Source organism: Ceratosolen solmsi, unplaced genomic scaffold, assembly GCF_000503995.2.
Source record: "Ceratosolen solmsi marchali unplaced genomic scaffold, CerSol_1.0 scaffold148, whole genome shotgun sequence".
Classification (NCBI taxonomy): domain Eukaryota; kingdom Metazoa; phylum Arthropoda; class Insecta; order Hymenoptera; family Agaonidae; genus Ceratosolen; species Ceratosolen solmsi.
In genome coordinates, this window is record NW_011948446.1 from 1,265,970 (window position 1) to 1,338,058 (window position 72,089).

Here is a 72,089-nt window from a genome sequence, read left to right on the forward strand (position 1 = left end):
AACAAGATATTTGTATGTCGAAATGACAAAGAATTAAGTAATGCAAATAAATCATTCGCTGTTTGCAAAAAGAGTATTCTTTTTCATGGAGCTCTCGTGCTTCTGACGATGATAAACTAATGAATCCAGACAGCTGACTTATTACAAAGTCGACAAGCGATACTAATGTTTATTACCACTCTCTTCTTCCTATTTTCCAGCGAAATTTTTATTAAAATTAAGTATCATATTAAAATAATAGCATTTTTTTAAATTTTGAAAATTACAAAAATATGTTTATTTTCAATAAAATTAATGTGTCATATAATTTTTTCCAAGAATATTTTTAAAATATAATATTTATACTTAATGCTTTTCTATTATCTCTTGTGTTATTTACTATCTTTCAATAGCTTTTTTATTCAATGTAAAATGAATTGTTCCAAATTATATTATTGATCTTAATTTAATTATTTTTATGAACATTCTTAATAGGTCTATAATGATAAATTTTTAGAATAAAATTTTTAATTCTTTCATGAAAAATTGTAAACCGATTGTACAATTCTTAATAAAACCAGAGATCAATCTTTTATTTATTAAATATTATAAATATAATAAATATAATTACAGTTGGAATAAAGAATTCTGTTTGTTGCTATTCTTTTAAATTCTTATGCCCAAAAAAAGATAAAAAATACATTAATCTGTTGGCCCTAAGTTTTCTATGCATACATTATAATTATACTTGACATTAGATTGTCTTTTAAAAAATCGCTGAATTAAAAATGAGAAAACAGTTTCAAATAAATCGAAATATGTAGATAGTAATTGTTATAATAAGACTTTGAAATTTTCAACCTTTAATGATTAAATGAATTATAAATACTAAATATAATAAATTATAATAGTACCGACCAACAAGCAATCGTTAGGTGTAGTATCATCAATATCGCTCAATTGAATAACATCCATTGCAATTGCATAAGATCAATTATTGCATCTGCGATCAGATTATGCTTTTGCAATTTCGGTAGCTATTATCTCGACAATCTTGAAAAGGAAGAGTATTTGAGGTGTAGTTGGATCCCTCATTATAACTAACTACTGATTCGTGCTCTCGATATCTCCGTGAAGATCATTTGGGTTGACATCGGTAACAATGTAGAGCAGCGTTATGCATCGTATTCTGGGATGATCGTGAAACCAACTCTAAAAATTATAGTGAGTGGAACAAATGTAAGCCATCGTTTGTACTCTACTCTTTGATAATATTTTATCTGCAGAAACTTATATTTTATGGGGAACTTTGACTATTAATATGGTAAATAATAAGGATCGTTAAATGTTGTCTGCAGCTTAATTTGGATAAAATGAATCCAATGCCACTGCTTAAATAATCATATAATAAATATTTGAGTATGAATATTCAAAAACTATATGTTACTAAAAGAGAAAAGAATACATTTTACTAATAATAAGGATTGGACAAAAAATACTTAAAAAAGTCTAAAAAAATTATAGCTTCAATATAATAGTATATATTGATTGATGATGATTGCCTATTTATGGACAACTTTAAATCCATTAATTTTATTTATAATTAGATAATAAAGTAGAATATGAAATTGTTGCTATTATTGTCAAATTGTAATTACAATAAAATATGAGCATATATTGAAAATTTAAGGCAATGCATATCTCTATAAAGTTATTTCCTTTTAATAAATTTTGTTTGTGTATAAAATATTAAAAAACTTTAAATCATATTTAATTATCTTAATTGGCATTTATCCTTTGTTGACAGAATGATTGCAATTATAAAATACAGTTTAACTGAATACTCACTTAAATAAATAATTTTAGCAAGAAATAATATTGAATAAGAAAAATTAGTGCAATATTGAATAAATATTGAATCTAAAGTTCAAGATAAGCTTTTCAGACATATTTAATGTAACAAATAAGTAAAACCAACATTCTGGTATAAATCGATTGGATAAGCTATGTGACTTAGAAGGATAATGATAATATTTTGTAACAATTATGCATCGATATACAGATACAGCACTTGTCATGATGAATCATCCGAGCTCCACGTTATCTGTGAAAAACATTAAGATTTTCAGAAAAACCTACTTACATTCCTGTAATTACTTAAAATATTAAATAATGAAAATAGTTCATAAATAATAAAAATAAATAATATTTCTAAGAATAGATCGTTGAAATTAAAAAAAAATGTAAAAAAAATTAGATACAATTCATTTGTTAATTACTTTCGTATGTATTAATATTTCTTTTGAATTTTTATCGTATTTTTTCAAAATCTTTGATTTTATAATTTTATAACTTATCTAAAGTAATGTAAAAATTTTACTAAATTTTCAGTTTTATTAAATTATATAGACATTTTTAAATAATAATTCAATTTATTTATAAAGTAATTAAGAATTCTTTAATCAGTCAAATCATTAAAGAAACCCATTATCGTATACGGATTACAATTGTAGTACTAGAAGTAAAAAATTAATTCGATGTAATTAAAATATAAGGCAGTACAACGATAGAGATATAACTGCATGTGGTATATTACAAATACATTACTGATAAGTGATTATAAAGATGGCGGTTAGTAGAAGAGGGCATATCCTTGATCAGTAGAATAGTATACCCGATGACTCCAATTAGTTGACTCCACAACGATTAATGATTTTTGCATAAGTTTTTCCAATTATAATTATTTTAATAAATATTTAAATAAATACCATAAAGATATTATTTAAATTCAGACTTTCTTATCTTATACATTCCATGCTTTAAACGAAATTTTTTACAAAATTTCAATCCTTTAATGTAGATACAATGTAGAAATGTAGATACTGTGCTTTATTCACTTTATAGATTTATAGACGGAACGATTTTATGACGAACTCTTTTAGACTATAAATATAATCTTTATTAATTTCATTTCGCGCTTTCCTATGAAATAAAAGCACATTAGGAGTATGGGATTGACCAAAAATTAATCGGTCGGCGAATATGGTTTAATCGGACTAGGTGCTAACCGCATGACTTGAGGAGCTGGCGAATCCGTTGTAATAGTCGTAGATAACGTGTAGGAATGGCGTTGGCGTACTTTTCTGCGAGGAGTATCTGAGGTGAAATTTGCCGACTGGGTGCGTTGCGTAACCGAGTTTAAGCAAATGCCTCGACATAAAAGTCTTGTTGAATTGTATGACCAGACTATGCGCAGACAGAGCCATAATAATGCCTGCATATTTCGATCTAGCCAACAAATATGAAGCTACATGAACATTTCCATATTCGTTTCATATTCATAGGCAATATCCATTGATTATACCTCCCTGATAAGTTAATCAATGATTCGTTGTCTTTTAAAGAGCTTGATTTCAAATTTATTATTTAAAAATTAGAGCGAGTCTGTTATTAGAACAATCATTGAAAGATAAAATAAAATAAATCATTTTTACAAATACAAATAGCTGCTTAATACAATGCATTTGGTTACAAACATACGAAGTGCTAAATATAAAAGTAATAATATTTTTAAATTGTAAAAACGTCGCTACAGAAATACAAATACTCATTGAAATTATCGCTTTAACAATTAAAAGTAATTTTATTCTAGATTACACATACCTTTCTGTTATAATTAATAATCATGGAAATAAATTGATTCATTCTAAATAGGTTAATTTTATACGCAAATAAATACAAAATATTAATATTTAATTTTAATACCAACGGTAATTTTTGTTTTTTAATAAATATTGTATTAGTAGGAAAAAATTATTGCAATATATCTCTAAAACCTAGAATTATTACGGAAACATTTCGAAAAAAAAAAATAAAACATAACATCTTGACTTAAACAATGCTTTGGAATTTTATATTTAGAAATAAAATGTTTAAAGTAATAAGTCCAACGGATATTTTCTAAATTATAGCTCTAAGGATATCCTTTTTTAAATAAAATTTTAATTACAATCATATTCAAAAAGTTTAAGCAAAATGTAGATTCCAATGTAAGAATGCCTTGAAATGCCATTTACGTAAAAATAAAATCTAAAAATTGGCGTAGCTCTATCATAGTTTTCTATATGATAATTGAATTAATATAAAATTTACCTCACTTAATACAATTATAAAATTTAGATTTTATTTGTTAATTATTTAAGTTATAAATAAATGAACTAATTCGCTATACCATATGATACATAATATGAGATTAAGACGGTGTGTAATATTAGAAAATCGTATATTATATCGTATATAACCCGTTCTATAAAACTACTATGCGACCCCAAAAGACTGCGGAAAACTAGAAAAACATCGTTGTTGTTACTTATTATATCCATATCTAAAATATGTATAATAAACATGTGAAGGTATAGTTAGTTACCTTGTCATTCTTAGCGTTTTTCTATCACTTTTATGCTATACACCATCTACTTCAATACACGCACGCACGCACGCACTTACACACACACACACACACACACACACACACACCACACCATATACTCTATTATTTTAGAAGCAATGCACACCATAGAAATAGAATATTGAATATGAAAGAATCATATAGAAGAAAATACGAAAGTTTAACAAAAATACATATTTATTATTATCTATTATCAAATTAAAAAATTCATGGTTACGATTAACTAATGGATTAAAAATATTAATTATAAAATTATTATTTGAATGAGAGTTCTTTAAAAAAATTAAAAAAAAAAATATATATATATATATATATATATTTATCAGTCTTAATCAGCTAAATAATTAAAACAATTGTAATAATTAAAATAAGATACATTGAGCAAATATCATTCTTAATGTAAAATTGATGATATTGCATAAATTTTAGAATAAATTGTATTGCTTTTGCAATATAAGATTTACTTATATAACTTAAGAATTTCATACATTGAATTGGAAATATGTAAATTTTTCAACACTAGAAAAAATATTTTAAATTAAAATCATAAAAATAAAGTTTAATCAAGTATTGGTGCAAATAATTCTATGAGTTATTTAATACTGATAATCGTTATATTACTATATTCTAAAATTTACATATTAATTTTCGTTGTTGTTATAGGCAAAAATATTACTTCATGTTCCATTAATTACATGATTATTGTTAAATACATGCAATTTAACATTAATATCTAGACTACTCTTATAAAAATAATTAAATTCCGCATAACATACTTCCACATAACACATATTAAATGTGATGTAAATTATTATAAAATATTATCAATAATAATTATCGGTCTTAAGTAACTCATAAGTAATAATTAATGGTATAATTTATTTATTAATAAATAAAATGTTCATTTTTGCGTACAGGTGTGTCTGTTCCACATTCAAATTCGAAATAAATAATTTTGGTACATAAAAGGAAAATTTGAACAATATCTCAGTTATATGGCAAATATAATTATGAAAATACATACAGAAAGATATATTAATGTTTGAGCAAAATATTGAAAATTCCTAATTCAGGATTTTGCGGAAAAATCTAGCATTACGATGGCCTTGGTTCTTAATAGCGTTGAATATCAGTGAAATTAGGTACAGAAATATTCTAAGCATAACAAATTATATCTACTATTTGTTTCCTTATTTATTAAATTATTTATTCCTTATTATCTTAAATTATTTTTAAAATGCATTTACATCCATCATGTTACAAGAATATATTAATGAATCGTGTAGAACTGAATACATTGACTAATGATAATTTATATAATCATAAGTGTTTATACATAAAACTATTTCTTTATTTATTTTAAATGATATAATTATATATTTTTATTATTATACAAAAAATTTTCATTATAATATAATTTAAATGTACGAGATTATCATAAACCATCTTTTTTGCATATTGCTCCATATTTTTTAATTTTTATATTCATTCAAAAAATCTTTATATTTATTTTATGTATTTATTTTGAAAATAAAAATAAATTATATTAATATGATATTATGGTAAATAGTCATAAAAACAAATACACAATATAAAAAATGCATGAACTAAGGAAAAATCATTATAAATTAATGGTATAAGTTCACATATAAATTTATTATTCTAATATTATTAATATAATAATTTCACTACATCATACACTAGTATAAATATTTCGTGTAATTTATTTGTTGAATCGTTAGCATATGTTGTAAAATGTATTTTTCTGGCATTAAAAGTAATAAAAATCTAATAAAATAATACGATTTCGATAAATAGATTTCAGTAATTAAATAAAAAAATAATTATTCGACATACAAGTCTATTAGTATCAGTACATTAAGGGCAATAAACGCAATTACCATTCGATTGCTCTTTTATGATTATATTTATATTATATTTAATCTCAAAATGAATATAAAAACAAATATAAATTATAAATAAAATCAAAATCGTTTTTATAAGCATCGCTCATACGACTAGCAACAATATTATGGAATACATTTTAATTATATTTGAATTATAATTATCTATTAAGATTAATTCAAAACGTTAAAAGTCTTAATACTTTAGTTGTATTTAAGGAGTTTTGGCATATGTAGTATAATTTTAGCGAATTATTGTTATAAATGGAACAAATAAATAAAAATAAAAACAATAAACTTCACAAAATTTATTATGTAAATAGATAAAGATATATGTAATTAAACTTGATAATATATCATGAATGGCGAAAAGAATATTTACAATTAAATAATATTTTTAAGATAAAATTTTAAGAATACTTTACACTAAAATAACATCAAGTGTATAGTAATCAATCAAGAGAATATTTTATAATACTTATGATATGATTTTTGTTCAAATATATTAAAAACTTATCAATTAGTATAGTAATATCAATACCTTTAATTACAATAATATTTTCAATTCGATATATTGACATCGTACGACATACTTTTGCCTTTAAACTTCGAATATTAATGTTAACAGATCAATAAATATTACAAACACTAATACTGAATAATTAATTGAACTTTTTAGTCAGATATAAAAGTCAATGTGTGTATATAATTCTAAACTATTGTAAAGAATAACTTGATAAATAACTTAATAAATTAATTAATAAAATTCGAAATTAATTTCACAAGGAATACTGCATTTTACGTCAATGAGGTCGAAATATAAAGTAGATTAATGGAAATACTATTAAGTAGTGCGAATAAAAAATGAATTTAATCCATACTTTATTATTTGTAAATTTCGAAGGCCTTAGATTTTAATAATATTAAATATAATATTAAAAAGTGTTAAATATAAATATGTCAAAACTGTACATGTGAGTAATAAATTTATTAATTAATAAGCTTAATATAGGAAAAATTTTCTTTACTCCAAACATAACATAATCTAAACATTTTATCATATTCATAATAAATAATTGATTGCAGATTTTAATTAAATCATTCCTAAACTATAATATTGGATAATTATCACGTTAATATATAATATCCAATCAAATTCAATATTGTATATAAATATAAAATGATACAATTATAGTATAATGGGAATTCAATGAAATAATTGAGCTTAAATTTAAAATTAATTTCTAATTCTTGCTTTAATAAAAATAAATAAATAATATAAATAAATAAATAAAAAATTGAAGATAGAATTTAATGACATACTGATATTTAGTTCTGAAATGATCAGTTCTTTTTGCTTCATTAGAGTTTTAAGAAATAATAAAAATTATAATTAAACTACAAACATTTCTAATAAAATTTAATTTAATACTAATAATGTGTAAATAAATAATGGGTATTTTATTTGAATAAAAGAAGTTTTATTTATTATAATATTTTCTTAAAAAATATCGAAAATTGGGTATACAAATCATCAAAAACATTATTGTATAAACGATCCATAGGTTCTTGCATACACTCATATATATTTTATAAATTAAATTATTTAAATTATCTACAATACATTTAGAATATATTTTAAAATACTAGAAATTTTACTAATTTCGGTTTTAAATATTTTTTTAATGCAAAAATTTATAGTAACAATGTAATGATAATAAATTGTTAGAATATATAAATTATTAAAAATTTACCTAATGACTGTAAAATAAAACAGAAAAAATAAGAAATAAAAACATTAATCAATTTAAATATAAGAATTCATATTTAACATATTAAAATATGTCAAAAAATGAAAAGGAAAAAAAAACACGTTAATAATGAAAAATCACTTTACTGAAGGGGAAAAAATAAAATACAAATGATTAAAAGTTAAGAAAATTGATCATAAGTGTACTTTTTAACATTTTATACTCTCCATATTCAATCGAAAATAAAACAAAAAAAAATTTAATAATATAATTTTTCTGACTACATAATGTACAACAAAATAAAAATATAACCTTTTTTATTATTCCTCGTATCAAACCATATAATCACAATAAATATATATATAAGAGTGGTAGTAACTATATAAAAATTTCTAAATATTTTAATGAAATTATTGAAATAAAATATTTCTGACTATCATAGAAATTAATTATTACTATTATTATTATGCTATATCTAGTAATTATATTATTAATCTATCATCGCTTATTTTACAAAGCGTTCTTGTAATTCTTATTAAAGTACAGAAAGCTTTTCTGGGAAATAAGAATTATAATAGTTATCACTACTATGACCTTTATTCAAAATAGTGAAATTATTAAATGATGTTAAAAAACGCCAACAATATGTTTAACTTAATTAGAGCATTCATGATCACTTTGATTGAAATTATATTTTATGTCATTCTCAAAAACTTTCAAATAGTGTGTAGCTCTTTTCTTGAAATTAAAGCTTTATCTGGTAAAGCTCTTCCTTGGAATCTATTACATCCAGTAAACTTCTAAATTAAAATTATAAAGCCAACCTTGTATTTATATTCTTTTAGATTTATATGTGTAAATATTACAATACCAGTTATATCGTTAAGATAAAGATGCCAATAAATGATAATTTCATAATAAATTAAATTACCTGAAATCAGCATTGTTATATCATTTAATTATTGAATTTAATTTCTATTCATAATATATTATGTTATTAAATATTAATTTCAATTACAATTGGCTTATCTTTACACGACAACTATATAAGTAAATTAAACATAACTAAACAAATCTACACTATATATGTTTTATAATACTCATATCTATACTCATGAAATTCATGGAAAGAAATATCGATTAATTTTAAGCTGCTAACAAAAAATCATTATACTTTTTTAACTATAAAGTCTTTAACAAAAATATAATAAATTATTTAGTATTTACGATTTTAAAATTTTATAAAAATATAACGATAGATTTTCTTTCGATTTTATTATTTATTCGTATATAATGATTTTTTTATTTATAAAAATTCGAATATTGTTGAATTCTTTCATTACTTTAAATATTGCATATTCTATTAAAAATTATGATATTTTAATTGAAGTTTAAGCTACATAATATAAAAATAAATATACATACAATAAATGAAATAAAAATGTAACATGATAATTTTCAAACAATAACTACATATTTAAAATTTATTGTTTTATACCTTATATCAATTAATTACATACAAAAAAACAATAGTAATTAAAAATAAAAGAATTCTATATTTTTTTTATTGTTCTTTGCAATATAAAAACTAAAATGAATGCTCCAGCTCTTATGATTTTCACGATGTATCAAATAAACTTTTAGTTTTCAGATTTTAAAAGAAAAATTAAAAGTTATTTTCTTCTATGACCCTTCATGATCAACTACTTATAAATACTTCGAATATCATGAATCAATTTAATTTTAATTACAAATTTTTTATAAAAATTTCAATTTATCATTTTTCGCTTATCCTAAGACAATTTGAATATATTTGATATAATTTTGAAATATTTGAAGAAAAAAAAAACAATATTTTCGGCATAGCAAATAATATCAGTAAAAATATCTGCATTTAATTTCACAATTACGTTTATTGTATAATTATAGAAAGACAAAATTACAAATTACTCTATTCATACTTCAAACTTAATTTTTTCAATTTATGTTAGATACGGTTATCAATTTGTTTTACATTTTCACACACAAGGAGTACAGTTGAAACAATAACTATTTTATAAAACAATTCTATTGCATATGAGACATGCTATACTTTAAAAACAAAACATTCAGAGATATAGTACTTTTAATAATTAATTTGTAGATAGACATATGGTTAAAATACATAGCTTGTTTATACTATATTAAAGGACGGACACTTCTTTCTTATTATATTATTATTAAAACTACGATGAACTTGTAAAACGTTAGGAAGATTTTGGATAAATTATACAATATAAGGTTGAAGAAATTCATAAATTTCTAACATCTAGTTTAAAACATAGAAACTCAATGGTAAATTCAAATTAGAAAAGCATAATTTTCGCAGGTCTTTAATGATATATAATAGAAGAATGATGATTAATAAGATATATAATAGAAAATAGAAATAATTTGTATTATATGATTACTGTATTGTATTGTTTGATCGACTGATTATCCGACTTGTAATACCTTATAGAAACACTAGAGTTTATTATCAGACACATATTTTTAGACATCAACTACATTTTACATATAAAATATGATATCTAAATATCTAAATGTTCGGCAATTAGATTAATCTAGCATTTTTAGTTAATGGAAAGTATATTTTACAAATGGAGTTTTAAAAATTATAACTAAATTAAAAATATTTTTGAGCGTGCAAAACAAGAAATCGCTTACTTTCATTTCCTTATAATTAATATTTAATAAACTGAGTTTTATATGTTATGAATAGTACTGATAAATATTAACCGAAATTTAACCTACCGTTACATAATTTCAAAAATAGTTAATTACATTACATTGTTTCATAATCGACAAACTATATTATATATTTCTTATTATTACTTATTATTACTTATTATTATTACTTATTACTTATTACTTATTATTATATATTTCTATAAATATTTAATAAAACCTAAGCTATACAGTAGCATTTAATTTATTGACATGCCGTCTTATTTGATATTAAATTCTAAATATGTCATTTTTTTATTGTCTCTCGATGCTATATATAATTACTTTATATTCAATGTACGGAGTGAAAGTGACACATCTTTCGTCGTTCATACAATAGATCGTTAAGGCGACGACGTGGCCTGTGCGACGGCTATCGGAACTATCCTGGTCCAGCAATAGCGGGGATGATCTTCAAGTCAGATGAAGACGCGGAGGCCAGCAATGAGAAGTACGAGACCTATGTGAGCGCAGACGGCGAAGGTCGCGAGGGTCGAGGCTGCATTCGGGTATGAGTATACACTGTCGTAGATGCTCAGCCAAGGCTGCCACGTGTAGTTCCAGCGTCGTGGATCCGCCATGTAGTCAACTGGGAGTTGGAGTTGGCGCACCAATACGTTACCATACTTTTCCAGATACAAATTCAGCTCAGACACCCACTGCGAATGTATTTTTATTTAATAAACACTACTTATGATTTACATTTTTTTAAACAGACCCAGTTTAAATGACTGTAATAATGTCATGACTTTTCGAGGCTTCTGTTTAATGTATAAAATAAGTATATAAGTAAGTAATATTTATTAGATACTTAAAGTGTATTAAAAATTTTTAAAACTATTTATATATAATTTTTATATATCCATAATAGATCAGAAATTTTAAATAAAAAAAGGAAATAATCTAAGAAATCAAATCTATCACATTTGAATAAGCATTAAGATTTTTAAAGACTTGAAATTTTAAATATGAATTGAATTCTAAAATCAACAATATTATTAGCCATATCGAATAAAATAATAACTTCCTATGATCTCATTCAAGTTGATCGAGATAAATAAAATAACTTGCCCTGGGAAAATTCTTGGCGATATTATTGGTTTCGCAGGGATCGATACTGAGATCAAAGAGGCACTCGGTCTCATTGCACGAGGCGAAGTTGTAGCGATTGGTGTAGTGAAGGTTCGTCATATTTGGTCGACACTGGACCGTCGCCTGGCTCTGAAGTTGCCACATGGCGCTCTCTTGCGTCACAGGAACACCAAGGTGTTCACGAATTGCGTCCGAGACAGCGCTCTTTAGTATCTTCGTCGTGTTGTAAAGTGGGGCGTTGCGGCCTCGACCCGTTTCACCCTCCACATTGTCATAGTAGCCCCTGAACAACGATCCTGAAATATATTTGAGAGATGACGACGACCGTGACTTTTTATTTCCGATAATCCTAATGTCGGAAATCACATGCCACTATTCGTAACTATTAATAACCATATTCCCTTTCTCGATAATAAATTATATTACGTTTTTGGATTCATTAACAGGATAAGATATTGAATTTATTTAACATTTTTTATTGTGCTGTATATATTTCGTGCTATTTTAAAAATAATTATATAACGCTTTAAAAGACGATATAATTTCACCAATTAATTTAACATCTCTTATCTAATATTTATTTATTCCTTAAAAAAAACATTATACTTTACGCGAGACCTTCAAAATTTATTTTTATATTTTTTTCCAATTCCTGTTATTGGAAAATTTTACGGATTAATTATGTTTTCGAACCGATATTTATATGACAATTTATATGACAATTATATGACAATTATATGACTTATATTTAAGTTTTAAAGCATTGCAATAATATTTATTGTTTACTTTATTAGAATAAAGTCTGTTTAAAATTAAATAATTATGAAAGTATTATTATAAGTTTTAATAAATCACTAGCTCATGTTGAAATTGATTTATTAATGTTATTATTATTGATGTTGATGTTGTAGTCGTCATTGTCATTGCCATTGTTATTATTGTGATTATTTTTTTCTTATTACCTCTGCAGCTGCTGCTGCTTCTGCTGCTGCCATTGTTATTACTATAATCATCGGCATTAACATTAATATTAAAATAATCATCATTTAACCCAAGGGAAGAAAAATTAACAAAGTTAACAATACCAATAATGTTTACTACTACAACTGCAACTCCTATAAGTTAAACGTGTTCCCAAGTATTAAAAAAAGTATAAACGCATGAGTGCCACCAACGAATGAAATCAAATGAAGTCAAATGAACTTTATACCTCGAACAAGTTTGAAACGTTGGTAAATGGCGGCTTCGGTTTTCGTAGCCTCGTCAATATTCAAGAGCAACCTATCACGAACATTCCCAGTACCAATACTAAGGACATCCCATTGGTTAACGCCGTCGATGGGCCCCAGATCCCGTAAGTCGCCACCCGCAGCTGAGTATAACGTCGGTAGCCAGTCCACCACGTGGAAAAGTTGTTCCGAGACTCGACCCTTGCTTAGCAACTTCGGCGACCAGATTGCTGCCGCCCCTCGTACTCCACCTTCGAATAGTGTATACTTCGTCTGAAAAGTTTATCGTTTTTTATGGACATGCTCGGCTGGGCATTTCTTCGATTCTTTTAATATGTATTCGAATTATTTCCAAACGTCGTCAATCTATTAATTTATATTCTAATACGGTTTTAACGACACGTATTCAGAAAAAGTGACTTATTAAATTATATGAATAACTATTTGAATAATGCACAGTTTTTTAGTGCCATATTATTATAGTAACACGAGTTAGTTGCCTAAATGAATTAAAATCAAGATTGATCAAAATTCGACAAAAGATGATAAATATTTTGATATTAACTAATTGTAAAACTCGTTTAATGCATAAAATTTTAAATGTAACTAATAGTATAATACTACTGATAGTAAATACAAATGTTTGACAATAAGAAAGATATTATTTTATATGGATAAAAGTATTTTACTCACTCCTCTGAGAGGCCAATTAGATCCCCAATTTCGAAATTTGCCGATTGGTGCTCCTCCATTATCAGACAAAAATACAATCACAGAATTTTTTAACATGCCTCTATCACCTAAAGATGAGACGATCCGACCCAATGATTCATCTAATCTCGCTACCATTTCTTTATAAAAAAATTTAGAGCATTAATTTCTGAATGTAATGAATAATTAAAAACTAAATCATCTTAATTTATAAATAATTTATAGTATCTTAACAATTATATAAATATCTATATTAATTAATAAGATAGATAATATAACAATATAATATTATTAATATAATTATAATTTACAATGCTTAGAATATATGTACGTGAAGTGCCTTTAAAATTAAAAAAAAATTTTTTATTATAATTTATTTTTTATTATAAAAATGTATAAAAGTTTAATAAATTACCTATATAACTTGGTAATAATTTTTATGCATAACACACACGCGCTCGCGCGCGCACACACACATTTATACATGCATGCATTAATACATGCATGAGTATTAATATATTGTAATGGAAAAAATAATAGCTATCTTAACTACGTAAATTATTGGTTAGTAATGTTGCCGTAAAGGAAATAGGATAAATTTTGAGTCATTGTCATTATTTTTACACAACGTTCAAAAGAAGTTGCTTAAGTTTGACATACGAAAAACAAGACCATCAGTTATTAAGTTCACAATACCGCTAAAAGAGATATTAGAGATTTTAGAGACTTCTTCACATCCTATAAAATATAAATAACTCCGATGAGCCCTAAAAACGTGAATACGTATATATATATATACACACACATATGAGTTTTAAGTACGTACGTAGTACATTAAGGTATTTACTGTAAAAAGTTTAATAACTCTAAACATAATTATCGCTTAATTATTATCATAGGTGAAATTTAATAATAATTCAATCGAGTATTATTTATTAACATCACGTTTATTTAAAAATAATTTACGACGTTACAATGTGCCTTGATTGAGATAATTGACGTTCTTAATGTATTAAAAAGTTGTATAATTATTAATTTCGATTATTAGTGAATAAATAGCATTTATGATTTATTAAAAAATGAACAAATTATCGGTTATACTTTAAGAAACTAAAACTTATGTTTGAAAATAATTTCACGATATAACTCTAAGCGCTTAACATTTGTTCTGTTTCGTGTTATAAGAATAAAAATAATTATTTCTTTAACCGAGTTTGGAATTAAAGAATGATATTTAATGATATTTTTAAGCGCGTATAATACGCACATATAATACTTATTATTGCATGTGATTTTATATTCGCGAGAATGTGCAAAAATTAAAAAGAAAATTATTTTAGCCCGTACATAATCTCTCTTGTATTACTCAATTTTTAGAGTTATACATCTTGCATACAGAATAATCCATAATGTTAAATTTAGGCATACATCACGCGCGGAAAAACTCACTTGCGTAGGCTCGACGATTGGGATCAGAAATGTGCCTAAATTCGTCGTCGTAATCATTCTCGTAAGGCACATCCAAGGGCGCGTGTGGTGCCAAATGGGAGACCTGGAGGTAGAGCGGTCTCAAAGGATCGTGTTTGCTGATTAAGTCAACGGCACTCGAGGTAAATAAGTCCGTCGCATATTGACCCTCACTTCCATATGCCGGACTGTCGTTCGAGTGCATATCGAAGCCCGACATGTTCTGCTAAACGTTTAAATTCCAATTAGCCCGTAAAAGCTCTACGCCAACTCATCCCTTGCAAATTTCATCAATAACCAATTATCTTATGAATCAAATGGCACCGACCATCGCGTTAAAAGTTATATAAAAATTAATTTTATTGATTTCTTATTGACGCACATTAACAGTTGGATGCCAGTATCAATTATAAATTAATGATTATACGAAAACTTTATACGTCTAAATATCTTAAATATCGAGAGTCTGTATAAGTAGATAAGCAAGAAAGAAAAATATTGATACAGCTGAATTAATAAAATCTTAACAAATTAAGTTTATTTAATAATAAAATAATACCAAAAATTTACATTCGCTGATTTAACTTCTCGTGGAAAGTGAAAATTATTCGTTGGGCAGCGAGAATAACCCATGTTTTCATAAACCTTAAAGAAGAACTATGTTTTAATACTTTCAATTTGTGTTCAAAGATAAAATGAAATGCAATATAAAAAAAAATATATAATAAATAAAAAAATAAGCAAGTCGAAGATCGTAAGAATGAAAAATAAAGCGACGGCTCACCCCTTGAGTGTACCGGTAGTCGTAATATCCAATGTAGCTATTGTAAAACCCAAGGAAAAAGTCGAAGCCTCGATGATTGGGCGTATGCTGGGGGGTGTGGTATCCGACATGCCATTTCCCCACAAGTTTTGTGTCATATCCCAGACCCTGCAAGTACTCCGGTAAAATACGCACATTCAACGGAAGTCCCCGAGGCTCTCCACCCAGTATACCAGCTCCTTGCATTCCTGATCACGATTAAAAGAAATATATTTTTTTAATTATTTAGATATTATTATGCGTCTTTAACTCATTAAATTCCAACTATAAATCGTGTACTTTAATAATGGTCCCATTTATAATTAGATCCATTATGATTGCGTTTTATTATTTTGCATTTATTCACGAACATAATTCATAATAAACGTTTAGAAATTCATCTTTTTTATAATTATACTTAAAAAATACTTGAAACATTTAAAGGAAAAGCTTTGATTTTTTTTTTTTTTTTTTTGTTATTCAAATGAAAAGAATTTTATTTTTTTTCGATAATTGACTTAATATGCGTAAGTATCGATTGATTATAGTCGACTGATTGAAAGTGTAGCGTTGCCAATACGACGTACCCATTCTAATGGGATATTTTCCTGATAGGAAAGCCGTCCTCGTTGGCGTGCACGATGGTTGAACATAATGCCTGTTCAAAATGATTCCATTATAAGCCAAAGCATCGATGTTCGGTGTAGGAATTTGAGTCGAGCCATGGAAGCCCACATCGTTCCATCCCTATGTCAACGCAAAGTCAAGAATTATAAAATATCGAAATGACGTTGTTTTCTTTTCAATTTAAATCATTTTCAAAGATTTTAATTTCACGCGCCACAAACAATTATATATGAAATTTTATTTTATACAATTTTTTGAGCATCTAACTACAGTCTACTAAAGGAAAAATAGAGATGTACAATAATCGCCGAATAATATCTACATATTTATACAGAATTTAAATTGATATTTATGAGAAAATTGTTGGCACATTTATCTATTTACTTTGCTATAACTATATAAATAAATTCAATGGACGAAGTATGATAAAGAACAGACTAGACTAGTTTATAATGATTATATAAATATTTTCTTCTTTGCTCGAATGTATATATAAGTAAATGTAAATTTTTTTTTATTAAATTTCACGAATGAAATTAATCGTCAAATGCTTGAAATTGTAATTACCGTTTTCGAGTTGTGAAAAACATAGAAAGGTAAAAAGTTACTAGAAATCGAAGCATTTAATAAATGGTATCATAGTGTAGAAAAATATTTGTCCAACAGTAGTCTGCTTATTTATAAAGATTAAAGATCCAATATTCGCTAGAAACGCTAAAAAAAACAAGTTTTTATGAAGTAGCGGAATTCGTGAGGATAGAAGACGGGTAAAGCGAACTTTTGAGACAATTTGAAAGTCGTTTGAAAGAGATAAAAAGAGAAAAGAAATACCGCCCCGTGCTGATTGTCGTACATTTTGGATGGAATTTTATTTGTTTGCCGGTCGACGTGAGTCATAAGGCAGCGTATGGGTGGACGGGGACTACATCCTCCTTTGTGCGGAGGCGGAGACAACGCGTTAGCCTTTGTAATTGTCTCAACTAATGACTGCATTAATTCAAGACGAGCTCCTCCCGGTACAGCGATGCTATTACATTAGATTAAGTATTATGGAAAAAAGCAAGGCGGAAATAACAGCCACGTACGCTTCCAACTATTACTCTGGTTATTCATCCTCTGCTTCCCTCTCTACCTCTCTGCCACTCTCTCTCTCTCTCTCTCTCTCTCTCTCTCTCTCTCTCTCTCGCCCATTATCCTCTCTCACATCATTTTATCTAATTAAATGTTAAACTGCTCTTCATTAAACCGACTGACCTGACTAATAAGTCACTGTTTTATTTCACTTTTGCAGATAAAAAAGAGCTGCTTTTGTAAACTTGTCGAATAAGACGTTCATACGTGCTAATCTCTACTCACTGTAAAAACTTTAAAAATCATTACGTCAATTATGTTAGCCATTATTGTTTTCCACAGCTTCTACATTTTTACATTAAGAATATTAATGTGCCACGCTGATTTTAATAGTCACAATAAACGAATGATCAACTGTCTCCCTTCGAATCTTTTATACCTCTAGCTATTAGCTTATAATACGATTACTAAGCCAAACGTATTCTTTTTGAAATAAGAAACGATGCACATTCAAACGAAACGAATCAGTTATCAATGCAAGTGTATGGGGCAACGCTACCGTACCATCCATCACGATTTTATTACTGAAATCCGATTTCGCTGATCGGTTGAAAAATACATTGGATAGAAAAGTGAAGCTAAGAGGAAATAAATTGGGCGTCGAGAAGTAGCGCAATGAAAAAAATTCAAACGAGAGACTTGGCATGACGCTCTTAACATTGATAAAGCGCATCCAGTTTATCTCATCAGTTCATTAGCGAGGGCAGAATAATAACGGAGCAGCGTCCGGAGGGTCGAAAAAATGAACACGGACAATCGAACCGATGCGAATTCACATTTCGGCGCATCACTCACCAAGTCGTCAGCCATAAAGACGATGATGTGCGGCGGCGAGTCGAATTGTCCCATCGTCGGACCGACGAGGACTGCTATTCCAAGCAATGCCGCGTACCCACGCATCCTCGAGATAATCCTTGACTTCTTGCTTGCTGGCAACCACTCGCTCACGCGGTTCACATCTGCCCTAATCCTGCGACAAATTAATCTACGTTCATAACCAGGCACGTTACGGCTTTTCTTCAATGACTATAGAGATCAGTTAATACCTCTTTCAAGAATATCAATATTTTACGAAAAATTAACAATTTGGACTCGGACCAAACAAAATTAATGCAATATAATACTCAGTACCACTGTTAATTTATGTAAATGCATGCAAAACTATCTTTAATATCTTGGATCTATTCATATCTGCTCCGAATTAAATTATTTATCAATATTTATCATAATTTATCAAATTATTCACTGCAATGACTAACTAATCATTAAAATTTCATCTAATAGATTATCTGTTAAAATTTACCCTCATCTTCTTTGAAATATTTGTTTTCAAATTACAGTGTTTATCTAAATTTATATAAGATATTTATTAATTAAAATATTATTTATTAATGCAGATAAACAAACTACTAACTATTATTAGACTCATATGTTAATTATATAAAATTATTAGTTTTATAAGATAAAAAATAACATTCGCCTGTTTTTGTTGTTTATGATAATAATAAGCGAATAATGAAATTTTGCAACTTGATGTTATGAAATTATATTAGAATTATTCAGAAAAGAGCGAAAGTAATGCAATGCAAGTGAATAACTAGCCTTACCTTTAAGTTCATCTATCGGTCAATTTCAGCTACTTTTTTTACGATTTTAAATAAACATAATTTACATAAGAGAGGGATTCGATCTGATGTCGCGCAGCAATATTTACGCATTGTAAATACATAGATAAAAATTATAATTCGATCTGCGATTACATTAAACAATGCTTATTAGATATACGAACAGAGCGACGCTGAACTTTACCAAGCTGCTCATCGCATAACAAAAGAAAATATTTTCTAAATTTAAATCTACATCGCTAATAGATATTAAGGTGCTTACCAATCACTGAAGGCGCAGGTATAGTGAAGTACAACAGCAGCTCTCGTAGAGTAGAAAGAAAAAAGAGGAAGTTAGCGCATCTCTATCGGCGGTCCCCCAGACAGAGAAGCCTCGCGGCATATTAGGCGAGCTTTATATAGGGGCCGGGGCTCGACGACGCCGACGAATAGGCTGGGGAAGGCCACCGATTGCACTTAATGAGTCCCGGCGCTCGCCACGCGACGCCCCGGTCAATCGACCGCTACTTTTTCTCGAGACGACGGCGCCCGTGGAGTTCCACCGGAGCCGTAAGGCACTCTTTATAGGCGCGAGAGTTACAATTGAAATTTGAATTGAGCTTGAGAATTGAATTAGATGGGAGTCACGATCCTTTGGAGTAACGGCTATGCGCGAACGATACACTCCTTTAATCTCATTGATTGACTTTGGTATAATTTCATTGGCATTATTTTTATTCCGACGAATAATTAAGCATTTCTAATCCGCTAATCTGGAATCCCCATGTTTGGCTCGCGCATCTTTTCAAGGGCGTAGTATGAAATATGCGTAATAATGAAAATCATTCTTGCCGATTATTGCAAAACTAGAGCGATTATAAATACTGGAGACATATAATAATGATAAACAAATATAAGTTATAAGTTAATAATAAACACATATTTACATGTTGAAAGCTGATTCTTTAACGAATGTAGCTAGTAAAATAAAATAAAATTTGTTTATCATTATCACGAATTTTCTAACATCAATAATAATTATGAACTGGAATAAATTATAGGCTTTTGTGTAGGTGTTAAATATAAATAGTAATTTTTAATTCCATGCTCGTTTTTAATTTAAGTATATATGCCATATTTGCCTTTGTCCTTAAGTTTATGTAATATTTATAGTTACATTTATATTCAATTCAAGGTAAATCAATAGCTTTATAATAATATCTACAATATTCAAAACATATTATTTCTGCAAATGTAAATGATTAATAATGATAATTAAAATTAAATGTTTCATTGAAATGAAATATATTCAATATATATATATATGAATTTTGTAATATAACAACAAAGCAATATATATTTATATATATATATATATATATATATGCATATAGTAACTATAGTTGTCAAGAGTTAGCTTATGCTATATTATGGTTGATCAATTATTATCTCAATACCAAATTATACAAAATTTGCAGGTTATAGATAAATGTAATAATAAATATGACAATACCATGAAATGAAAAATTCTATTTGCGTAATATGAATGCTTAATAATAACAAATTTAAAGAGTGTATATACTAAAACACTGTAAATATTAAAATGAATACTATGATGTAATTAATTAGCAAAGAAATATTTTTTGTAATTAAAGTAATTATGGGATTTTTTAATTAATGGTAATAAATTGTCACGTTAATTACAACAATATTTTATTTTTTCTAATAAATTTTTTGCAAAGAGATATAATTTAAAAAATTATATTTTCAATAATAACTTTTTGTTATTGACAAAAAATACCGTTTATAAGGATCATTAAAGAAAAAAAAATTATAGAAAAATATGTTTTATAATTATTTTTTAATAACTTTTAATACTAACATTTATAATGTTAAATTGTTATATCTTATATGAAAATTTTCTATTGCATATACAGAGTTTTTTATAAATCAGATTAATATTACAAACTTCGAAAATATGTGATTACATTTAATTTTGATGACATTTTACGGCCATAATATCTTGCTTATAACTATCAATTGATAGTCATATAAATTTCTACCTTATTTATGAGCTACCTTAGTAATTTAAAATTAAAAAAAGAAAAACAATTAATGTAGGGTTTGTCTATGCACACACATTCAACAAGGCGAAGGTAAGATTGCATACATTCACGCGTTCTCTTGAATATGAGCACCAAGAAAAATCGGGAAGTTAGCGTCAGCACTTTTAAAGTACATTCAAAGACATATATCAGTCATTGGTATCATCTTACAAAATTGACTAATCTAATTTAAAAAGGCGTTGATCAGAATTATTTCAGTTAACCACTACTATTGTCCCTGCTTCAATGAGAAATCGGAACTTTTCCGACATTATAAATGGACATTAAATAGTATGTGCAAACTTCATTTAATAAAATATATCTTAGTCATTAGAATGCTATATAAAGCAAGTTTCATCTTAACCTTTGTCTATGCTCAGGAAATTAATTTATTTCAAAATAATAATATCACGGTGTCACAATAAAACATTTTTAATTACAAAGTTTCGTATAAAATAATTATTATACTATTTCATCGTTGAAAAGATTTGTATATTTATTCAAATTTATATAATACTAAAATTATATAATAAAATTTTTATAAACCTGCTAAATAAATATAAATATGAATGAACAAAATAAAGTTCACTACTTATTCAAAAAAATCGTTGAGTCGTATTTGTTTGCTTCTTCTTGAACTGTCCAAAGACAAAATTTCTTTCATCTGAAAATATTCACAAAAATGCATTAATTATAATATAATAATATTAATTATAAAAACAGAAAAACTACGCTATACTTTGTTTTTGCAAAATTACTTGTGAAGTATCATTGTTAGAATTTCTCTGCTGATCGCTTACAAATGGTGATGATTGTTTCTGAACTTTTGATTTGGTTTGAATGGGTGAGCAAAAGTTTTCCATCATTTTTTCATAATTAAAATCACCTTCTTCTGAATTCAAATCTGAATCTATAAATCAACGTAATTTATGACGTAAAAAAACAATTTTTAAATAAAATCTTGTAGTAAAATAAAAATATTATAACATTATAATTTTTATTATTATTATTAAATATAAGAAACATTAAAAAATTTGAATTAGGATTTAGAGTTATGCATTTAATGGAATGCTTTTCTGCCGATGAAATCTATTTTATATATAAATTAATTAAACCAATAAATCATAAATTCTTAAAGTAATTAAAAATTAAAATAAAATAATTCATATCGAATTAGTAAATTATTTCTAATATTTTTTTATCGGACATACTATTTATATATTTAACTATTATCTTTATAAAATACTAACTTTATGAAAATGTGAAAAATATCCAATACATATATGAAAATTCATAATTTAAAAAAAATATACAAACTGTTAAAGGAACATTATGAATGTATCACTTTAACATTCAAATGAATGTGAGCTGTATGAATAATGTAAATTTAACAATTAATGCGTAGAAAAATGTATTATTGAGATGTGTGTGGGGGAGGAGGTGTTGTACGCGCGTAATCGGGCGCGCGTGCGCGAAATCACTGTTCACTTCAGTTTCATCACAATGCACTTCAGTTTCATTTAAATGAAAGAAAAAAAATATTTTGAAGTATAAGTATGCAACTTTCAATTTACTTCTTTATATTTATTCGTACGAAACTTCATTTATATTAAAATTGTTACTTAAAAAACTTTTCATCTAATATTTTACATAATTTTTTATGAAGCATTGAAAACAAAAATTTACTTAAATACTCGAGAAACTCAAATGTATTAAAAATTATATATAAAGATAACTACATATAACATCTGGAAAATAATATTTTAAGGCAGTTTGAAGATAAGTAGCAAATCGCACCTGCATACAAACGCCTGGCCAATTCAAAGCTGCCGCCGGGTTCAGTGATCTCACTTCCAAGAATAGCTGATATATTATCTATGCTCAGATCGACTGAGTGCAAAGTCGTAGATATTATACTAGTCGTAGGGATATTCATAGGTGTGGAGTTTGTAATCGACTGGTCTCCGAGAGGGAAGTCGCCCACACTGGGCTGTTGAGTTCCTAGCGTCATCGATGTCTGTGACGTTTCCATGGGAATAGCTGCCTTCATCTGAACATGTCCTTGCATTTCTTTCATCTACTAGACCATGATATGTTAATTTTGTTGAACAGTCTAACAGTCTTAAGACTCCCATGACTTTGCCGTTATATGGAAATTATATATCAGTAATTTATGTAATTGCATAAAAATAATTATTGCATCGTATATAAAGTTAACGAGATTAACCATGGGAATAATTTATTCTAAACTTTTGAGTCACCAACGAAACATCTTTACCGAATAAAATTTTTTATAATGATACAATATCACTATAATCACGGAACCACTATAAAATAAATGAAACTATAGTTTAAAGTACAATTATGCATTCTCATGTGCATTTCAATATTGTTTATAAATTGTAACTAATATGCATTAAATCTAAACGTTATCTTATTATATTCAATCTTATATTAAAACTTTATTCTGCTGAAAAATGTAATATTTATTTTAATTTAGAAATTTCTCTTCCCATTTATTAACCAAATGTTTTATTACAAACAGAATTTATTAATTTAGAAATTATTACTTATCGTTGATACAAAAAATTACTGATTTTCAATAAATACTACATTTTTCAAAAGATTCATTTCAGTCATTTAAATATTTTTTTAATATAAAATTATTACAATAAGAACTCAACAACTTCTAAATATATTGAACTCTAAAGAAAAAATTAAAAACACTAATTAAAATAAATAAACCAGTAATAAAAATGTATTTGCTAAGTAATATTTTGCATAAATTAAATTATGACTTCAATTATTTCTTGTATGCTAATAATTAAGCTCTTTTAATTGAAAAACAAAAACATAATAATACAGTAATTGTAGAATATTCTTCACGTAAATAATGTAGCTTTAGAAAATATATAATCATTAAATTCACTTTGATATTATTTGTATTTAATTTAAATATTATTACATTATCATTAAAAGAATATTTTTTCAATATAATAATACAAAATAATTGTTATTTGATAATTATTATATATTTTTATAATTATTATGATTATTAATGAAGAAATTAAAACTAAAACTATATTTAATTCACTTATATATGAAATTAAAGTCAATGTAAATATTTTAATTATAATCAATGTAAAAGAGGAAAATTAAACGCTATATTGAATATTCTTTAATATATTTGAACTATTTTTCAATTAGATTAAATAATGATTTTTAACAGATCAATTGATTTATCTGTATATATTAAACAAAATTTCGTCTACGTTGAAACAACTTAAAAACACTCATAAATATTTGATTTAGTCAATTTTTAATTTTAAACTTTTCTTAAAATGACGATAATGGATATCAAAAGACCTTGTAATTTGATTAACGTATTATTGCAACGAGCATATATTTATCTTCGTACATTCCAAGATCTAATTACTAAAGTAGGCTATTCTTAAAAAGTATATCAATATAAACTTAAATTTTTTTTGTAAATAGTATTAAGATTAACTAACACTAGTTTAATTAGCTATCTTGTGAATCTTTTTACTAACAATATTAATATCGCAGTGAAATATTATTAATTTTAAATAAAATTATACATTTAAGAAATATTGAAGAATATAAATACAACTTGTTTGCCTACCTGAAACTGCATTTGCAGATTTGGATAGTTCACAACTTCACACTTTTTAATCTGCGGTTTATTGGCTAAAGGAAGTAACGTCAAATCTCTAATAAAATCCGATGTTTCCAAATTCGGCTTCGGTAAGAATTGTTGTTGCTGATAGTGTCGATGATGCTGCACCTGTTGTTCTTGATGTTGATTCTTTTGTAAGTACTGCTGTTGTTCTTGACGTTTATTGTACTGCGGATAATGTTGTTGATGCTGTTGCTGTTGTTGTTGATGCTGCTCCTGTTGCTCTTGATGCTGCAGATACTGCTGGCTTTGATATTGTTGATTATTCTGCAAATGTTGTTTTTGATTTTGTTGTTCATAAAGTTGGTTCTGGTATTGCCTTTTGCTAAGTTGTTGTTGTTGATGAAATTTCTGATTCTGTGGCTCTTGCTTCTGTTGTTGATGTTGTTCCATTTTCTCTTCTGGTAAGCATTTTGCGATCTTTGCCGGAGAAGGTATAGGACGATCCGTTAAATTATTAACTTTCGAACTCTCTACGTGCTGTCTTTCATCCATAAGAGAAAAAGAAGTCGATACTTCATCCTTATGTGATTGATATTGATTAACTGAAAAACAAAATTAAATTTCAAAATATAATTATAATTGTAAGTTTTAGTTCAATAATATTTATAACTTATATATATAAATATACTTGTAAAAAATACTGTGAAAATCAATGATTTTATAAAATTAAAAAAAAAAATATATTAATTAATATTTAGATCAGTTACTTTTACTAATTATGTTATAAATTTATATCTACATATCTATAATTATATTTTTCTACAAAAAAGAATTTTTATTTATTATCTATGACAATATTTAATTATTTCATGAAAAGTAAAATATTTATTTTCTTTCAACTTTCATTTGGTAATCTTTTAATAATGTTATTTAAAGGTATAAATTCTTATAATTTTTGGGAAGCTTTACGGTGACTTAAACCTAACAAAAAAATACTAAATGTATTTTTATACTTTTATTAAAATTTACTTATAACTTTTTAAATATTTTTAACCATTTTATGCATTTAAAAACAAATATTTGTTTACCATTTTTTTTAATTATTAAATTATATGTAATACCGATAATAAAATTCTAGATATATAATAATGTTTTATATTATAATGTATTGCATACGGTATATAGTAGTATCTTCCATGTTAATTTTGTAAACTAAATAATAATATGTAACATTGTAAAAGCATTATTTTTTAAATAGTTATTTTAATAAATATATAACTTAAATTTATAAATTAAATTGGCGGAATATTTAATTTATCTATATATAATATTTAATTTAATTTTTACAAACGCATAATATCATAATTTAAACCAAACGAAACCTTATCGAAAAATTACAAAATAAATTGAAATTAAATAAATAATATAATGGAAAAGAAATAAAATTATATATATGTTTAAATCCACTTGTATTTATTGAAAATAATTTATATACAACTTGTCACCTCTTCGATTTGGCGTATTTCTATCATTTGAATGATTAAAATCTTGTTCAATTTCATGATTCGAAGATTTCTTTATCTGGAATCAAATAATTTCAAGTGGAACTATATAATATAAAATATTATTCATCTAAACTAAAATTAATTTTTATAATTATGATTTTGTAATTATTAATATATTATTATTGTTTATTATCAACAATAATTGAATATAAAAAATTATTATAAGCATTGTAAACTATATTATTCGTGAATTAATTATCATAAAATAATTTTAAATTTGAATAATAATTAATTCATATTGAACATTTAAATAATTTGAATGTATATATAGGTATATATATATATATATATATATATATAAATATCTTTTTAATTTACTTACAAGTGCAGTGCCGTGGATTTTTCGATCACATTCATGAACTCGTTTAAAGTTACATATTTTAGATGGTTGATTTAATTGATCTGATTTATGCGATTGAATATGTAACTTTTCAATATTAAATGATATATCATTAGAATCGCTTTTTATCCGACTGTCATACTTTTCTGTATTTTTTAAACCTTTTAATTTATTTGCCGTATTTGATTCTTTTAAAAGTATTTGTTCTTTAGAATTATCTAATTCCATTAAATTATCATCTAAATTACTTTCTTGACTTTTTTCTTTTATAATTATATTAAAAGAATAGATGACAATTAAATTATAATAATATAATAAACAAAATTGATATATAAATACATGTGTAAAAAATGATCATCTAATGAAAATAATTATTTTTATGTCCTGATATTACTTTGTAGATAATACGATAAAATAATAAAATTTATAATCAGAAATTGAATTGACTCAAGTTCAAAATAAAATTATAATATATTATTAATTTTTATATAAAGTAAAATTTAAAAAAAAAACAAATTTTGAAATGAATTCTTAATATTAGTCTTACTTCTACTAACCAATTTTTAACCTTTTTTTAAATATATATCAGAGTAATTTATTATTAAATTTAACAATTAAAATGAATAATAACTTAATTTTTTATTATTGAAGTTCATTATATAAATATATGAAAATAAAAATTAATCAGAATTATAATATATTACAAATAAAATTATTAATAATAACCCGTATCTTTTGGTTGTGTATCATTGCACCTTGATTCATCTGGAGAATTTGCGAATTGCTTTAACTGTTCATCATTTGTCATATATTCTTGTTCTAGCATGTAAGAATTTACAGAAAATGAATCTAAAAGTAAAAACGTACAAATATGAAGTATAAATTAAATTATGAAGTATAAATGATTAAATATTAAAATATACAGATGGTAAAATAATTTAATTTGTATAAGTAATAAACTTCAACGCACTTTTTTATAATAAAATTTGAAAATGTTGAATTTAAAACTTATTGTAATTTTATTTATTAAGTAATTTACTTGATTATTATTTTATAATCATTCTATCCTAATAAGAATCAAAGCAACAACATAATTAAATAAATGTAAAATTAAATAAAATAATTTTAAAATCCCTTTTATATAATGTATAATATGTATAATATATGATGTATAATCCCTTTTTACATATTTAATATAAATACATAAATTAATTTTAAGTTTCGTAAAATGTTTTATTATCAAAATAGCTAATAATGAGTTATATATATATATATTTTATATATATATATATATATATATATATATATATATTAATTCAAAATGAATATTCATTATATTTAATTATATTTTAATTATATTTAATATATATTTATTTAATTAATTATATTATTAAAGTAATTGTAAATGTAAATGATCTTTGGTTTGGAAAGATCTACTATATTAAATATTATTGCTTTTAATATAAAAATATTCTAATCTTTTTATTTCAATAAAAATAAATCTTAATTCAAATTAAATACCTACCCATATTATCATAGTTTGTGTTTCTATGAATAATGAAACGAGACAAATCTACTTGTGGCAGTTGTTGTGGTTTAATTGATGTCTGTTTAACAGTCAAATTTAAATTTTCGATTTCCTTTGGTTGCAATTCTAAATAATTAACCTTTAATAAAAATTTTTTTTATATTTTTTAAAATTTATAGGTGGTCAATACAAATATTTTGTTGGATTTAATAAAAAACACGAACTTCCAATCGTAATTCCCGTTCTTTAATTTTAAGTTTATTCAACTTTTCCATTGATTCACAGCAACGTTTCTCTCTTATTTTATGTTCTATGAATAATTTTGCCAATTCTATTATTTTAACTTGTTCTATTCTTTTATCAATGTTTTCTTTTATTCTAATATTACGATGAATTTCATTTATTTTGAAATAAACTATTTTATTTTGAATCGTCATTTTCAACAATCGGAACTCTGCTTTTTGTTTCTCCTTAGCTAATGGCAATTGTTCATACTCTTTCTATTAAAAAATAAATATAATTTAGTTTACTTTATTAAAATATGTTGCAATAAATTAATATGTTTAGAATGCATATTAATAAAAGACAATTATATATTATAGTTCATAAGAAGTATTTAGTATTAAGACCTGATATTTCGCCCAAACTTTCTGTTGTTCCTGTAGCATAGTTTCATATTTTCCTATTATAGCAAGTTGTTTTATCGATTCACTGTCTTCCATTTTTTTAGCCGATTCAAGTTTTATATTAACAATTTTCTCATATTCATCCAATCTTTCTAACGTTACAATATGAGTAGCCTCCCTTTTTATAGCTTCATCAAGTTTAGTTTTAAGATCTCGCCTAGTTCGTAATTCACTTCTAATTTTTTCTTTTATAATCTTAATTTTATTTTCATAAACTCAAGTAAATAAAATAAAATAATAAATTTAATCTTATCAATTTATATTTATTAATTGAATTTTATTGATTGATTACTTACTAGTAATTTGTTCTATGATCTGTTCATCATGAAGCCCTTCCATTTTGTTATTTGTTTAAACTTAATTTAATAACAAAATCTGTTAAATTCTCAAATATTTAAAAATTAGTCTTTATAAATACTAATAAATTAAATATGTAAATAAATTTTTTGAAATTACTTAATATTACCTGATTAAACTGTATAAAATAACATTAATTAGATTTTGAATTTATAATAATTAAATTGATATAAGTGTTTGTTTGCCAAATTTTTTTCTAACTTTTTAAAATGGAAATATTTTTTAAAAAGAATTAAACCGATTGGTATTAAATTACAAATAAAATTAACATATTAATATTTATAATTAAGATATATTTGTTAAATATTGTACATTTAAAAAAATTTTATTATCGAATAATTTATCGCTTTTCTCACAAAATCCTCTATTTCTCATACCATTCGAACTGTTCGTTACAAAATCGTTAAATATATATAAACAAAGATGAAATTAGGAAGTTTAAAAAATTTTTCATTATATTTTTATGTAATACCTAAAATACTATTGTAAATGATAATAATTTTATTAAATTATTATATAATTATTGTATAATAATTTTACATGCGTGTGAAAATATTTATATACACGCATATTAATGTGCGTACGTTTGAGCGAATCTATATACATATGTATATATATATATATATATATATATATATATATATATATAGATATATGGTGTGTGTTCGCGCGCGCGCGCGCGTGCATGTGTGTGTGTGTGTGTGTATATATACATATGTATCAGCATGCGTACGTGCATCCGTGTTTATTTCAATATTTCAAAATAATTTACATAAAATGATTTATTTTTATATCATAATTAATTTTGTAAATGGAGTGTCGATAAAGCCGAATATTATGTATCTATTATAGATGTCAGCAGTGAATAACGAAGAATAAGATAAGAAACCAATAAAAACGTGTACATTATTCGTGAGTGATCAGTTCAATTCTAGATGCTGTTGCTTTGCTTGCATATTTATTTACGTAGTTTAATAGGATATGTAGTGTACTTGATATTACACAAATACACAACCTTCATAACCACAGTCATCCGAGAGAATTTACTGAATAAAATACTGAAATTGGTATGCTATGAAAGAAATATTCTCACATATTTGAAATGAAACGAAAATAATGTTAAAAATATCTTGATATCCAGAAGCACATATATCTGTTGTATATGTATTACATAAGAATTAGTATAAATTGATGCAGAGAAATGTGTATACAATTTATATTTAAAATTTTTATTTAGCTTGTAAAAAAAAGAGATATCTAACGTTTTCGTTCATTATAGAGAATTTTTAGCCTCTATATTATATAAAACCTTTTCGAAATTTGTTATTTACATAGTTATACAAAGCATCATGGCAGATTACAGACTTGTGTGTGCAAATTAAACGTATATACAGGATGCTTCTACATTTGCGCGGCTATTTTGATAAATAAAAATAAATAATATTTTATTTTATAGGATCATAAAACTATAACTAATAAGGATTGTACAGCATTTTAATAATTAATTTCAATCATTTAAATTGTTTTATTAGTTAATATTGTAATTATATAAACTATAGTGTTATCAGTTGTGACGTGAGCGAGTGTTCAATATATACGCGTCGTACATTGATATGATATACATACATAAAATCCATTCTGAATAAATTTCAATGTTCTCGACAAAGAAGCAGCTCATAAAGAAAACAGGAAAACATGGGGTTGGACGCTTCAATTTTTTACAACAGTTGGTTACAGAATATAATGTAACTAAGTCTCGAGGTAATTAATTTCAAAAGAATTTTATGTTGATAATTCGAGTGATCGATATTTTATTGATTTTTGTTATATTTTTAATTTGTAAATAAATCGTTGAAATCAAAATATTGTTAATTTATATATTTGAATAATTTATTTTTAGACGCAAAAGAACAGGTGATAGCAAACTTAGCAAATTTTGCATATGATCCTATAAACTATGACTACCTTTGGCGATTAAAAGTAATCGATCTCTTTTTTTCTGCATTAGAACACAAAAATAAGAATATCGTTTCATTTGCTATTGGTGGGATCTGCAATATATGCTTAAGTGAGTCCAGCTTTAATAAATTGTAACGTATAAAGAATAAATTTCAAAAATGAATTCTTTCAGATCCATTACATAAACAGTATATTTTACGAAATAATGGAATTGAAATAATTTCATCTCTTTTAACAAGATCTGAAGAGTCTATAATATTATCGTCGATTACAACCTTGATGTATTTAAATACACCTGATACAAAAAATATTATTGCATCACGTACCAACACTGAACGTATGTTGGAATTTTCCAAAAGTACAAATTCTCGAATTAAAAATTTGGCAGATATCTTTTTACAAGATCTTTGTGGAATAAAACAAAATAAACAATCTACTTCAACTATCACTTCAGATACAGAACCAAGCACAAGCAATTGTACAAATACGGATATAAATCAGATTACTATTGAAGATACATCTAATACACAAAGTGAAGATAAGCAAACAAATATAGAAACTAATGAAATTGCCCATGCAAGTACGAGTACTATAACTTTTTAAAATATTTCTATCGTAAAAAATGAGAAAACCAAAAATATTTCATACTATGCTTGCGTCAGCAAAAAAATACTGCACAAAGGTTTCCTCGAGTTCAAATGTAAACAAAAATTTAGAAAATCTTAAAATTGGTAATAGAGTTTCTATTCAAAGAACCGTAACAGAGGATGATGTCCTTAGATTTATAAAATTAAGTAATGATTATAATCCAATACACATAAATTGCGCAAAAAATATTGTTCACGGAGCCTTTTTAAATAGTCTGTTATCTGGAATTATTGGTACAAAATTACCTGGTCCTGGTACAGTTATTATAGAACAAATCTTAAAATATCCAAATCCTTGTTATGTTGGTGATACAGTTGAAATTTCAGTCGAAATTATTTCTGTAAGAAAAATGGTTAAATGCAAATATACCTGTATAGCAAATTCAGAAAGAATTGTTATGGAAGGAGAGGCTAAATTAATAACAAATAGCAATATAACTAAAAAAATTATACTTATGAAATAAATTAATATTATAAGGATTTTTTTCTTGAGTTGCATTATAAAAGTTTATTTAAATTAAATTGTATTGACAAAAGTATACATATAAAAGTAGGTCTTACAGTACATGTTAAGGTAAATATTACATCAGTCATGCAAAATTCTGCACACTCAGCAATCTGATTTTTGTATATATTGATTTCGTCACTAATTATACAAACATTTGTAAAAGGATAAAGCAAGAAAACAGTAACAGTTGAACCAGTTACACTCGATCCGGTAAAGCTATAACATTCTTTGGTCTGGTACAGTAAGTATTTTTATCCCAGTTATATAAAACAAACTTCAAGTTTAAAACTTTTTAAAAATATTATAACTTTATAATCTCTTAAATATCTTTGTAATATTTTTAATTTATAAATCAATTATTTAAAATTTAATATTTCTTTTAATAATTATTTTTAATAATATGTGTTGAATAAATTTTTCTCAATCTATTTTTAGCAAATAAAAATTATTAAAACGATTATTTTATTTTAATTATATTTATTATACAATAATCAAGATAAACATTTTTTTATGTAGTAATAAATAAATATTTAATTTACAGGTAAAGATGTACTCAATATTTTTTCTATGTTTATTTATGCCATTAACTTATGCTCTTGATGACAACTCAATAACAGAAAGCACTTCCCCTACAATGACAACCGAATCTCTAATTAGTTCTTCAGCTTTAATTACAGAAGCTCCTGTAATTGGTTGCACTTGTGGGGTATTTTTAAGTGGTCAGTTTAAAAAAGGAAGTAAAGAACAACCTAAAGGAAATCCAGCTCTTCTTCATGAGCATCCTGATGTATTTCCATGTTCTAATATAGGCAACAAAATGTGTACCAATAAATGTTTAGATGTTGTGAGTATAATTAATTATTATTTTATTTTTTAATATCATTCTAAGTATTCATTAATTATTTTAAATTTATTTACATATAATTATATAACAGAAATTTAAAATTAAAATTAAAAAATTAAAATTAAAAATTTTAAATTAAAAAATGATGATATAATAACTTTAATAAAATTCATGAATAAGCAATAATTGCCTGTGTGTATAATTTTTATGATTTTGTATTGCCTGAATTAAAAAAATGACCTAATTAAAAATATTCAAAGATGAAATATTTAAAAATAAACAGAATAAATTGAATTAATAATTAATTTTATTATAATTAGAACATAAAAAAAATTTTTTATAAGTACAAAATATCTAAAATCATTGAACTATTAACATTATCAGTGCAATCATTTTTAAAATTAATAAAACATTAATTTTATGTATTTTAGATCGTAAAACATTTACCCAACAGCCCAACTATCCTTTGTGGATCAATTGATAGGGATTGTCATAAAGAAAGAGTAAGAATAAACATAATTAATTATTAGTAAATTACTTTTATAAACAACTATTAATTGATAAGAAAGTTTTATAAAAAGATTTTAAATAAATTTTATAATTACTTAATCATTGTATTACAAAATTAGCGATAAATGAAAATTTAAATAATAAATAAGCTTTAGAATTGAAAATACACAATCGCAATGTTCTTTTAAAAAATTTTTATATTGTAAAATATTCAAATAACTTTATAGATTTTTTAATGCTGCAAGTGGATTAATTAAACAACAATAAATTTTTCTATTAAAATATTACAAATTAGTGTTTTTTAACAAATATATATTTGTTAAACGTATTAAAACTAGAATGAGATTATCTTTTTTAAAATACATCTTAGCTTATTTATATTTTTGATTTATAATAAGAGTTCAGCATATAATATATATAAAGTATAAATTAATTGTATTTTATGTCAACTTAAACATGTGAAATACTGCAACGTTTCATACAAAATATATTATTATATATAAAGAATTGTAAAAGCATATTTAAAATTATTAATCATTCACCATTATTTAATCATTTTAAACATATTTTGTTTTTTATTTTTTTTACGCTTTTTGATTGCTTGTATTATTTGTTTAGGCATACTTATTCGTAAAGAATTGCAAAGATGAATGGGTAAATACAAATCTTTCTGCTGGCCGGGAATACTGTTGTAAGGATGGCCTTCCTTACAAATGTCCCATCATAAGCTGAGTCACTCAATTTAGGATATATATTATTTTTTATATTGTTAGTAAATATAAGGCGTGTCTAAAAATTCGTACAAAGCATAAGAATAATAATGAAAATATTAGATCTCAATATTAAATACATTCTCATATTGATTAACCTATTTACGTTATAGAGACAATAATTTATGAATACCCTATAATGTATAGAAATTCATAATTAATAAAAAAAAAAAATAAGATTTTTCTCCTTAGCATTTCATCATTACACTATATTAATACTTCGTTAATTATATTTTTATAGATATAATTGGAAAAAATAATTTTTTGAAGAGCATAAACTCTAATGAAGTATGTCTAGCAATGTACTAAATCATTAAATTAGACTATTAATTGGTTTTCAAAGAAATATGTCAATATTATAAATATTTTGTAAGGTTTTAATAATTTGCAATATATATTATAAAATAGTCTAATGAAATTAAAAAAAAAAAACAATATGAATCATGAAATTTTGTATTTAATTTTTTTTTTAATATAATCTATTTGTAATTTGTACGTCGATTAGTCGTTGATTTATTATACAGTAGTCTTAAGTCATCTAAAATACAAATTATTAATTGCAATAATGTCTCAAATAATTGAAATTGTTTAATATTAGATATTAATTATTTAAGCGTATGATTAATGCATTTAAAATATATATTCAATATTTGAGATGATCAGTGGGCAAGTGACTTTAACATTTATAAACCTTGAATTATAATGAATAACAAGTAAAAACAGATGGTTTTCACAATGAGTGGAACTTTATGGTAATATTATCGCAATGCATCGAGTACCCGCAGACATGTAATGCAATATTGGGGCAGTACATCGCCTAATGAACAGTCGAAATCCAATAAAAATTTTCCACAAAAAAAAACGCTGAACCTGTTGAGCACAGAATGCACGCAGCCCGAGAGCAATCGTCATCTAAATTTAGCAATAAGCGCGAGGGATCGTCGGCCAGCCAAGAATACGAAACTCGTCGGTGTCGGCTACATGGCTCGCGCGCACGCTTCTATTTAAAACGAGGGAAAAAACGGAGAGAGGTGTATTTCGCTTGGAGAAAAAAGAAAAGGGAGGCGCCAGTTGCTGACGATATATTGACGATCGCTTGACCGAGCCCGATTTCACAAAGCGGACTGAGAAACTAATAGAATGTGAATGTGGGTCAAGTTCAGTGGGAGATGACTTTTATCAAGGATAATGATCGGTCCAACAGCGATCAGCGATCAATGTATTTTTAAATCGTGGAACACTTGGCAGCCCTTCTCGTGACTAATCTCCCATTCGTATTTGTAATAATGGTTGTTTTATGAATCTGCTTGGCCAACTTCGTATCCGTTTATGCTACTTCAAAGGTCCAACCTCCACGACGATTCGCGCTCTCGCAAACGCAGACTTCGACGAGACTCTCTGTGCCTTTGTAATTTCTGTGAGCGTCGACCAAAATAACGTTTCGCGTGTCATCGTTTTTTAGTCTGCGAAGAAAAGTGTTTAAGAAATTGTGTCGATGGTAGTGCCTGCTCGCAAAAAATAAATTTTTTTCCCTTAAATTATTTGTCAATTGTTTCTTTAATCTTTTCATTAGTTTTAAAGTTAGATATTGGCCCTGCATAATAATGTACAAAGTGTGTATCGCATAAAAAATGTCAGTGTGTCGGTTATGCACCGATTCGAATGATGCGTAAATTTCTGTAACGCTTGCTAAATTGTATTATTTATTTTTCCATGAAAACTCATTACATGATTATATACGTTTATATCATTGCATAATATTAAAAGAAACATTAATAATATAACACAATGCTGTAATAATTCATAACATTTCATAAAACTTTATAAATAAATAACGAATAATTTGTGAATGATATTGATTTTTGTTGAACATAAAATAAAACTATTTGAAGAAATTTGAACAAAAAGTGATACAGCGAAAAAGGTAAATAATAATTTAGTAAGATTTTAACTGTCCTTTAAACGAAATTCTACAATCACACATGAAAAATTCTTTTAATTCAATATTTCAATATTTTATATTTACATTGTAAATGTATCATTAATTTACCCATTCTTATTTTGTTGGAATTTTATTATTTGTTTTAACACAATAAAGACATATATAGATATTTTTAATAACTGAAAATAGTGGTTTTCAATTTATATTAAAATTTATATTTATGTTTGTAATTCATATTTTATAAAATTATAATATGCGCATTAAAATAAATATAAAATTTGTCAAATAAGTATTTATAATGAATTTAAGTCGTTTTGTATACTTATTACTTTTTAATTAGTATTCTCCTATAAATACTTAACGTTAAGATCTATTACCATTTTTATTTCTTAAATTCTTAAATATAACATACCCAACAAACCATATGTATATTTAAATATAAAATTTCAATAAAGGATCGCAATAAATGTTTGTAATAAATATAAACAAACTGAAAGCTTAATAATATCTAACAATTATATGTAATAATTAATTGTAACTTAAAATGACTTAATAGTAATAAAATTGATTGTTTACTATATTTTTTCAATAGATAAACTGAGTAATATCGTCGAACTTATATTTATCAGATTTAAAATTATATATGTGAATGAAGAAATATGAAATCTTGTATTGTAAAGAAAATCTTTTAACAACATTGTCGATACTTTGAATTATTATTATTCTTAATATTTAAAGTTTAATTAAATGAAGTACTTATATATATGTTATATTAAAATGTTAATACATACTGTATAAATGGCATAATAAATTTATTGTAAATTGTCATTCTATGTCATAAAATATTGATATATAAATGTATAATATAGATTTACAGATAAATGTTTGAAAAAAATCTTAAAAAACATTAGATTTGTATTAATTGGCATCATAAGCAATATAAGAATGATTAAGAAGGTAATATATAGAACGTTTACAATAAGATATATTATTCAGAGTGCAAACAAAGCACATGCCATAACATTTAATTTCCACGAATTATTATTTGGACTTTTATGACATATTTTCATTAATATTTCATTAATATTTCATTAATAAAAATATATTAAATTTTAATATAAGCAAGTAAATTTAATTAATCAAAATAGGCTTAAAATTAACTTACAATTACAAAATAATTTTTTTACTTGAATTAATTATTATTATAAAATAATTAATATTATATATTTAATTTTAATATTATAGAAGTAATGTATCAGTAAACGGAAAAAAATCTTTAGAGTCGGTATTTTTCGAATTTCAGACGTCACTTACTATTTACTATTGTACGTTGATTGGAAAGATAACTGAAATAAATGGGCGAATAATTTCAGGGTAATTAAAGAAGAATAGAATTTCACCACAGGTATATATAAAGTTGAAAGAAGTTTTGGACATATGCTTTAGAGTCACATCAAATGTCTGGCAAAGGCCGACCCTCGATTATACAGGAAAATTAAGATAGGTTCGTTGGCTTATATGCCGTGAGATTCATCACCTCAGAGAGAAAAATGTGCGCGCGACTGCTTGCATGTCCGTTGTGCTCACAACCAGGCTTCCGGACTCTCGATGCTCTTCGTATGGGCCTCGTGAGCGTTGCAACTCGTCCCCTCGCCTGTCCTGTTTGCAACGAGGTTCTACTTGGCATCGACAAGCTTACGATCCATCTTTTTGGGCATACGGTCGCTGAGGACAATGCCGCCGTCGGAGGCGGTAACGAGTCTGCCAAAATCATGGAGGTGACCTCGGCTGGGAACGCCGGCGTCCAAGCCATTGTTTGCAATACTCAAACAATACCCGTGCAGTCATGGAATGTCCTCAAAACGGCTCAGGCGAGTCTCGAAACATCTAGTAAACGACAACTCGAGGAAGCTGCCACAGAGCCTACAGCTACCAATATCTATATACCAATTGATGAAATAGAGGCATTCAGGAACCTCACCACTCTTAAGGACGACGCGGGCAATGTCATACCTGTAACCAGCAGTCAGGTAAATAAGGTATTTTAATTATATGAATATATTTAAGCTAAAGATCGCTTCAAACTTTCGTTACAATCGAATTCATTTTTAAAATTGACTCGTTGAATCTCGTCATATTTGGACTTATAATCCATTATAATTAACTTTATTTGTTAAAATATAAAAGAAAAACAAAGTATAATTTAATTTTAGGGTTTCGCTTCTAATTTTTTTTCTTAAATATTTCCATAAGCTTACTAATAAAAAATACTTATTCGCAATGTATATAGAATGGGATTGCCGATATGAAGACATCCAGCCAGGTTATCTTCCTACAAAACGTTCAAACGCAGCCCAAAATATTTTCAACTAATCTAATCAATCAAATTAATCAGACATGTAATCAGAAGAAAGACGAAATTCATACAACTATACCTATAAAAGAGATCGTTGATCAGGCAGGCAAAAAGCCCTATACACAGGTGAAATAATTCTCAAAGGCATACATAATAAATCTTATGTCTTTAGTTTCTAGACAAATTAATGCAATTGTTATTATTTTACACAGTAATATAATAAAATGACTATTATTATTGTTACAGTAACATATCTTATATATATATATATATATATATCTATAAGATTCGAATATTATTTTTTATTTATTAAATTGTTAACTTGATATTCTGATTATTAAAAAAATACTTTAGAATAAATAAATAGAAATTTTCTCGTCATTTGTGCCTATTGAAAATGCATTGAGAATTTCACCATTCTATAACAAAAATTATGCTTCCTAAGTTATACTCTCATTAGAATGTGAAGCCATGAATTTATTTATTGCTCATAAATATGAATATTACAACTGCGTCGTCGATTACTTTAATTTTTATAAAATTTGAGCAAATTTATTTATCACGAACTTTACTTAAATGAAACCCTATGTATAAGGCTTATTAATTTTCTTTGAATATAAATTGATGAAAAATAAATTCTTGAATATTCTTATGTTTAATACATTTAATCTCAACATAAGGAGATAATATTTTAAAGGATTTTCTTTTTTATCCTGTCTGAAATTTAAAAGAAAAAAGTATATTAGTCTTTTGAAATATGAAGAAGTAAATTCATTCAAATGTATATTCCCTTTCAGAATAACTCAGTATACCCAATACAATCAAGTTTCTCAAAATAAATTCCAATTTTCAATTTTTATCTTCCTTGGAACAAGACATATTTCCATCTGAATAAGTTTCTTCGATTACCTACGATAATTATAGATCAGTATCTTGTGCTTAACCAATTTTTGACATTATCTATAATCTATTAAAATCGATTTAACGTTGAATTCACTTTCGTTGGTACGATCATGCAGTCTTCGTGGGTCAACAACGCAAATACCGAACCATCGCAGGTATCTGACTATCCGCCCTCGCATACGGATAGACTCGCGGATCTCGTGAAAAACGCCCAGATTACAGCTTCGCCGTTGGGCAATTTTCATGAGTCATTCGATTCTTTAAAATCCGAGACACCACCCGAAATTCCAAGTAAACCACTTATCAAATCTACAAGAATACTGTCGGCCAGCGAGAGGACCGAACGCTGCAATATCTGCGGCTTTCACTTCCCGGACAGGAACATACTGGTGCTACACAAGCAGCTTGTTCATATGGCGAAGGAGAAAAATTCAAACGTTGCTTCTGAAGATTTGATGAAAAACTATCCCTGCCACCTCTGCACAAAGGTTTTCAAGATGAGAGGCAGCCTTATGGTGCACATGCGGGTCGCCCATTCAGGTTTCAACTCCTCAGCTACCGTCAAAGGTAATGAATAAAAATACAGTGTATGCATGTGTCCGTGAAGGCATCGTAGTTCAATAAAACATCGTATTTTAAATTAATTCAAATATCATTTCTGATACAGAACCTTCGTATAAAACTGAGCAAGGAAGGGATACATCGAAGGAGACGGATATATCGTCGAGTAATGAGCACGAAAGCGGTTACAATTGTCCCACTTGTGGAAAAAATTTCAAAAAGGTAACTTATAGCTTAGAATAATACTATACAAGCAAGCATCATTATTAATTCCTATTATATCACCCGTTATATACAACTGTTAACTTCAATTTCTTAATGTTTTTAACATTGATAACATTTATAATATTTTTATAACTCGTGTAAACTTAATTCTATTCTTTTGATATTATTATTCTTCTTCAGTTTAAAAGATTCAATTAATTTTAATTAAAATTTCAAATTGTATAAGTAGTATATATAATAATCAAAATGCAGCTAAATGACATACAAAAAAAAACTTCTCTTTGCATAACAGTAGTATGATTTTTGAAAAACATGACGATTATTTACAGGAACAACACGTTACACAGCATTTAAAAATCCATGAAGGTAAGCAATGGGAATGTGACGTATGCGGTAAAATGTTCACCACAAAGTACTTTCTCAAAAAGCATAAAAGACTTCATTCTGGCGAAATGCCCTATAAATGTAATATATGCGATAAGACATTTACATTCCAACAGTCTTATCACAAACACAGACTTTATCATAAGGACGACAAACCACACACGTGTAGTACTTGTAGTCGTTCATTTAAGGAATTATCTACCTTGCACAATCATGAACGAATTCATACGGGAGAGAAGCCGTTCGCCTGTGAGACATGTGGTACTATTATTGCATCGATTCCTGCTTTGCTGTTTGATTATATATTTTTACCGAGGACCATATCCTGTCTATTATTATTTGCAGCTCCTACTAACGTTTTTACTGTGCAATGAATTAAAATTAAATCACTCCATTGTAAATAATATTTTATCTGGTAAGTTTTAGCATACTACTACTACACTTAGTACTTAGTACTACCGCCACTACTACTATGACTACTACCATGAATATTACTACGACTGATATCACTATTACTGATGCCAATATTACTGATACTGCTACTGCCATTAATACACCTACTACTACTGCTGCTACTACCTCTACTACGACTACTGCTACTGCTGCTACTACTACTGCTACCACCACTACTGCTACTACTATTATTATTTGTGTGGTTATGATTTTGGTTCGTGTTGTTATCATTATTTTTCTTGTTATTTGTCTTTCTTATTGTTATTAACAGTATTTTTATATTTTATTTTTCATTAAAATGAATAAGTAATGCTTGAAAATTAATTTGAAAAAATGAATGCATTTAATTTTTTATAGAATCGTATAACTAAATATTTATTTTCTTAGAGACTCTTTGACAAATATGACATTCTTATAAAACTGTATAGTATAGTATAAAATTTTATTATACTTTTTGCTCGGTTGTTTTTAATTATAAAATGATTTTGCTTATTTAATCCATATCTGTCTATTTAGGAAAATGTTTTCGACAACGAGTTTCATACTTGGTACATCGGCGCATTCATACTGGAGTTATGCCTTATAAATGTACAATGTGTGGAAAAAGTTTTAGATATAAGGTAATTACGTATTTAAAATTATAATGTATAATCCATTTATCTTGATTCACTCTATCGAATTTTGTATAAGCACGATGAAATAAAAATATTATCTACCTATAGTGAAACGAATGATTTCATTTTTATTGCAGCTATTCATAATAAAATAATATGCGACCGTGCAAAGTTTCAATTAATGTATAAATTATTATAAAATAATTATAAATGTTTCTAGCATTTTGATTATAAAAATCATAATTCTTGCTATAAGCATTATTGATATTAATTATTTTAAAATCAATAATATTGTATTAATAAAATTTACGATTTAATTTTATAAAAATATAAATGTTTTAATCGTCATTGACGAATAATACTAAACTAATTATCTTTTTGCGTATATTAAATATCTTTTAAGAATAGGAGACGCATTAAAAATTCATTTTAATAACAATAGTAAAAATTTGCATTTCAAATTTCTAACTATTATTGATTATTAGAAACCTAACACTATTGCTATACCTATTATTAAATGATTATTTTGCATAAATTAAAACAAACTGAGATTTAAATGCTGCGTGTTTGTAATGATGGAAAAATATTTTAAACAGGTTAGTCAAAGAACTCACAAATGTCAACAACAATCATATGGTTCGAATAATTTTGTTGATGATCTACTAGACATGTCTGCAACGAGAGAAACACAAGAGTTATCATCTCAAGACGAACAATCCGTAGATACGCCTATAACAAATGAAGAAAATCAATATGTTTTAGTACTAAATGACGATGGTCAACATATTCTAAAAAGAAAATTGGATGTTGATAATACAAATGAACAAAATATTTTAAATATAAATATTAATGAACAAAATAAAGAAAATTCAAACGAAAGTAACGAATTCATTCGGAATCTTTGGAATGACGAAAGATTTAATAAAATGGAATATAAAAATAATTCTAAAGTGGCGGAAATAATTTCCAACAATGATAATAATTCAAATTTATGGGACAAAACATCCAAAAACAAAATTAATCCTCCGATTTTTGACAACAAGATTTCCAAAGAATTTAACATAAAGGAAACGAATGATTTTACGAAAAGACTTTGGAATCAAACATCAACAAATGAAGTTGCATTTGAAAAAAAAACTAGTGAAATTGATTCAAATACTCGGAGTAATTTTTTTTCTATGGTAGTATCTCCTATAGAAAATGAAATGTCGTCTCCCTCAACAGAAATGAAGCATTTAAGGTTATCTTCACCGGTTAATAATCATCAGGAAAACTCTTGTCAGACTACTGATTGTTTTTCATCAATTACTAATCACACTAATGCCATTCGGACGAGTCGCAATAATGCAGAGGAAAATTTTAATCAAAATAATGTTGATATGTCGACTCTTCAAACTATTAATGAAGATTCTCTTAAAGAATTATTAAATAGCATTACTGATAAATAAATGATTAAAGTATTAAAATTATTTTTAAAATATACTAATTCTAATTTTTCGAGATTTCATTTTTAAATCCTTGCATACTATTTTTTACAAGATCCTATAATTTTATCTCTGTATATTTATCGAAATTAATTATTATTGTACAATTATAGTCATTGATATTATCTTTTATCATTATTGTAATATTTTTCATATTACAGTTAAAGAGACCTACAAATGATGATTATATTCAAATAGTAAAATAATAGAAATTAAATATGATTATTAAATATGAAATATGAAATTAAGTTTAATTATTAATTACTAGCAAAGACCTTTTTACAATTTTGGTGTTATAAATCTAAGTAGTAAGTACAGAGTAGATTTCTTAATTGAATATCTTCACAAATTAACACTGAATTATTATGGTATTTTTAAAAAAATATTATTATTTTCAATTTGCCAAATAATAATAAAATTTTTTTTTATATTATGATAAAATATTATGCTAAAATGTTATATAATATATAATTCAATTGACTCGTCGATTAAAAATATAAATTAAATTACATTTATTATTCAGTTTTTTGTCAATCTTTTAATTTCATTTACAATAACTAGTACTAATTTATTACTTATTTCATTTACTATAAATAGTAATAATGGATAATGTGATCTAATATCACGACTATATTGTTTAATTATTTTTGTTTTTAATAATTATATAAGATTATATGAAAATACTTGGAGTAATTTCTTCACAGTGGTTTATCTTATACATAGCTTATTACTGAGAGAAAAGAGCATCGAAACATTTTTTCTGCATTTACTCGTATGTGAATTATTTTATTTTAAAAATAAATATATCCATTAAGCTTATTTATTTAATATCTGTAATATTAAAAAATATTGAATGGAAAAGTAATACCGATATTTAAAAAAAATTAATCAAGGAAAAGCCGATGTAAGATTTTATAATAATTTTCGCATGAAAAAAGCATGCCTAACTATATTTACTATGAAACAATTATAATGGTATTAACTGAATTTCACAATTAATTCTCAACTAAACCTGAATATATTATTTAAGTCCATAGTCATTATATTATGTTTAGTACAATACATACACTTACACTTAATACAATAACTGTATATTTTATCTTCTAAATGTTAGGATAACATAATGAAATGTTAGAATAGTATATTTAAGCATAAATTCTTAAGATTTAAAAAATTTACAATAGAAACTACTAACATTGATTTCATATATAACTTCGATTTCAATTGATAGTAAGTTACAACCGAAAATTAATAATATATCACATAAGACATTCGTTCTCACGAAGATCAATCTTTTGACTTCAATATATTATTACAGTTATCAATTTTTATTATAACAATCGTATAAAATATTTATTAAAATTTAATATTTATGTTAATATTCTAAGAATATTTTAGAATTTCGCTTACATTTGATTAAGGCAAAAAGTTATATATTATGAAATAGATAAATATAAAAAATAACAGGATAAATAGGCTTGAAATAAAAATTGCCTCTATTCATGTGTAATTAAAACGACGATTTTAATAATATAATAATATTTTTATATAAGTATACATTAATTATATTATTTTAACAACTTTGCTTTCAAAAAACGACCTTGAAAACTATACAAATATTTTTTTTGTGAGATAGTATCTATTAAAATAATTGTTACAATACAAAATTAATTTGAATCAATCGCGAAACCAAAAGTAATCTTTCTATTTTTTAAACAACCACTGAATATTAAATATAAACAATAATTTGTTAATGCCTATATACCGAATCGTAGTTGACAATATAAAGAATAAAGAACACTATATCAGGTACGAAAATTGCGTTGAGTTGTGCGCTTGCCTGAACATTATAAATTGTCCTGCCACACACGGTATAGTATGTAAACATATACTTTTGAAGTTTATGCTCTTTGTTCCGTAGATATGGAAAAATAAAATTCTAAATAAATTAAATAGAAACCCTCTTAATCCTTAATCGTAATAAAATAATGAATAATCAATGAATATTCAGTATTTACTAGCTTTACAAATGTAATGCAGACTTATGGCAGTATTAATTTGCATTGGGCAAGGTAAAGATATTTTTTTCAATAATAAACTGTGTTCCACTCGGGAAGTGTATGTGTAATAATCAATTCTGATGCATTAGTTATAGCTATTTTATTTATAAGTGCTTAAGTCTAACTTGAGATTATTATAGAGTAATGAATATATTCGACCCATTTGCATTAAATTAATCATCCTTACTTTATGATAATAATCTATTTTTAAATCATTATAGAAGAGAACGTTTAAAATGGAGCTTAATACTTTTAAGTGGGACTTGTTTTGTTTATGCTTCAAGAACATCTGTTCCTCTCTTAATGCCAATAATTGGCAAGGAAAAGGGATGGAGCAAAACAGATTCTGGAACTATCCTTTCCAGCTTCTTTTGGGGTTACACAATGACACAAGTATTGGGTGGATATATAAGTGATCGAATAGGAGGTCAGCGTATTATGTGGATTGCTGCAGTAGGCTGGGGAATATTAACCTTCTTATTACCCGATATCATTGAATTTTCTTCAAAATACGACTATTCTATAGAAATCATAGCGTTTGCTCGTATGATAAATGGAGCATTCCAAGGTATGTAAAATAAATTTATATAAATTATACAAGTGTATTTATTAATTCTTAAAAAATTTAATGTATTTTACATAGGAATGCACTTTCCTAGTATGATTAGTTTGACAAGTCAACGATTAACTGAAAGTGAAAGAGCATCTTTCTTCAGCTTGGTAACTTCTGGTTCTGCTTTGGGAACTCTATTGACTGGAGTTTTAGGATCTTATGTTTTACAACATTATGAATGGGATTCTGTTTTTAGAGTTTTAGGTAATTGATTTCATTTTAGTTAAATTAAAGTACTCTTAGCTTAATGTGATTTAATAAAAGAATAACTGATATTTGTAGGTTGTATAAGTATTGCTTGGACATTTCTGCTCATTTATTATTCCTTATTACTCAGCGGCCGGTCAATAATTGATAAGGAATCATCTGATAATAAATTACCAATCAAAGAACTTATTACTAAAGCGCCTTTCTGGTAATCATGGTACAAAAATAATAATGCACAGATTTTTATCAAGAATTCACTAAACTTATAACTAAAAATTAATAGAAATCTAGAAATATTATATTTAAATTCCACCTTATTGAAAATATTTATAGGTCTTGCGTGATTGGTCATGCATGTCAAAACAATTGCTTTTTTATCTTATTATCATGGATGCCTACGTACTTTCACGATACATTTCCTGAAGTTAAGGTATTTCATTATTTTATTGAAACTGTTGATGCAACTTTTTAAAACAAAATATTTTTAAATTAAAATTTCAAGAGCTGGATAGTAAATATGGTACCATGGCTTGCTTCAGTACCATCGATATTTTTGGGTAGAGCAATTTCTGAAAAACTAATAAAGATTGGTTTCACTGTCACAGTAACGCGTAAAATTATACAAACAACTTGTTTTGTGATACAAGCTATAAATTTATTATTTCTAGGTTTATACATAATTTCATAATGTAAATCTGAATGAAAACTAATTGTTATTAATTTAATGTATTTCATTTTACAGCTGCAACTGACACATCAGAAAAAGCAATTTTATATCTAACTTTAATTATTGCTGGTTCTGGTTTTCATAATAGTGCAATTGTAGTAAATCCATCAGATTTAGCACCAAAACATTCTGGTAGTGTTTTTGGATTTATGAATACCATTGGTGCTATTCCTGGTAAACATATGTATTCATAATTTTCATGTAATATATATATATATATATATATATATATATATATATATATTATATTTTAACAGAGTTATTATTTTAGGTTTCTTAGGAGTTTATTTTGCTGGACACATTCTACATCAAACACACAGCTGGACTGTTGTATTTATTTACATTTTTGTAATAGAAATAATAGGAGCATTGGTTTATTTACTTTTTGGTTCTGGTCAAGCAATTTTATAAAAAATAATCTTCATTCAAATAAAAAGAATTCATTTCAAAAGTTTAGACATATAAGGTCCATCTAATTGATAACCCATTTTTCTATAATAATTTCTAGTCCCAACACCTACAAAAATAATTATAATTTATAAATTGAAAAATTAAAATTTTTCTTCTTATATTAAGATGTAAATATCAATAAACTATTAAATACCTGAAATTACAGCAAGTCTTGATGCTACATGTTCTTCTTTTGCAATCCTTTCAGCTTCTTCCATTAAAAGCATACCATAACCCTGATGTTGAAATTTTGATAAATCATGAGCATTTACTGGTACTACACTTCCATATACATGAAGTTCTCGTACAACCGAGCAATGATCTTTCAATTCAGCTCTTTAAAAATTAATATGAGTTTTAAAATGTATACTATTATACAATTTTATTTAATATTTCCTCAAAAATAATACCTAAACTGGTCCTTCGAGCACTTCCTAAGTCTTAACATTGCAATTAAAATATCTTGTGAAGGGTCTTCATAAGATAAAAATGTTTCCCATCCATTATTAGCAACATAATCCCTACGAATTAATTCAATTTCGTGAGGCTTAATCTTATTATGTATTTCTTGAATTCCAACTTCTCTTGTTCTTATATCTCTACAAGTAACACCTAACTCTTGCATTCTTTCTAAAGCTAATTCGCGTAAATTACCGTGTTCTACACCAGAACTATTCAAGTAAAAGTATTTAATTAATAATAATAATAATAAATTTGAAATGCTACATTAATTTAATATTCAATATTACCTTACTAAAGGCATTGGTATATCTCTCTGTACTCGATATACCCGCGTCCATGGTGGAACGAGAGCTAAAATTTGCGCTATAAGATCAACAAGTACTCTCGGTGGATAACTTTTATATCTTCCACTTTTCCACAATTCATATAAACCAGTACCTCTAATGACTAAAGTTGGATAAATTTTTAAACCATCTGCTCTAAAATTTGGATTTTCAAAAAATTCCTGTATCAAAAAATTGTTTCTGTAAGAATTAAAATTTTTATATTTTTATATCTATAATTTATTAGACCTGTGATATACTTACAATAAATTGTTCGATATCTCTATCTAATTCAACATTAGGTAAGTCTGGCATCATATGTGCTATTACTTTAAAGCCAGCATCCTTAGATAACTGAAAACTTTCACAAACTGCACGAACTGTATGGCCTCTATTGGTATCTCGTGCTACATCTTCATATACAGATTGTACGCCAATTTCAAGTCGAGTACAACTATTGATTAATAAATGATCAAATTTAGTATATTATGAGATTTAAACTATTTTACAACATTTTAAATACTAACCCATAGTTTAACATGTCCGATAGATGTTTTTTGAGACAATAATCTGGTCGAGTTTCAATTGTAATACCTATACATTTACTTCGACTTCGCTCTGAATATTTTACAGCTTCTGCTACACTGTTACTCTTATGTCCTGATAAAGCATCGTGCAAATTTCGAATAAAGTAATCTCTATAATCTTCTGGCAAAGACATAAATGTTCCTCCCATAACAATAAATTCTACTTTATCCACGCTATGACCTAATTGCTTTAACTATATTTTAAAATTATGAAATTAAAAAAATTTTGAATCAAACAAAAATAAATCAAATTTATTAAAAATATTTTCAAACCTGATCAATTCTATGTCTAGTCTGTAAAAATGGATCATAACGAGCACGTATTGCTCTCATTGACGTTGGCTCATATCCAGTATAAGATTGAGTAGAATATTCAAAATCTGAATCTGGCCCACCAGGACAATAAACACAAATATTTCCTGTCATATTAATATGCGGACACCTATGAGGCTTACACATAACAGCAACAACTGCAACCTATATAATGAAATACTTAAATAATTTATTACAGCAATTTATTTATGTAATTTACGTAATGTATTATAATAAAATATTTTATAAAAAAATATCTCACACCACTAGCTGTCCTAATAGGCTTTGCTTTGAGTTTTGGTAACAGAAGATGTCTTACATCATATGGTACAGCAGCGATAATATCAACTAATCTAGGTGATGTAGATAAACCATATTTAGAAGAGATTTGAGTTTTTAACTTATTTAAATCAACATCTTTATTTTTTTCATATGCATTTAATAATTCTTGAATTATTTCTCCAATTGTTATCATCATACGCTCATCCTTAGATTGAGTAAATTCTAAAAATATACATAATTACCCAATTATAAATTAAATAAATAAAATGATTACAATATCATTAAAAATTAAATATATTATAATTATATTTTAAAAATAAATGTATAACACATAATTAAATATTGATAAATATTTATTACCTTTTTGTTTCTTCCCCATATTAAAAGAAATCAAGAATAAGCTTGTAAAAATCTTAATTTATAAAATTTATTTTATTAATTTGTTTCCTTTATCTTTATATATTAAACTTTTGAAAATCCTACATCAAATTAATTCCACCGCATGTAAATATTAAATTCAAAATTTATCATGAAAACTTCCTTTAGTGGAATAATCCAACACTACAATTTGTGCGTACATGCGGTTCGATCCAAACGTAACAACAAAGTTATCTATAAGCAACAAAGGTTTCATCTCTGATCTAGACACCCTCTTACATCTAATTGAGTAACTATTGAATTGCTAACTTCGTCAACAAAATATTAAGTTAACGATAATTAACTTAATTCTTAATTTTATAAACATAATTCATAATCCATCTAATTAATGGCGATATAATAGGAAATTATCAAAATTGATAAAATTTTAAGGTACAGACAACATATTTAATATTTTTTTTAATTTACAACAAATAAACAATAATTAATAATTATGTAGTTGTAGCATATTTTTCTTTAAATTGAAAATACATTCAAATTGAAGTCTTATTCTATTGTATTCTAGCTAGGTATTATATAAAAATAATTTATGTTCTTGATTTCCTATAAAAATTCAAGTATATCTTTATATACAGAATAATTATAAGAAAATATTTTTAAAGTAGCCTTTTTAAACAATAAAAGAAATCATAGGGTCATAAAAATAATAATTCTTTTAGAAGAATTTTAATTGTTTAATCAGAATACCAATAATAGCATTGACATTTGTATAGTTTAACTATTTAAATTATTTATAATTAGAATCATTTTCTATTATATCATATTAGTGTTTCATAATAATTTATTATTGATAGAATTGCATTTATTTCATGCAAAACATCAATTAAAATCATAATACATAACCTCTATAGTAGAGTATTCATGTATTATTATTAGGACTGTTGAGATTGATAAAAATGCCTTTTTTGGTAATTATTTTCTTGACTTTTAAAAAAAGATGTAATCTTTAATAACAATAATGTTATGTTATATAAGAGAAACAATTTATTTACATTTGCATTTATATTAAAATTTAATTTATTTTACAATTGGTATGGCTTATTTTGTAAAAATATATTTCTTAATATACTTTAGAAAGTTAGATAAGGAGTATTTTATAAACATTCTTGTACCTTAAAAAAATACTAATTTATAGGAAATTTAAATTTATTTGCAAACAGCTTTGTTTATTTTAACCTATTTTTAAAAAATTTTTATTTAAATCGGATGTTAATAAATTTGTTTAATTCAATTACATATATAAATTAAATAATTAACATAAAAATAAAATTTTATAAATTAATAGTTATATTAAATATTTACAATTTATTTCCCAAATTTGATAAAACATTAGATTATGTATTATAAAATTTATAAAATATAAATATTATTGCAATATATATTTTTTTATTCTTGTTTATAGCATGAAAAGATTTACTGTAAATTGAAATCAAAGATTTGGTAAAATTGAAGAAAATAAAAAGTTTAATAAAAGTTTAAATATACAGTTTAAAATGTATAGTTTTTAATAATAAATTAGCATAATATGAAGATAAAATGATAAAAAACACTTTGACTTTAATTGTTATAAACGTCAGGATTCACTTAATTCAGCACCTTAAATTTGGCAGAGGTAAGGATTTTTTAATTCTAAAATAATATAAATGTTTTCTACCTTAGAATAATTTAAAATAAACATTCTTAATATATCAGTGTATTTACTAAATTTCCTCAGCTAATATTTATAACAATATTATAAACAAATTATATTAAATAATATTTGAAGTAATTTTCTAGAATAGCAATTTTTTATTAATTTGATTATTGATGTTAAATTTCTTTTTGATTTCTGTTTGATAATTTATATTTTAGTATAAAGAAATAAAAAAATTATAAAATAGTTTGTAATTATTTTTTTTTCTTTACAAATTTTATAAAATTAAAAAACAAAGAAAATTTACACAAATTCCTAACAAAGTACAAATTATAATTAAACTAATATTCATTTTTTATTAAGTTGGCAATTTAGTTGTATAATTTTTATAATTAGCATACATTTTTAATTCTAAATTTAATATATTTTTTTAAATATATCTATCATATAAATACTTATATGAAATTTTTTATTATTATTGTATTGCCTTAATTATAATTTTTCATTCAAAATCTGTATCTTATTTAATATATTATTAATATATTTTTGATACTTTTAGAACATGTTATATATACCAAAAATAGGTTAATTAAATCGATCATTAAAATCTTTGTTTTGTTTTTGTATTTAACTTTAAACAATATAATTAGAATTCAAAAAATAGAAGTTTTGAAATAAGAAATACATGAGAAATCGAATTATTTTATTGATAATTTTTTGTACTTTATGCTCATTTTATGAAAATAATAAGACAAATATGTACAGTTAATATAAGTTTTTATTTTATTTTAGTTTTCGAACTTGATTAACTATATAAAGCAGCAATAAAAAATACAATATAAAATTTATGTAATTAATACATTTTTTTAAAAGGATATATATACATATATATATATATATATATATATATATAGAGAGAGAGATAATACACAAGAAAGAGAGTGTGTTTGACTTAAAATCTGAATATATAAAAGATGAAGATGACATCATGAATAGATACTATTTGCATCTCTATAGGTGTTCTTACACTTGTGACCTGACCAAAAATATTTTGAAAATATTACTGCAATATTGCATGCTATCAGTTTCATAAATACTATTTATATAAATATTAAAAGACAAAAATATAATTTATTGTTTTTAAATCGAAACATTGGTTAATCCCAAAGGGGGCGCTGAAATCGGTAAGCAAAAAAGGGAAAACAGCTAATTAAGCTAAATGGAGAAGGGACTAAAGTACCGGCGAGTGGGGGCGGTGTTCGCGAAGGGAAGGGGTTTTCGGCATGTGAATGTGATCCTATTGTTACGCATGTAGCCATTTACTTATTTATGAACACCGTGCATGCCTATGCATAGATATAGCATGCTGGGATTACTGTAGGCATCGCCACCGAAAGTACATGTGAATTTTTAATCTATGTTTTCCCTATAACTGAAATTCGAAATTACTATAGGCTATAGTTTACTCTAAAATCGAATAGCGCGCGCGCGCATTCGCACACTCCATCTCCTGTAGTTGCATATTGTAGCTACATATACAGATATATTCAATTCGAGAGGGAGAGGGAGAGGGACAGAGAAAGAGAAAGAGACATTATATACACATTCGCAATCTAGCTTGCAACAATACCGCTTACACTTATACATTAGAAACTTATAGTCGTCGGGAATTCACGTGTCATCCCGAGCTCGTCGGAAAAAGATATATTCATTCTCGTATTCGTCGTGAGTCGATTTTTTGCGCCGAGGCGAACGTGAAGATATAACATATCTCTAAAATTCTACAATCTATAATACAAAGAGTTGCGTAATATTGCAAAACAGGAGCGTGAGACAGAGGAGTCGCGAAGTGAGTCAAACAGCAGTGCTGTACGAGTTGTCTACGAAATTGCAGAGGGAAGAGGAATTGAGCGACGAATCGAAAATCCCAGAGGAGCCTCATCTTGCTCCTTTTAATCTCAGTGAGTATTATTAGAATCCAATATATTATGGCTAAGGATGTGGATCGAATGCGTAATGTATATGGGGAGAAACGCGAATTTTCTAATTCGAGGGCGTCTGGCCCCTTGCGGATTTCAATCGTGAACTTCGCAGTCTCTAAGCCCTGATATCGGGCATGACGCGGAGGAAGGTGCGGAGACTCGAAAAACCTCGCGTAACGGGAGCACCAACTTCGATTCTGATTCTCCCTGGCCTGTACGTTGACGGCTCGAAGTCTCACACCTCGGTGGGTGGGGGAGGCGAAGGATGAGGAAAATAAAAACGATCGTGCACTCGCAATGAGGACAGAGAGGGGGGGGAGCTTTTTATCAGGGGCCAATCGACGGAGAGCTTTATTGGGGGAACGTTATAAGCCAATGAAAGCGCGCGCACAGACCTCGAGGTTAAATGGAAACCTGCTACTCCCGACCCAAGTCGCACTCTCCAGGCTCCTTCAACAGCTGTTTCAAAAGCACCGTTGCCACGTTCCTCTTAGCTCCCACGAAGCGCTTACCACTCGCTACTATCTCGACACCTCCGCGACCTTACGAAACAAGCATCAAGACTTCTGATTTCCAAGAGCGAGGACTCTTGCTTTTACATAGATTTATAGATAGATAGATCGTTAGATAGATAGATAGACGGATGGATGAATAGAGAGAGAAAGAGGGGGGGGGGGTAATACACACATTTATATACATGTTCATGTAATATGTACATGTATATGCATAAGTGTAGCTTACGCTAGACTTTTTTTTAAATTGCTGTGACTGTGTTTTCTGCAGTAAAGCAACAACTATTCCTGTATCTTAAGTATCACTCACTGTCGTTACTTTATTGTAGAGAACTAAATTCTTTTGACACTCGTGCTTTCCCACTCAATATTAATACTTACAATAATAATTATAATTATTCTTTAATCTTAAAAGTACACCAATCATTTATATTAGTCTATATTGTTGCAAGGGCTCTTCTGTTTCCAAATTCACATATTTAATTCATAATTCTTATATTGTATCTTAATAAGCCTTTATACTTTATAATTATTGCATTTATATAAAAGTTTGAATTTTTCACACTTGCAAGATATTCGTTGTGTAGATTTTCGATCTACAGATTTTGAACTATAGACAAGGTATCTTTTTTTAGGATCTTACTAAATAACTTATTAAAAGATATACAGTATATTCTCCCAGAGTTAAGTTTCTCAAATTAGTTTTTCTCTGCTTAGTTCTTTTGAAAATTAAATCGCTGCCTGATACCTTCACCATCTATACCTTTTTTTGGAATTTCAATTTAAATTTTATTCAATTGGTAAATTTTGTTCCGTTTTAGACGCTATATTCTCAACTTCTCAAAGCTATATATATATATATTTTTTTTTTTAACGTGAACTTAAAATAGTAAATGAGATAGTAATAATACTGAAATAAGAATTTTTTAATAATTATTTCGTTTCATTTCTCTGACATTATTTCTTGAGGTATTTTTTAAACTAACGTAATTTTAATATCTTAATAAAAAAACTATACTTCTCAAGAATAGTTCCATCAATGAGTGGCATTAGAATGGACGTGTGCCTAGTATTGTAATAGACTTCAAACCCAAATATTACTAATACGCATTATTTTCAGCTTACCTTTTATTAAATATTTCATCTTTTTTTAATTATATTTTGCAAGGAAAATTCACGTAAAAAGTGAAAATAAATTAACTACTCTGTATTTTCAAATTTCAATAATTCTAAACAATATTTACTTCATACTGATTAAAAAATCTTTATGAAATTTACCTTAATATAATAATACACATTGATAAAATATAAAAATAATATACAAACATTAAAATTTTTATACAATAACGTAAACGACAAATTACTTCCACCTAGTCACGGTAAGATTCTAGTAATAAGGCAATAAGATTCTAGTAATATATGAATTTTGTAGTAACAACTTCAGTACATACATTTTAATACTTTGATATGATTTAAAAATAATGAAATAAATATAAATTACAATATAAAATAATTATTACAACATTAACTATTTAAACGTCTCATAGTTGTATAATTGTATATCAATAAATGTTATTTAATAGAATATAAAAATAGCTGATAGTAATTGATTAAAAGGTAAACACAGATTTACTTCCGCTGATATTATTAAACTCAATATTATTCCTTGAATTTAACATAATTTATTCATTATTTTCCAACTTTACTAAAACATGTATACGAAATTTTAGATAAAATAAATATAAAGCTTGTTATCTTTGTATTTTATATAAATGTATTTTAATGTAATTAATTGAATGAAGAGAAAATTGATTTTTTTATGCTATCATGTAACTTAATTGTTCCCTAACAACATAATTATTATTCTGCAAATGGCTAGATACAATATATTAGAATTGAATCATCAATTAAATTGAGTTTAAAATAAAATTAATATAATTTTATTCCTGTGACGTTCAAATATATAACTTAAAATGCAATAATTTATAAAATATTTTATAAAAATTGGTTAATATTGAAAGCTATTAATAAATAATTTACAAAAACTTTTTAGACATTGATTATAAATGCAATATGAAATTTACAGAAAATTAATTGTTTTATCAAGTATTCAGAATTCTTAGAACATTTGGCAATTCTTTATTTATATTATTTTTTTAATTTTTACTGCGAATTAATTAAACTATTATTTTGAATTCTGATAGTTCCATTTATTATATATATTACTTCTTTGGGTTTCATCATGAAAATTGGAAAAAATACAACAGTATAAAAATATATTACAGTATTTATCAACGATGACGTCACAATATTAAGACTACGGTGACGCCATTACGGAACTTTTCTATCAACTGTATAATTAAAACAACCAAAATAAATTATTTTTCTGTTTAATACCAGTAATGGAATTTTCCATTTTGTAGACTAATTATTAAGTATTTTCTACGAAATTTACAAAACAGTTTTTCATATAAAATTCTTTTTAAAGTCAGCTTTATTATATTTGCTATCTTGGTAATTTAATTCTCACGTATAAAATAAGTCAAAATAAGTATAAAGCATGACATAAAAATGTATCATAATCCATATTTTTCTTGTTCACTTCATATAAATGAAATCTTGAAAATGAAGGAAGAGATTTAACATTTCATTCCTATGTATGTGCACATTACGTTTGACATATATTTATCATTTTAACATAGTTCATTTACACACATATTACAAATGAATATTAAGTCTTTAGAGTTATCTAAAACTGCATTTGTCGGTGGCGTGATTTATTTGAAACTATTAATATTTTCCGGTATAGGTCAATGTTCATTTTTGATAATATATCAAACTTTTTTTACAATCGCGCAAAGTTAATTTTTTTTATATTAAATTTATCAATGCAATATGCTCTTAGTAATCATAAAATAATTATCAATTATCAAAATTCCGATTTATTTATCCTATGAAATTTTGATAAATATCTATGATCAATTTATGTCGGATTAGAAAATTAATTAAAAAATCCACAAATATACTTACTGCATTAATATATTATTATATTAACTCATTTTATTTTATGTCATTATTATTTTTCAATAATATTCAAATACCGAGATTTAAAAGTGGTTTTAAGTATAGTATTAAGTTAATCGATTTATGAACTAAAATATAATAAATTTGTTTTCAATCTTACATAATATTTACTTTATCAATAGATGGATTCTAGAATTCTGTAATTCAACAATTATAATATTACAAATAAGTATTTTTTTATTTTACAACATTCTCTTATTGATTATTAAATATTTATTAGATTTTGTATACATTTTTATTATTATAAAATTATTCAGTATAAATTATTTGAGAAATTTTTTTTACAAAGTAATTAATTAAAAAATAAAAACGGGAGATCTATCAATTTTGAATATTGTCTTAATATACAAAAATTAATTAAAAATAAATATGTTTAAATGATCAATATAATGCCATTTTTTAAATATTATTTATATAAAAAAATTTAGAAAGTAACTGCAAAAATATTACATTATTAAAATATAAAATTCCTCATTTTTAAAATTAATAGCATTACATTGGAACCAAATATTTTTGCATTTATAAGTTTGAAATTAGTTCTTTATATATATAACATTCAATTTATGTTATTAAAAGTACACCTATACATTCTTTAAAAAAAAAAGCATTATTACTGTAATTCTGACAATAGACTTCATTATTTATATTTTATCTATAGTTTAAATTATTATTCTGCAATATATTGAAATTATTTATATATGCTTCATAATTCATAAAATCTCTCTGTATAAAATTAATAATATTAATAATAATAAAAAATTTTACTTAATATATCAAACTAATATATTAAAAACTTGTTATTTAGTCAGGATATTTAAAATAACTGAAGAATTACAGATCTCTTTCCAAAGGTAATAAATTATAACATGCAGTTTTCTGTTCCAATGTAATATCAAATTTTTTTTATAAAATTGCTATAGGTTTATATTGCATTTAATATTAAAATTTCTTAAAAACTCTATTAAATTTAGAATGCGTACGTAATCTTTATACACCATCGGTAAAATACGTTTATGAAAGTAAATGCTGACAAATGTTATTTGTAGCCATATTTCACCACAGTATTCTTACCGACTATAATAAAATAGTTTTCACATTTAAATATTACAAGAAGTTTGTTTATAGATAATTTACAATTTTAATATCATTTAAAATATCAAAAATATTCTTCGAACATCAGATGTCATCAAATGATTGTATGTGCTATTATGTATGTATATATATATATATATATATATATATAAATGCATTCTATACTGTAAATATTCTATTATAACCTCAAACAAGAAGAACGGTTATAAAAAAAAATTGTCCAGAAAGATTTTAATATTGAAAATCTTATCTACTAAAATTGTAGCAAAACGCATGTATCTTTTTTAACTTTATTTACTAAATAATTATAATAATTTTTATTCAAATGAATGAAAAATATTTTTATTTAAGTAAGATTATGAAATGGCCGACAAGTAAAAATTGTTGAAGCATTATATGCCTACTTTTCAATTGAAAATTAAATTGTAAATATATTTTGATTATAAAATAGATATATATTATATTTATTTCAATTAAGGCATATTTAGACAAAAAATAATAATTATACTTATTTAACTAGAACTAGCTAAAAAATTATTGTAATGTAATCATGCAACTTCACATTTATTCCAAATTTATATTAGAGTATTCGAATCAATATTATTATCAATATATAATTATCAATCTTCCATGATCGATCAATTTATTTCGGCCTTAATTCAATATTAAATATAAATAATATTATATAGTAGTTTTATAAGTTTTTTTATATAAAATTCGAATTAAGCTTTCTAAATTTATCTAAAAATGCATATACTTTTAGTGTAATTAATTTTTTTATAAATATGAAGCTATTTATAAAACTAAGAAATTTATATAAAATGCAAACATTTATTCTAAATTTTAAGCTTTCGATAAATTTTCGTATATAATTTTTCAACTTATTTTTATTTGTATGGTACATATATCAATATAATTTTTACGAACTCCTACAATGAAGCAAAAACATGGAAAGGTTATGCACGTTTATATATATTATACAGATATACTTAGTAGAAATTGATCAACATTACTTTCAATGCTCATCATTAACTAATCGATAGTCGCTTACGTTCCTTTAAAGGATTTTTCAAACTTTTATAGTTTCATTATATTTTAATATAACAATATTATTTTTAATTTATTAAGAATCTTTGTATACGTCTTATAAAGATCAAGTGATTCGAGGCCCTGATTCTTGTAAAATCTGTATTTGCAACCTCCTCTTGTTGCTTATGTTTTACTCATATTCAACTCGCCTACTTTACAAATGCATTAGTTAGACATGGAAGCCATCTTACAATTTCGTCGTTTGTTATTGGCTCGCCAAGAGTACAATGTAAAAAAGAACTTCCAGCTCACGTGTACAAAACACGGGTGATAGAAAAACTTGTAGACTTACGATGCGTTATCCTGTTTATTTCACTACTATGTTCCTTAATTAAATAGTAATACTCAGAGAAATACCTAGTGCCTAAATACGAATAAATTTATAATATTTAAATAGTTTAAATTAGATTTTAATAAATTTATTTTTACATAAATACATATAACGTACAAGTATTCATTTATTAGTGAGCCATAAAAATTACATTATAATCTTGTATTACTAAGTGCTATACAAAAAGTATTGAAATAATTTTTTACGTATTTTATTTTATATTTTTGATATTATGGGGAAGTTATCAATATATCAATAATTGTGTAAAAAATATATTGTTTCTTATTAAAAAAAGTTCTCAGGTTTCAATATTGAACTATTGATTTTCAGGATAAATATTAGTTAATACAGTTAATATATTTAAATGTTTGAAAACATATATGTATGTGTATGCGTGCCTGCGCGCGTGTGTGAATTTAGTATGCTTATATTCTTAATCTTTATTAACGTTTTAGTTAAATATTATAATGATTAAAATGTTTTAACTATTTTCCAAGAATATATTTATTTGAACATTTACTTATGAACAGATGGAAAATGAAATGAATGAACAAAATTATAAAATTAACAAAAAGGGTTATTTTTAACTTAATATGTTATCTAAGGATAGAGTTTTGATAATATTTTAGATTAGACTTAGAAAAATAAGTAAAATATATTTTGTACTATTCTATTTTAAATTAAAGGTATACAGTGTGTCTTATAAAAATAAAATATTTAAAGTATTTTCATTAACATATTAGGGTTTTAACTAAAAGTAATAAAATATTATGTATAAAAATTCATAAAATATTATTTACAAGAATAATAAAATGTATTAAAACATTAATACTTAAATACGAAATAATCTTTTGAAATTTTGATCGTATGATACATGACTGTTTAATAATAAAATTAAGTTTTGTATAATAATCATATATTTATCCATCTTGCCTCTTTGAAAATCGTGACAGTTCGCGGCTATTGAAAATAGAGTCATGATTTGGCAACGTCGGGCACGTTCTTTTCTCCCTCCTGTGTCCCCACTCCCTATCTCGTTCGCTCTTTTCTCTTCTTTCTTTCACTTGCTCCCTCTCTCCTCTCTTTTTCATTTTCGTTTGCTCTTTCTATCATCTAGAATAAGAAGGACCTAGAATAAGGAGGTACTTACACTAACTTTTTTTAAAGTTCAGTTCTTAGTTTGTGTCATATTGTCATATTGCATATTGCAATCGGCATAATTCTCAGACTATTTATTATACGATAACGTTACAGTTGAGAAAGAACAGGATTACATTAACAAATTATAAGTGTAAGAAGAATAAGTAAAGATACGAGAGTTAAAAAACAAGAAAACAATTTTTATTTAACAATGTGGAATAGTTGAATTTCATCTTATTTTTCATGTTCTCTGTCGCGTGCGTTTGTTCTCATCATTAATGATTCAAAAAGAGAAAAATACTGGATGTTAAAAAAAAAAACAAAAACGAGAGAGGATAATGGAGTTCAAAATTACGCGAGAACGCTGACTGACCTCTGAATATCTGAGACTCAAGACTAAATGTGTAAAGGGATAAAAACGCACGAAAGAAAGAAGAAAGGAAAGCTCGTTTTAACCTCGAAAGCAATTACAACTAATGACGACTGTAACGACCAAAGGAGTACCATGAATTTACAGTAATATAGTACATACTATTTTTCCTTAGATATTAAACTACTGTTTAATCCACCCTTAATTTAACCCCTTCTTTTATTCATAATTATCTCTCAACGCTATTATCCATTTTTGTTTCTATTTCGTATTGTCAGTTTTCTCGAATTTTATTGTATTAAAAAGGATCTCTTTATTTCATAGTATTTATACAAGTTATAATTTAATTTCGTTATATTGCGAAAATGTCTTTATAGGTTAAGTAAATGTACACGATTCATGAAAAACGAAAATATCTAGGAAAAACGACTCATCCTTATTCTTTATATATTAATTAAAATCATATTCCATAGAATATTTTTAACATTCTCTTGCTCGTTCATTCCATTTAAACACCCTATTCGTATGGTGGTTGTATCGAACGCGCACCGTTTCACTTTGAATGTTGCGATATAGATCGTATGCATATCTATATATATATATATATATATATATATATATATAAACTGACAAAGCGTATACTACGCTCTCGTAGCGATAGAAATAATAGGGGGAGCAGAAAGCACTTTATTCTTCAATTAAAATACTAAAATTTTAACTTAAATCATAGCGATGAAAGTTAAAAACCTAAGGAACATTCCTGTAAAAATGCGCCTTGATGATAGTGGCGATGGTATTGGAATTTGAAAAGGCGGGTAATTTAAAAGCCTTCGTATCTCTCCCTATCAGCGTTGCCCCACCACCACTAAACGTAACACGCGCTCGGGCGAAAAAGCTCCAGCCGCCTCTCGCCCGTGTAATCCTGCGCACACGAGGGCGTTCATAAGTGCACATACACGCATAAAGTGCAAAGCGGCTGCCCGTGAAATCGGGGGCGGAGCGCGAATGAAGCTTGACTGCAGCCTTCGTTTGCGACCTAACCTAACCAATACATGCCGCAGGCGCACCTATACGCGCGTGTCTGTCAAGGGAAGGAGACCGAGAGGTGCACATGCGACGACGATGACGATGACGATGGCGATGACGATGACAATGACGACGACGATGACGATGATGATGACGATGACGATGACGATGACGATGATGATGACGACGACGACGACGACGACGACGATATCGACAATCAATTCAATATTTAAAATTGATGCTGGGTGCACTTGTTGAAATTTTTTTTTATTAAAAATGATGATTATATACAGGTCTGCACGTATTTGACACAATGGTGAATGCTGTCTTTTAAATAGTATCTTGCGTTGGATCGATAAATAAATTTTTCCCACTCTTCTCTGATTTTACAACTTTAACGGTTAAAATTAACCGAAAATGTTATTTGATATTTGTTTTGAAGGTAATGATGTTTATTACCCAAACGAATATTGAAAGCGTTTTAAAACGTTTTCGATCTACTGCAAAGGATACGTTGCATGTTGTCATCCGTCCATACATTTAGACTTCACACGCTTTTACACATAGTCATCAATTGTATCGTTTTCTAACTAAGTCATTGTCCACGAAATCAAGGTTAAACTAAGTGAAACTAAGTTCAACAAATGTAATCTAAATTATTTTTGTTGAAACTTTTTCATTCCGTAATACCCAAATAGTCTCACGTTCGTGTGACAAGCTTGTTGACTACTTCCAATGAATTCATGCATTTGTTCATTTAGTTGGCCGTCGATACCAACCACTATACCGTCTCTCTCTCTCTCTCTCTCTCTCTCTCTCTCTCTTTCTTTCTTCTCTCCCACATATACACGCACGCGTGCATACCACAAATAAGAATTCTCATTTTGCTTTTTGATGTACATACGGATAAATGTGTAGCGCGTGCACTGAAAATGCGTCGTCTGTCGTAACTTTACGTTTAATGATGCATTAGCCAAGGAAATATCTATTTGTATATGGTAACGCTGAAATGTACCGTAAATAAAATATTCATCATAATACCTTGAATAAAAAAGGTTCATTTCTGTAATTAAGCAGTATTTATTGTAATTATATATATATATAAATTTTTGTATCAATAACGTATTCCAAGGACCGTCTTAACAAAATCCTTTTGACATAATTAGAGATATTCAATATTATTTAGAACTAAAATATAAAAAGAAATTTGTGCTTCATCTCAAAATTATCTATATATACGATAAAAATATAAAGTAGTTGCATGCATTATTTTAGATAATTTTATAATTTTGTCGAATCTATAAAATTATAGTTTAAATAAAACAAGTTAATTATAAAATCTTATAACATGCAATCATTTGAAAACATCATCGATATAAATAACAAGTAAAAAAAGAAATAAAAATATTTATAATTGTCTGCATGCTCTTCCTATGATTGATTTTGAAAATATTACTGTTCCTACATAAATTATTATTAATTTAGTACAAAAATTTATGAATTTATGGTTTAAGCTTACGTAATTGAACGTTACAAATACATTAGTTCTTGAGTAGTTTAAGGATTTTATGGTAACTTAATTCAATATTGGATATTCTAATGACAATATCACTGTTATTATATATTGAAAGATACAGTATTATTTTAACAATTGTTATTGTGGGTTTAAAATATATATTTAAAATATTATGGGAAACTTTAAGCAAATGGCTTATACATCTACCGAAGAAATTATAAATTATATGGAATCTGTATATAGATAAATACTATTACTTATTGATGTAGAATTGGTATAATATGTCACATTGTTAAAGTCTGCATTGTATACTTTTTCAGCCAGTGTTATATTACAATTTATAGCAAATTTGAAACTATGACAAGTTCATTAATATTAGATAAATGTATGATTAATGACTTTGATTTTCCGTTATTGTATTTCTCTCTTATTATCATATCAATGAAACGATTATTAATATTTTAATTGCATGATGATTTACTTTATATTCTATAGTATATAAGTTTCTTCAATAAAAAAAAAAAAAAAAAACGTAATAAGTTTAATCAATTACATTATTTTAGTAAATTAATTTTTTGGAAACATATTTAAACATTCTTAAATATTCTGTATAAATGTAAAATATTACATTTATATAAAATAATGACATTTTTACCAACAAAATTTAATTGTTAACATATTATGTTTTTTTTAATGAAATTATTCATAAGAAATATTACTACTTGAAATTTTTTGAAAATGTGTGCTCAAGAAAAAAAATGTTTGTCACTTATATTTAACTTTTATGAAGAATGCTTTGCAAAGTATATCGTTTAATATTATTTTGTTATTTACACCAATTGAGAAATCATGGTTATAACTTTTCTTATATTTTATTTATTATTCATATTATTTATTCTTTACAAAATTAAAAACATAAAATTGTCGACAAAAAATTAAAAGCAGAGTGGACTCTGATGGATTTACCAAAAACGATTGCATTCAACATAGGTTTCTGCATTACCTACTAAAGAAATTATCTATAGAGCTCGTAATATTGAATTTAAGGTGAAACTACTCAATATCATCTCAAATTTTTATTGTTGTCAAATAAATTATAAAGTAAAAGATTTTAAAATAATACGACTAAATAATACAAATCTTTGAAATACAAAATTGATACAAAATTGACACATAACAGCAATTTCAACCAGCCTTACAAAATTTTTTCATTTTTAACACTTTCACGCAAACAAATAATTTATGGAAGTTTGATTTCGCAATTCATCCTCATGAGTGAGCTCATCACAAATCGACCTACTATTGCAATATATTCCTAAATTTAAAAAACTACCATTGTCATATTTGTGAAATAATTAAAGCAACTTTATAGATTTGCGTTGTTTCAAATATCTCATATTTTGCGTGCGTGTGTAGGTTAACTTGAAAATTGAGTAAACGCAAGAGAGCGTAACTTGTGCCCAGGGTCTCACATATGCAACACAAGTTTGAACGTGAGCGCACTGACATACACATGCGTAAGTGCGCCCAAACAGGGAATACATAACCTATACCTGAGTGAGGCACATAAGCGCCTCTCTCGACCCACATATATTCATCATATACATGCAAGCGCGTACATAAATGCAATGGGCTTTCCATGCATCTGTGTATACGCCCGTGAGAATTTCATATTCCTGGTAGAGTTCCATTTATAAAGCAGAATGGTTAAACGTATCCCTAGTATTCAGGCACGAGTGAGAAAAATATAGTACCAAATGACAAAATGAGAATTTACGAGTTCATTTTCGAAGCGTGCGGTCGAGATTGATGCATGGTTAAGAGACGAGACATCGTGGAAGTGGGTGGGGATGAGCAAGAAAGGGAGGAGCAAGAGAGAGAAAAAATGCAATCCATCGCGGGTGGAATCAAGACAAAGTGAAACGTGTCTGCGAGGCACGCGCGCACGCATACAGTATCGTTGGTTAGTGATGCGCGCGCACCCGCAGCTGAAAACGTGAGCTACTGCTACTACTGCTGCTGCTGCTGCTGCGCTGCTACTGTTGCTGTTGCTGTTGCTGTTGCTGTTGTTGCTGCTGTTTGTGGTGGTGGTGGTGGTGGTGGTGCGTCGCCGCGCGTCCCGTGCATGAGCTTTTGGAACTCCTGTATAAACCACAGCCAGCATTGTATACGTTGCTACGAGGCAAGTCGCAGCTCTCGTTCTCAGTGCATTTTGCCTCTTTGTCGGGTTCGCGTGGGAGGCCGTGGTGGGCCCTTAAGGTACCTGCAGGAGAGCTCTTTAACGCAGTTATGAAGACGAACCGGAAATAAGAAAGACGTGCGTGCCGCTCATTGAAAGTGCGAATTATTTATTATTCTCTTTTTTCCTTTCTTTCGTTCGTTCGTTCGTTCGTTCGTTCGTTCGTTCGTTCCTGCGTTGCTGCTCGTGTTGATTGTACATGGAAACAAGAGTATATACTAAGCGATAGCTGTTACAGTGGAACCAAGTACGACGAACGAGACGGTAAAAAGGGTACGGGCCACCTGATACGCACGTAGTGCAATTCTTGTTTTTCCGATGTGAGGGACGCCAAATTTATTCCGAGGCCCTGCTGCGAGCATGTTCCCCATCATTCAGGTAACGCACCATCGCGATTTGCCTTTTACCAGATACTTTTTTCATCGCCCTCGTTTTTCTATCTAATGTTTCTGTTCGATGATTTTTCCTCCTTCCTCGTTATCCACCCACAAGTCAATCGAATTTCATCCTTTATTTATTTTTACTTTTTACCGCTCGTTCAGTAACCGTCTATCATTTTCGATTTCGTTTCTTTGAGCGTCGCATGACTCGATGTCCGAATGATTCGTCGATTGTTGCAAGATAACTATTGATTGTTATCGATGAAATAAAACGTTACCTTCCGAATCTGCCCTCCAAATTTTCAACAAAGCACAATAAAATATTAAATAAGATGGATGGACAGCTTTAGGAAAAAATCCAAGGAAACATCATACAACAACGCATCGATGTAGTAAGCAAGACAAAGCTGTTCGTAAAAGCAGTAGCTAGGCAAGTGCGCGCGCGCTTTCGCTGGTGTGCGTGCGTCGTGCATGCGTACATTCAACAGAGAGAAAGAAAGAAAGAATGCACTGAAAGGTGAACGAGAGTAAGAAGGACAGCGTTCAGTCCTCACGGAGCACACGCAACTCTCAGAATGTGTTAAGCCAAGAGTAAATGGTGACCACGTTCTCTCTCTCTCTCTCATTATACGCGCGCGCGCACACTAGCTTCTCTTCCTTCTGACAGGCTCTTTCTCACTCTTTCTCATACGTACTTCGCAGTAGCTCTTACGACCCTTTTACGCTGTTTTTAATAGTACGTGGATTTCGAAGAGCAAAATAAATAGTATACCTACCGTTAATTAATTTATGTTTTAACAAATCGACCATAGTTTCCTAAGATCTTCGATATAACCTCAAATAGAAATAACAATTTATTTACGTTAGGCAGCACAATTCGATTCGTTAAGAAAATTCAAATTAGAATGCCTAAATTTGAACGATATCATTCTCTTCGTGGACAATCGTTTGTCAATGGAGTAGTTAAACGATGTACACTATCTATATTACGACATCGACCAGTGTATGTTCAGCTAAATGTTCGAAACTGCGTAGTAATTACATGGTGCAAAAAAAAATGTATCGCTTTTGGGAGAGTGAAATTTTGGGCTCTAGTGTATTATATAGAGCGTCTTTGTGGTGTCCTGAGATATGTGATAATGTGTGGATGCTTATGTGCATGCGCAAAAGCAGAGAGGCGAGAGGCATCGTCAGATTTTGCATTAGTATACGTTTCGTATAAACAGGCGTGCACATACACATAGCACTTTGCTTGCTACACACTTGCCTTTGTTATCGACGTGCACAGGGACATCTGCGTACGAGCGTGTGTACGTAACTACTCTCTCCGACTGCCTGTCTGGCTATCTATCTGTCTGCTTGCCTGGCTGATTGGTTGATTCTGTCTCTCTGCTTGCCTCTGCCTGCCTGTTTGCTTTACTCATTCCAATCCTATAATGCAAACAAAAATAATAGACGAGTGGGAAAAAGAAACGTCAAATTGTAGTATCATTTCTTCCTCGTGGTAGCCCTTCTGCATGGCTCTGCCAGTCGAAAGTTCCCTGATGGCGCAGTTGATCATTTAAATACAAAAACGATGATGGTACAGTGTAACTTCTACAAGTGTATCGCAATGTGTATCGTATCAAAATGACCCAGGCTAAGTGTTTAATAGGATTTTCTGCTCTATTCCAAGATTTTTTTTATTTCCTTAACACAAAATTGCCATTCACCTAAACTTTTTCTTCTAGTTTTTGAATCGTTGTTTAATATTTTTTTGTATGTATCGAATGTCCCCTTTATCTTTGTTCTCTCTCTTTCTCTCTCTTCTCTTTTTCTTTCAACGCGCTCCCCTCCAATCCTACTTTAATATTTTTGTGAGAACTGCGTATTCCAAATTTTTTGTAGAATGTAGATAACGCACGGAGATGTTCGTTTGTTTTCTTCATTGTCATTCTTTGTTAGTAACCTTCGTACAGCGTTTAGTGAAAAGTGGATTAAGCTTTGTTTGAATTTGTATTATAAGGGGATTTCATCGATTAGAGTGCGTGCATACGATTTTGCTTTTTTTATTGTTTTTCTTTTTTACAAAATACGAATTTTCTTTATATAAAATGACAGTTTTAGATACGAAAATATCATAAAATATATCAAGAAATCCAAATAATGACTGATAAACAATTAATACTTTGTTTCTCCATTGGCGTATCCTGTAATAAAAACAAGACATTAGTGTTTTATATATATTATATATTTTTCAATTTATAAAAATTGTATAACAATTATATGTGTACCAATTAATTATAGTGAATGTGTAACAATTATAGTTTACAAATACATAAATATAATAAAATTTTAAATTTAAATACGTTGAAAAGTATTGAAATTATAGAAGTTTTATGTATTTGTTTCAAATTATCTGTAATTAGTTTTCGTTTATTAAATTAATAATATAAAATTAAGTTCTTATTCTAATTTTTGTATATTTAATTGTCATTTATAAATAATACAAACATTTAAAAGAAAATTTGTTTATATTATATATTGCTACATAAAATGTTTGATATACCGAAATTTTTTCTAATAGCATTATTTATCAAACGTCAAATTTTCTCCTTACAAACTTATACATACTTATTTTATTTATAAATAATAATTTTTAATGTTTATAATTTACAAATTTGAATTGCATAAAAAATGTAAAAATTAGTCTTAACACACAAAGGATACAAATATATTAGATGAAGTAAATATCTACATCTCTTTCTCTATTATTTTATTTAATATTTATTAGACTCGCTGCTACTATTTCTAATGTTAGCTAACTTAGTAACAAAACAATATAAAAACACTAAGTGAATGAAACTGCGAATACATTTTTTAAAAAAATCGTATTTTTCTTTTCACTTTTTAAGAATATTTTTATTAAACGAGCTACAATACGTATTTAAAATTTGTAAATAAATACCATAAAAAAATTAAAATATCGACTTTTCATGAAATGTTTAAATTTTGATTTAATTAATTTTTCTTAATTCAATCTATAAAATTTAAAGTGATCAAAGCTATGATTGTTGATCGTTTGAACGACGATTATACATAATCATTCAACAACTTAATAACACACTGTTTTACAAGATCTGATCAATTTATCTTGTTTTCATTTAAACTATCAATTATGTACAAATGAACATAAAACTTTGATATTTTGTGGAAAATGTTACTCAATCATTTGTTTAATATAATTTTAAGATATAAGTAGATTTTTTTCAAATTATTATAATAGTGGAAAAAAACTTTATATTTATTTCATTCATAATTAGATGTATGTCTATTTAAAAATAATTTCTATTTTGCCGCTAGTTTCAGTCTGTATTTTTGAATAACTGAACTTGCTATTTACTTCAATCTCCAAAAATCAGCTGTTTATCAAAATAAAATGCGTAAGAATCGTTTATTTCACAAATACAAAGTAAAGTGTTTACATTAAGATTTAATATTTGATTTACATTAAGAATTCTCGTTTCCTTGCACATTCACATTCACAAGGTTCTCGTACGTCATCAGCAATTTCTAACCTTTCAAAAATAGATAATAAATTGGATATTCAAGTAAACAAACATCTGTTAAGAATTGTAAAAGATTAGATATAATCGAAAAATCCGAAAGGACACAAATCGGGAATTTCAAGAAATACAAAATTGTTTCCGGGCCTTGTCACTTTTAGTTTACTTATCGTTGATCATTGTGATTGGAGTTCTTTTCTCAGGACAAGCGTATACCTGATAACGGAAACACAAAATTATGTGTTCTTTTGTAGAATATTTTATGGCTGTCTCCATTTTTACACAATTTTCTTATTCTTTTCAATAATGCCAGCGAATGCACATATAGACAGGTCAACGTGTTCTAAGAATTATAGTATTACTAGATCACGGGCGGTATCTGCAGGGCTATTGCTCTATTACTTCAAAGTTCTTAGTAAATTGTTGCAGGGCGGTGAAGGGGCAAGAACAGAAGCTTCGAATTCGCTTGAAAATTTCGATTTATTATGAACCGTCGAAATTACAGATGATTATATGTGATATATTGAATATTTTAAATTTGAATGTGTTGGATGTAGCTGTTGGTTGCATACGGGTTAGCTGAGAATAATTTTCGGTATAGATTTACAAAATTATATTTTCTGAAGCATTTTTTATGTTAGTAAAAGATATTGCAATTAATTACTACATAAATTATTTCATTGGTTATTTTATTACAATTTTTTATATTATAAATACACAATAAATATATTTTAAATACAGTTTATTTAAATATTAAAAGATTAATTCAGCAGGCATATCCAATGTTTTCAAAGCATACTTTTTTATGTAAAAAATATAAATGTGGGTAAAATATAATATAACTATAATATCCAATTATAGGCATCACTCCAATACTAAATCTTTAACTCTAAAATGTTTATCGACTATTTTTAAAAGAAAAAGTTTTATCATATAAACTTTGTTTATTTTATAAGTTTCCAAAAATTATAATTAATATAAACTTATTCCTGGATAAGTCTGCAATTAAATCTTTAATCTTTAATTAAAGTAGAAACAGTTGACGTTTATAATTACAATTAACGTGATAATTATTTTTTTACAGATAGAATAGTGGCATGAGTCGATTAATCTATGGCAGATCAACAAGATCAGTCGTCGTCCGGGGGGTCTGTAGAGAAGGCAAGTGCTTCAGCAGACACCTCTAAATTCAAGGGGAAGAGCTCGAACAGTGGTGGGAGTAGCGGCTACAGGAAGCGTCAAAATAACAACGCAGTGCAGGTTACTCTTGAAGAAAAGCGACGTAAACAAGCTATTGGCGACCCGCAACCACCGCAGGCGCCAACTTATAAACACCAACGCCCTGTCGAGTTCTCCAAAGGAGAAAGTAGAGCAAAGAATGACCGACGAAGCAATGGAGCCGGTTTAGAATGCTTATTCGGTAATTTTGGTAATTGCACCATTGCATCAATTTAGAAAAACGATAAAGAGTATTTTAGAAAGCAATTTTATTTAAATTTGCCTTGTAATTATAACAAGTTCGATAGGTTTTTTTTTTAATTATGAATTTGACTTTAATTATCAGTGAAATATGAAGATTTATGATTATACATACTATAATGGCTTTGGATTTTTAATTGTGATTTAATGACAATTCTACACTTCTATTGAACATATATTTAAAATATTTAGTAACCGCAAGAATCCATTAGGAGGTTTAAATTTTGGTTTATATTCCTTTAATCAATATAAAAAATTATATAAAATTTTTATAAATTCTAATAAATAAATGATCTCT

At 26.5% G+C, this 72,089-nt stretch overlaps 9 protein-coding genes across 12 annotated transcripts in view; 6 read left to right on the plus strand and 3 right to left on the minus strand.

Moving 5' to 3' along the window:
- Positions 1-11,111: 11,111 nt before the first annotated feature.
- Positions 11,112-18,917, minus strand: LOC105366204 (arylsulfatase B). The gene is made up of 8 exons (XM_011504559.1): positions 18,723-18,917; positions 16,757-16,916; positions 16,152-16,378; positions 15,350-15,593; positions 13,883-14,040; positions 13,171-13,462; positions 11,940-12,256; positions 11,112-11,527 (listed from the first exon to the last, which is right to left on the minus strand). Exons 1-8 carry the CDS (start codon positions 18,825-18,827, stop codon positions 11,288-11,290), a joined length of 1,743 nt encoding a protein of 580 aa, XP_011502861.1. The 5' UTR covers positions 18,828-18,917; the 3' UTR covers positions 11,112-11,287.
- A 3,315-nt stretch (positions 18,918-22,232) lies between these two features.
- LOC105366234 (putative uncharacterized protein DDB_G0271606) lies at positions 22,233-29,766 on the minus strand. The gene is made up of 9 exons (XM_011504599.1): positions 29,692-29,766; positions 29,339-29,610; positions 28,934-29,209; positions 28,707-28,848; positions 27,908-28,030; positions 25,280-25,878; positions 23,434-23,713; positions 22,376-22,546; positions 22,233-22,300 (listed from the first exon to the last, which is right to left on the minus strand). Exons 1-9 carry the CDS (start codon positions 29,732-29,734, stop codon positions 22,233-22,235), a joined length of 1,974 nt encoding a protein of 657 aa, XP_011502901.1. The 5' UTR covers positions 29,735-29,766.
- Positions 29,767-30,671: 905 nt separating this feature from the next.
- LOC105366206 (armadillo repeat-containing protein 7-like) lies at positions 30,672-32,321 on the plus strand. Of its 3 annotated transcripts, none has more exons than XM_011504562.1 (4): positions 30,672-30,819; positions 31,088-31,513; positions 31,653-31,820; positions 31,884-32,321. In XM_011504562.1, exons 2-4 carry the CDS (start codon positions 31,405-31,407, stop codon positions 32,312-32,314), a joined length of 708 nt encoding a protein of 235 aa, XP_011502864.1. In that variant the 5' UTR covers positions 30,672-30,819; positions 31,088-31,404; the 3' UTR covers positions 32,315-32,321. The 3 variants fall into 3 exon arrangements, with proteins under 3 accessions (XP_011502864.1, XP_011502865.1, XP_011502863.1); XM_011504563.1 differs by having other exon boundaries at positions 31,312-31,513; XM_011504561.1 differs by lacking the exon at positions 30,672-30,819 and having other exon boundaries at positions 31,001-31,513.
- LOC105366205 (hydroxyacyl-thioester dehydratase type 2, mitochondrial-like) lies at positions 32,313-32,830 on the plus strand. Its single transcript, XM_011504560.1, has one exon. The coding sequence runs from the start codon at positions 32,334-32,336 to the stop codon at positions 32,820-32,822; it is 489 nt and encodes a 162-aa protein (XP_011502862.1). The 5' UTR covers positions 32,313-32,333; the 3' UTR covers positions 32,823-32,830.
- A 27-nt stretch (positions 32,831-32,857) lies between these two features.
- On the plus strand, positions 32,858-35,067 carry LOC105366207 (Follicle cell protein 3C). Its single transcript, XM_011504564.1, has 4 exons — positions 32,858-33,107; positions 33,408-33,710; positions 34,142-34,213; positions 34,839-35,067. The coding sequence occupies exons 2-4, from the start codon at positions 33,414-33,416 to the stop codon at positions 34,950-34,952; spliced, it is 483 nt and encodes a 160-aa protein (XP_011502866.1). The 5' UTR covers positions 32,858-33,107; positions 33,408-33,413; the 3' UTR covers positions 34,953-35,067.
- Positions 35,068-38,378: 3,311 nt separating this feature from the next.
- On the plus strand, positions 38,379-43,876 carry LOC105366236 (myoneurin). Its single transcript, XM_011504600.1, has 7 exons — positions 38,379-38,971; positions 39,223-39,414; positions 40,269-40,758; positions 40,859-40,974; positions 41,307-41,622; positions 42,331-42,434; positions 43,025-43,876. Exons 1-7 carry the CDS (start codon positions 38,483-38,485, stop codon positions 43,874-43,876), a joined length of 2,559 nt encoding a protein of 852 aa, XP_011502902.1. The 5' UTR covers positions 38,379-38,482.
- Positions 43,877-45,652: 1,776 nt separating this feature from the next.
- Positions 45,653-47,930, plus strand: MFS18 (major facilitator superfamily transporter 18). Its single transcript, XM_011504567.1, has 8 exons — positions 45,653-45,984; positions 46,194-46,540; positions 46,616-46,789; positions 46,868-47,000; positions 47,126-47,222; positions 47,295-47,460; positions 47,535-47,693; positions 47,791-47,930. The coding sequence occupies exons 1-8, from the start codon at positions 45,947-45,949 to the stop codon at positions 47,928-47,930; spliced, it is 1,254 nt and encodes a 417-aa protein (XP_011502869.1). The 5' UTR covers positions 45,653-45,946.
- An 11-nt stretch (positions 47,931-47,941) lies between these two features.
- Positions 47,942-50,325, minus strand: Elp3 (elongator complex protein 3). 2 transcript variants are annotated; one of them, XM_011504565.1, is made up of 9 exons: positions 50,296-50,325; positions 49,916-50,157; positions 49,615-49,818; positions 49,282-49,535; positions 49,019-49,208; positions 48,719-48,936; positions 48,380-48,640; positions 48,124-48,305; positions 47,942-48,036 (listed from the first exon to the last, which is right to left on the minus strand). In XM_011504565.1, exons 1-9 carry the CDS (start codon positions 50,312-50,314, stop codon positions 47,960-47,962), a joined length of 1,647 nt encoding a protein of 548 aa, XP_011502867.1. In that variant the 5' UTR covers positions 50,315-50,325; the 3' UTR covers positions 47,942-47,959. The 2 variants fall into 2 exon arrangements, with proteins under 2 accessions (XP_011502867.1, XP_011502868.1); XM_011504566.1 differs by lacking the exon at positions 50,296-50,325 and having other exon boundaries at positions 49,918-49,993.
- Positions 50,326-61,304: 10,979 nt separating this feature from the next.
- ctrip (E3 ubiquitin-protein ligase ctrip) overlaps positions 61,305-72,089 on the plus strand; it is a 29,375-nt gene continuing 18,590 nt past the window's right edge. Inside the window, exons 1-2 of the mRNA XM_011504569.1 lie at positions 61,305-61,752; positions 71,397-71,732. Coding sequence (XP_011502871.1) covers positions 71,426-71,732 — 307 coding nt within the window. The 5' untranslated portion in view covers positions 61,305-61,752; positions 71,397-71,425. The remainder of the gene's footprint in view (positions 61,753-71,396; positions 71,733-72,089) is intronic.

Coding starts and splice junctions, on each gene's coding strand:
- LOC105366206 (XM_011504562.1), top strand. CDS start 31,405: ATGTTCTCGACAAAGAAGCAGCTCATAAAGAAAACAGGAAAACATGGG. Junction 31,514..31,652: donor TAATGTAACTAAGTCTCGAG/GTAATTAATTTC, acceptor ATTTATTTTTAG/ACGCAAAAGAACAGGTGATA. Junction 31,821..31,883: donor GATCTGCAATATATGCTTAA/GTGAGTCCAGCT, acceptor GAATTCTTTCAG/ATCCATTACATAAACAGTAT.
- LOC105366205 (XM_011504560.1), top strand. CDS start 32,334: ATGAGAAAACCAAAAATATTTCATACTATGCTTGCGTCAGCAAAAAAA.
- LOC105366234 (XM_011504599.1), bottom strand. CDS start 29,734: ATGGAAGGGCTTCATGATGAACAGATCATAGAACAAATTACTA. Junction 23,714..25,279: donor ATCTGCAAATGCAGTTTCAG/GTAGGCAAACAA, acceptor ATGGTCTAGTAG/ATGAAAGAAATGCAAGGACA. Junction 22,547..23,433: donor GGCCAGGCGTTTGTATGCAG/GTGCGATTTGCT, acceptor GTTGATTTATAG/ATTCAGATTTGAATTCAGAA.
- MFS18 (XM_011504567.1), top strand. CDS start 45,947: ATGCAGACTTATGGCAGTATTAATTTGCATTGGGCAAG. Junction 46,790..46,867: donor TTCTGTTTTTAGAGTTTTAG/GTAATTGATTTC, acceptor TGATATTTGTAG/GTTGTATAAGTATTGCTTGG. Junction 47,223..47,294: donor ATACATTTCCTGAAGTTAAG/GTATTTCATTAT, acceptor TAAAATTTCAAG/AGCTGGATAGTAAATATGGT.
- LOC105366207 (XM_011504564.1), top strand. CDS start 33,414: ATGTACTCAATATTTTTTCTATGTTTATTTATGCCATTAACTTATGCT. Junction 33,711..34,141: donor CCAATAAATGTTTAGATGTT/GTGAGTATAATT, acceptor TATGTATTTTAG/ATCGTAAAACATTTACCCAA. Junction 34,214..34,838: donor GGGATTGTCATAAAGAAAGA/GTAAGAATAAAC, acceptor TTATTTGTTTAG/GCATACTTATTCGTAAAGAA.
- Elp3 (XM_011504565.1), bottom strand. Junction 49,819..49,915: donor CTATTAGGACAGCTAGTGGT/GTGAGATATTTT, acceptor TTCATTATATAG/GTTGCAGTTGTTGCTGTTAT. Junction 48,037..48,123: donor AAGACTTGCTGTAATTTCAG/GTATTTAATAGT, acceptor TTATTTTTGTAG/GTGTTGGGACTAGAAATTAT.
- LOC105366236 (XM_011504600.1), top strand. CDS start 38,483: ATGTGCGCGCGACTGCTTGCATGTCCGTTGTGCTCACAACCAGGCTTC. Junction 40,975..41,306: donor GTGGAAAAAATTTCAAAAAG/GTAACTTATAGC, acceptor GATTATTTACAG/GAACAACACGTTACACAGCA. Junction 42,435..43,024: donor GAAAAAGTTTTAGATATAAG/GTAATTACGTAT, acceptor TATTTTAAACAG/GTTAGTCAAAGAACTCACAA.
- LOC105366204 (XM_011504559.1), bottom strand. CDS start 18,827: ATGCGTGGGTACGCGGCATTGCTTGGAATAGCAGTCCTCGTCGGTCCG. Junction 14,041..15,349: donor CAATCGTCGAGCCTACGCAA/GTGAGTTTTTCC, acceptor TTTTTTATAAAG/AAATGGTAGCGAGATTAGAT. Junction 12,257..13,170: donor ACGTTTCAAACTTGTTCGAG/GTATAAAGTTCA, acceptor AATATATTTCAG/GATCGTTGTTCAGGGGCTAC.